The 62,747-nt window shown below is 35.3% G+C and overlaps 2 protein-coding genes across 2 annotated transcripts; both read left to right on the top strand.

The window, feature by feature from the left end:
- The first annotated feature begins 13,530 nt into the window (after positions 1-13,530).
- Positions 13,531-14,385, top strand: LOC123255363 (phosphorylated adapter RNA export protein-like). Its single transcript, XM_044684178.1, has one exon. The coding sequence runs from the start codon at positions 13,531-13,533 to the stop codon at positions 14,347-14,349; it is 819 nt and encodes a 272-aa protein (XP_044540113.1). The 3' UTR covers positions 14,350-14,385.
- A 15,329-nt stretch (positions 14,386-29,714) lies between these two features.
- Positions 29,715-59,661, top strand: MAL2 (mal, T cell differentiation protein 2). The gene is made up of 4 exons (XM_044658271.1): positions 29,715-29,846; positions 48,249-48,419; positions 53,704-53,859; positions 59,590-59,661. Exons 1-4 carry the CDS (start codon positions 29,715-29,717, stop codon positions 59,659-59,661), a joined length of 531 nt encoding a protein of 176 aa, XP_044514206.1.
- Positions 59,662-62,747: the final 3,086 nt, after the last annotated feature.

The following is a 62,747-nucleotide window of genomic DNA, read 5'->3' on the forward strand; positions in this document are numbered from 1 at the left end:
ATCCCTGCAGCCCCTTTCCCTAATTGGTTATTTCCTCCATAAACTTCTAGCTTAAGGAAAAGTTCAGAGACTAGCCATGTTTACTCTTTCATTCTTACCTGATTCCTACTCTTGACTATTCAGGCTTCTTTTCCTACTGTGAAGAGTGAATCAAACTTTCTTTGCCTATCATTAAGCAACTTTTAAATTAATCAATCAAAAACGTAAGAACCCCTACTTAACACTAAGAAAGAAAATTCAAGAGTCACCAAAGTAAGCTCACACTTCCAAAGGCTAATGCCAACCCTCCTTGGGCAGTGCTAGGCAAATTGAAAGACTGTGATCAGTTCCTGTAAATTGGGGAAGGGACAGGAAGTGATGTGGGAAAAAGACTATAAAAAGTCCTGAACTTCCTATCCAAGGAACTTCCCCTTTTGGACTTTTCCTTTGGGCTTCTTCTTTGGAGGACTTCTTCAGACTTCTCCTTTGGAGTTCATCTTTGGAGATTACTCTGTATTGGTGAGCTGGACTGAAGGAGGAGATTTTTTCCCTAGATCCTATATCAGTTTGCTGGGTAAGTAGCTAGCCTTCCTTTTCTGGCTTCTATAGAGATTGGTACCAGAGAGGCTGCATTAGTGGAACCCTTGCTAAAGATACCACCAAGTCATCTGGCTGAAGATTATCTAGCCTTGTGGGGGCAGAGGGCTGAGCCAGACACTGGAGCAGCACATAGGGTGGTAGGCTAGACACTTCTCTACCTTCTTACATTTTTCTACTTTCACTCTTTTCACCTCTTTGTAAATAAAGCTGCTAAAAGTCATGTTGACTTAAGCTATAACATTTTTAAATTGATGACCACTATATTACTTTAGAACTTTCATATTTAGCATAAAATCTAAATTTAAAATCCTTAAACTACCATGTTACTACATGAGTACCTCCCATTTCCTACCCCATGAAAAAGAAGCTTCCTTTTATATATTTCCATATGCTGTAAGAATGTAAGTGCTTCTAGGGTGGAGAGAGTCTCTTTGCTTCTATTTGTATTTCCCAATGCCCAGCACCTTTCCTGAAACTGCATAATTAGAATCTACTCCCTAGGACTCTAAGTCCCAGCATCCCACTTTTATTCTCACATTATATCCTTATGTTTTGGAGAAAAAGTTTGTGTGTGATCCCGCCCCCCTCTTTCTTTTCCTACTAATGTATGTGGGAAAACTTTTCTTTACTCAGGCTTTTACTTTTGTCCTTTTATTTCTTCTATTTCAAGTGATTATTAATAAATCTTATAAAATTTAATACTTGAAGTTATTTGATATATTAATTTTATTATTATTATTGTTATTACCTAGACAAAAAGAAAATGCTTTATGTTTAAGAGTTAATGGTACCTAACTTATTTTTCTATAGATGGGAAACAAACAAATGGGTTCTCAGAACCTGCAAGGATTAGTTGAGCAGTTTATTCCTCCAAAAACAGAGTTAACTCTAGGAGCTTAAACAGCTATGAGATGATAAACCTTCCCTGGGAAACTACCTCTCCTAATATGTGGACAATTTGAAGGAAACAGTGAATTTGAAATCAAGAGATGGACAGAGAAAGAAAGCAAGAGAAAGAAAAAACAGAGAAAGACAGAGGTGGAAGCTGACAAAGAAACAGACAGAGGTGAAAACAGATGGAGAGAAACCCATACTCCACACTAGGGGTTAGCCTGTAGGTATCCATGACAGGTATGCTGCATGTGGGTTACAGTAGTAGAACTCAGTAAAGGCTAGAAAACAGAAATTCAGTAGCCAAGGCACTCCAAGAGTGTTGTGGGAAAGATCCTGATATTTCTCTTCTAACTAGAACATTTCATGAGAAGACAGATGTAGCAAATATCCTGGCTCTTCTCCTCTGTCTGGATTGTTCCACCTCTTCTTTGCCAGCAGCTTTCTCACCCTGGGATACATTTATAAGTTTTTAGTTTTTAAAGTGTTTTTTCTCCTGAAATTTTGAACAACCAAACTTTTTTCTTTCTGAGACATTACCCTACATCCTTTGCAAGGTAATTTAAGCTCTTTAAAGTGAGCAAGAGTCCTTTTCACACAATTTTCAACAACTAAATTCATATGTAACAGAAAACTACATTTCCTTACAAATAGATTTTTAGCACTTTTGATTAAAATCAAGTTATTTTCTTTCCCTTTTAAATCACTAAACTATTTACCTACCAGGTATTATTATTAGCCCAAACTTTAAACTCAAATGTTTCTGATGTCAAGTTTAGTACTAGCAACTTGTGAGGAAGGTACTCAACTTGAAATCAGAAAGTACTGGGCTTCAATTCCAGGTTAATAATATCTAGGGGGTGGAACCAAGAGGATGGCATAGTAGCAGGAAAGTCTTGGAGCTCCTCAGAATTTTCTTCCATACCATTCATTACAAAGCATCTCAAAAGTATAGAAGTCAAAAGAGGACAAGTGAAGGAGCTCTCCCATTGGACAGTTTGAAAGGTAGGCAGTGAGAGTAGATTCCCATGCTATAAAGACACAAAGCTGCACTATTTTGACAATACCCATTATTCTGTGGTATTCTCTATTGAACTAGCATTTCTTCTTTCCATTCATTTCAGTTCAATACAATTCAGTGACTATTCATTAAAGGTCTTAGTAGGTCTGGAACTAGGTTCTCTAGCATAAGTTTAAATAGGATATAGTTCTTGCCCTCTTGGAACTTAGAGTCTAGTTGGAGGGAAAGGCACATAGTATATGTCAATGGACAAGTATAGTTTGAAATCTCTTTTGAGATACTTCACAATCTGAGTCCAGTTGATATTTTTCTTTGGGGCTCTGAATGTGCTTGCTTTGCTTTCACTGTCCCCTTCTGTGTTTGTGCCTTTCTCTTTATCACCATAAAAATGTTCTATGATTAGATTTTTTTTAATGTTTGTGCATTTTCCCAACCTTTTTCTTGACATTCACTTTTATTTTAAGGATAGACTCTGTTCCCTGCAAGGATAGGGCACTCTCTTAAGTGTCAGTTCTTCCTTGATACTCCTCTTAACCTTATTTCTGGATTTCTTCAAGTTTCAGTTCTTCTGAGATGGTATTATGGCCTGTGGGTTAGGAATCCTGAAAGTCACCTCCCATTGCTGATTCAATCACCCCCATGGGGTGTTGCAGATGGCTCAAATTCTAGCCTCAGGCTTAAGTGTGTATGATTTTGGTCTCAGAGGGACTTGATCATATCAGGCATACCACACACTGCAGACTAATCTGACCTGTGGCCCAACCTTGAGCTTTGACAATAGCAAGTCAAGCTCCGCCAAGCCAGCACCCTGCAGATTGCCCCTGCCAGGGATTAGGCTCTCATCTCTGAGTCCGCCAACAGCCCCAAACTTGGACTCAGGTTCTCACCACAAATCCAGACTGGGACTTCTGGCCTTGCTCTAGGCCCACATGATCAGGCTATGCAGCATAGACTGTCCTGAGATAGAATTCTGATCTCCAAGGCAGGTTTGCTTGGAAATTTAAGGGGTGTGCTTTGGGTTGGACTGCTATTGGCCAAGGCCTGGTCTCAAGATCTGGATAATGGCTTGGGCTCAAGTTCAGAACCTGGAGTAATAGATGTGAGTGGGGGAGGAACTTTCTCCTGGCTTCCTCCTTACTCCTTGCTGTAGCTTCCTGCTGGCTGTGCTCCCCTCTTACCCCAGTGCCCCAGTTGCTCTCTGCCTACCTTTCAAATTGTTCTCTTCATGAAAATTGCTTCAGTATGTCTTCTTGTTGGTTCTTACACTCCTGTTTTCATTTTGTGCCATTATTTTAAAATTGGTTGGAAAAGATTCTCAACATGGTTTCAAGCTTCTCTGATTCTACTCTGCCATCTTGGTTCTGCCTCCTCATCTCAAACTTATGCAGTTAATTTTTTAAAAATTAATGTAATAAATATATCATAGTTGTTTTTTAAAGGTTTTTAGGTTATTTTTATTTCTAAAGAAAAATAACATTTTCCCATCGAGTCAAAAGTATATAAGAATACCTCTCTTACTCTTCTGTCATGATCTTAACTGAGAAACATTAAAAAAAAATTCCAATTGTACCATTGCCTTAAATTCAAATTATAGAATATCAGGGCTAGAATGTTGCCCTATACATCTTATTTTCAAATTTTAATATTTTTTCCAATTACATGTAAAACAATTTAAATCTTTTTTTTTTTCTTTTTACAATTTCAAATTCCAAATTCCCCTTTCCACTCACTGAGAATATAAAACATTTGATAAACATGTGATCATGCAAAACTTTTTATTTATCAGGTTATGGAAAGAAAACACAGACAGAATAAACCCAAGAAAATAAAGTAAAAAAAAAATAACATGCTTTGATCTTCATTTAGATTCCATTATTTCTTTTTCTGGAGGTAGATATCATTTTTCACCCTAGATTCTTCATAATTTCTATTGCTGAGAATACCTACGTCACTCACAACTAATCATTGTATAATATTGCTGTTGCTGTGTACAATGTTCTCCTGGTTCTTCTCACTTCACATTGCATCAGTTCATGTAAGTCATTCCAGGTTTTTCTGTAAGCATTCATTCTGATCATCATTTCTTATAGCACAATAACATTCCATCACAATCATATACCACAACTTGTTCTCCCATTCCTCAATTAATGAGCATGCCTTAATTTCCAATTTTTTGCTATCCCCCCAAAAATATATATATATATATATATATATAAACATTTTTGTACATATAGGTTGTTTTACTTTTCTTTTTATCTCTTTGAGATACAGATTTAATAGTGGTATTTCCTGATCAAACAGTATGTACATTTTATAGTCATTTGGGCATAACTCCAAATTGTAGCCCAATATATTTATCCATTTAGAGAGAGAGAAATTTAATATAATATTCTAATCTCTCAAAGTATTCTTGCATCCTGACTTGATCATTCAGTTTATTTGCTAAATTTTTAGCTCAGTATTGTATAATTTTGTAAAATTCAAGATTTAAAAAAAATTTTTTGAGAGAAACTTCAGGAAAAGAAGCTCACTATCTCCCCAAATCAAGAAAGTGAACTTTTTGAAGAAGGCTCCATAAAGAAACCTGTATAAACCACAGACTGCATCAGAAAATCCAGAATGAACTTCAGGATGTAGTGAATTGAACTAAAGGGGGTTGAACACATTTACTCTGAATGTAAACTCTTATGCCAAAGGGGACTGCCCCCTAATTGGCTTTTTGTCAATGTACCTACCATTGGTTTGCTCTCTTTTTCTCTTTTATTTCCCTCTTATCACCAAATTATTGTAATTTCCCCTTAGAAAAGTGGTATAGTAAGAGATCTTTAGAGATATAAGCTGATTATCTGAAATGATGCATTCAGGAAACTAGGCATGTAAATCTGAGAGATTTCAACATGCTCATCTCCCAAAGTCTAGCTCATCTCAGGAGCCAATCAAAGTCTCTGTATTTGGAACATTACAGTCAAGCTAATGGGCTGGTTCCGACAAGCAGAAAGTTCATGACCCTAGTAGGAAGGGATTCCCTTTACACAGTATCATCTGTCAACTTGATAAACATTCCACCTTTACCTTAGTCCAAGTAATTTATAAAATGCCTACCACTGGTTATAAGAGGCTGGAAAGCTTCCTCTCTCTATCAATATACAGTATCACCACTGTTCATATTCTATTCCACACTTACTTCAAATGTATTTATTTCTAATGTTTGAAATTGAATAGCCAGTTCCTAGATATGGTGGACTCCGGGATTGCTGGACTTCGTTCTTGTGAAGAGAGGACAAGTATTCCTTAGATCCTTTGGTGTACTGGTGGTAGTCCAAACTTGTTCACCCATCATGCAAAATGTTGTCAGGAGAAATGACCTTGGAGACTGAGTGCTTGCAAGTCTGAATGATTTTATCCTTAATAATATGAACAACACTCATTTGGCTGCAGAGAGCTGTGGAACTTGAAGCACGATTGCAGATACTTTGTGTGGGGAGAAAGAGGTGTGGGAGGATAAATAGGAATGTTATCTCAAACTCCTCAACTTATGAGAAATATTGTCAGGGGTTCTTCCTCCTCATCTCTGTTGTTCACAGTCACTTTTCAGTCATATCTAACTTGTCATGACCCCATTTGGGGTTTTCTTAGCACAAAATACTGCATGGTTTGCCATGCCTTCTCTAGCTCATTTTGCAAAGGAGAAAACCAAGGCAAAGTTAAATGACTTACTCAGGGTCACACAACTAGTAAGTGTCTGAGGCCAGATTTGAACTAAAAAAAGATGAGTCTTCCTGACTCCAGGTCTGGCACCCTGTCCACTGTATCATGTAGGTTGCCCCTCTTCATTTCTGCCTCCTGGATTTCCTGGATTCCTTTCAAGTTCCAGATAAAATCTCATCTTCTATAGAAAGCTTTTCCCAGTTCCTCATAATTCTATTAGCTTCCCTCTATTAATTATTTCAATTCATCCTGCCAGTAGTTTGTGTGTACATATTTGTGTCTCTCCCATTAGATTGTGAGCTTTTTGAGGGCAGGGGTTCTTTTTGATTTTGTATTTCCACTGCTTAGTATAGTATCTAGCCCACAGTAGATGCTTAATAAATACTCATTGACCAACTTACTGACATGCTGAGAACTACAAGAGTTGACATTCCCTGTCAGCTCTGATTCTTTCATGATTCTAAGTGACTGGGGCTCTACAATCTATAGGTAGGAATTGCTCACGAGTTGTCAATATTTCATTGACACCTGGTAAGAGCTTAATTTGTTTCATTTGACCTGTAAAAAAACCCTTTTCTCTTTTGAACTTCATAAATACCATACTTTCTAGGCAAGTCAATAGAAAAAATATTGGAGAATGTCATGTAGCCAAATTTCCAAATTTTATGGATAGGAGCGTAAGGGAATTGAAACCCACCTAAATGTACTTAAGTTTCTCTCTTTCATGTAGGAACCTTTGGCCCAAGAGTTATAGCAGAGATGTGTTAAGGCCAACTGGAATCAGTTGGTGAAAGAAGATGGTAAAATTTTCAGTGGGAGAATTTTTACCTAAGAGATTGGGCTACAAAATCAAGGTTTGATTTATTTTTTTCTTTGTTGTCTAGATCCTGGAATGAAGAAAGTAATGGAACTTTCTAATTGTGTGATCTCGGGCATGTCCCTTAATCCCAATTACTTAGCCCTTGCCACTCTTCTGCTTTGGAATGAATACTAACTATTGATTCTAAAACAGAAAGTAAGGATTTTTTTAAAGGAAGTAATGGAGAAAATTTTAACAATTCAGATTAAATTTAGAGGTGAGTTGTTCATTTTTTTTTTTTTACTTTTCTGAGAACCAGTTAAAAATTTAGCAGCACACCTCTGGTTTCAAGTATTGTAAAGTGATCATACTATACAATATGGCACAAAGACTAATGGGTTAGGAGTCGAGTTGAAATCCTGGCTCTGCCACTGTGTGACTTTGGGAAAGTCACTTAGCTTCCCTTTCCACTAATGCCCTCTTCTACAAATGAGGGAATTGGAATAGATGACCTCTAAGGTCCCTTCAAACTCTAAATCTATGGCCCTATGATCCTAAATGGGCACGTAGGTGGCTTAGTAGACAGAATGCTGGGACTCAGGAAGACTCATCTTCCTAAATTCAGATTTAGCCTCAGATACTTACTGGCTGTGTCATTCTAGACAAGTCACTCATCCCTGGAGAAGGAAATGGAAAACCACTCCAGTATCTTTGCCAAGAAAACTCAAAATAGAGCCACAAAGAGTCAGACGTGACTAAATGCGAGTCAACAACAACACGATTATAAGTATAATCTGCTTTCCTCTGTTCCCAATTGTATTATGGAATCAGTTGCTACCACATAATCTATTACTGAGAACGTGTCCAAAGTAATCTGAGTTAAACTATGGGTCTTGTATACTGCATCTAGCCATGTATTGATTGAAATTCTTGCGGTGCTAAAGGAAAAAATTATTTTATAAAGACATCACAATTCAATATTAATTTCCCAGTCAAATCCCAAGACCTGGAGGTATCTCTCCAGTTCAAGAATGTTTAGTATATGCCTACTTCTGTCAGAGTAGATAAGTTAAGTCTATATAGACTAAATTCATTTGCATGATCTAGTTGAACATTTCACTTATTATCCAGGAGGTGTTTAGGGGTGAGAAATAGGTACTATCTCCAGAGGTGCAGATAGCAACTCAACTATGCATTCTCATACTAAGCAATTCTAATTCTGCCTGTCATATTTTAGTCATTCTCAATTTAGAAGTTTTAAAATGTGGATAACCATGCAAAAGCTATATAAGAAGCAAGAAATGGGGACAAAGGCCATTAAAGCGGTTTCAACTCAATGGTAAAAATATATCCCACACATCTGGAAAATAGCAATCAAGTAGTCATTCATCAAGAAGAAGAAAATAGGTCATGTCAACCAAGATATAGGAAATGAAACAGAAAAAGATGTCAGGAAATATTTAAAGGGGGAGAAGGTGGGCGGGGGGAAGAAAACTGGGTCCTTATCATTGGGAAGGAACAATCAGTATAAGACATCATTCCCAAATATAAATGTATACATCACTTCATATTGAAGCATAATTCTTTTCAAATGAATCCCCTTGAATAACACTTCCCTCAAAACTTCAATGGGTTCCCATCATCTACTAATTCAGACCTATACTCCATAATCAAGGCCTCCCACAGTTTTCTGCCTATTTTTCTAACTTATTTCACATTATTTTCCTATTTGTACTGTACATTTCATCCAATTTCATCTACTCACTATGCTCTGATATTGCCTTGCCTTCTCCTCAAGCATATTTTTGCACATCTCTGCTTTATATGCTCAATCGTGCCTATTGAAATCCTTCCCATGTTTTAGGAATTGATTCAAGTGCCATCTAACTCATGAAATATTTTCTGATCTCCCCAATTAGAAATTATTTTTTTTCTTCCTAAATTCATCATTAGCACCATTCTAAATACCTTCCTGAATCTTTATGGTACTTTGTTTATGACTCTTCTCAGTACTTAATATTCTAGATTTTTTTTGCTTGTTTTTTTCACATGTTTCCACTTTATTAGAAAAATAAAAACAAAAACAAAACAAAAAACCCCATAGTGATCTAGACTGGAGCTGCCAGGAAACCCTGGGGGTGGTGAGAGCCTGCAGGGCCTATACAGTGCCAGCAGCTATGCATCCTCTATCTTACAAAGCTAACACTTGGTAGAAAAAGAGGACACCTGGTACAGGATTTTTCATATAAATTCACTGATTGACATGCTTGGCACAAGCTTTATTAAAAGGGCCCTGTGACCTCTTGCAGGATTGCTCAGCAAAGCTCTTGATTCTATGGGACTGGGACCTGGGCAGGTCTAAGCTGACAGCAATGCCCATCAGATTTCCATGTAGTCATCATCCTCATTACTCTTCACTCACCAGGGACAACTTGTGGCTGGACATCTCCAGGATCTTCAGGGCTGACTGAAGCTAGGTAGTACAACAAGCAGCTAGATGATCCAGTAGATAACATATAAGACTCAGAGTCAGAAAGACCGTGTTCAAATCCTGCCTCAGAATTCTTACTAGGTTTTTGAGCCTGGATAAGTCATCTGACTTTTTTGTTCCTCAGCTTCCTTAACTTGTAAATTAGAAATTATAATAGTCATCACCTCAGCAGGATTATTAACATGTGAATTAGCAAAGTTAAAGTGCTTTGCAAAACTTACAGGCTATATAAGTGCTAGAAAAGTAGATAATACTTGTGTCCTTATCTTTTCTCACTTTGAGAAATTATAAATGCCTTGAGGGCAGGGTCTAAGGGACTGTGCACTATTTCATTTTTGTATAACCAGTTTCTAGTAACCATACCATGACTAGGAGAGTAGATAGAATACTTAACTTGGAGTCAAGAAGCTCTGGGTCAAAAGCCTGCTTCTGCTGTTTAATAATAGTATTTGTGTAGTTTAAAAAGCACTCTACACCTTACCTCATTTAATGCAACCAACTTGTGAGGTAAGTGCTAATATTATCTCCATTTCACAGATGAGGAAACTGAGGTTGAGTCATAAAAGTCATATAGTTGTTGGTAAGTATCTCAGGCAGGATTTCCACTCAGGTCAATGTTTAATAATTATGCGATTATCCCTCACTCTCCCTAACACCACATGTTCATTCTGTAGTCAATCTTATTAACTCTACATTCATAACTCATTTTCCCTCCTTTCCTCTATTCTCACAAGTCTATCATCCTAGTGAATGCCTTTATCCACCTCTTACCAGAATTTACATCATAGTGTTCAAATGATTTTCTCTGCCACAAGTATTATCCCTCTCCAATCCATCCTCCATTCAGCTGCCAAAGTGATTTTCCTAACATCTAGCTTTGCCTATTTTAGCTCCTTCCTACCTCCAGAATGAAATATAATTTCCTTTGTCATTTTTAACTCTCTAAATTGGCCCATTTTCCCTTTCCAGGCTTCTTATTCTTTACTCTCCTCCATTCATCCTACAGTCCAGCTATACCTATTAGTTTTCATTTCCCAAAAAGACCAATGATATCATCGGATGATGTCTTACCTTGTTTGTGAATTTGGTTTATGTGAGGCTGAATTTCACAGTCTTCAGCCTCACACACTCTCTTCCAGTCATCAAACTCCAGTGGTAGGACAAAAGTCATGATGACTAGAGATGGCTAGTGATACAGGGGATAAATTTGGCTTCTATATCTGACCAAACTGTAAGTGCTCACAGCACCATATACTCCACCTGCTATCTTTTCTCTTTGTGTCTTTAAATTTACTTTTATATGACTGAAATGTTCTTCATCTTCACTTTTATAGCTTAGCTTCCCTGCTTTCTTTTGAGCCTCAGACCAAATGTCACCTTCAACAGGAACTCTCTTCTCTCTTTCTCAGCACCTAGTTCCTTCTCTAAGATAACTTTCCATCTTCTTGGTTTATCTTTTGTATATACTGATTTATTCATAAGGTGTCTCTCCCATAAGAAAATGAACTCTTGAAAGACAAGGATAGTTTGTACCCTTCTCTCTATCCCTAGCACTTAGCACACTGCTGGTATATAACAGGAGCTTAATGTTTATTGATTGACTGAAGTTATTTAATTTCACCAAGACACCAAGTCTTCTCATTTCTAGAACTTTAATAACACCTCTAGAACTGATCTCATAAGTTTGTTGTGAAGTTCAAAGAAGCTAGCATATATAGCATACTTTGCAAACTTTAAAATGTTATAGAAATGTCAATTGGCATTTTTATGTGCTTAGTAATTGTTGATGAATTAACGATCATCGTAAAAAATGAAATCCTTTACTATACGATCTGGCCAATTCCCTTCTGGAACACTGTATCATTCTAGACACCTTATTACCCAAAATGTATTATCAGATCAGAAATAGAAACTTCAGAGATGATTCCTATCTAATTCCTCTTAGTGATATATTTTTAAGGGAGTGAGTCTGACAAGCACATATATTCTTTCCCTGGGTAAAAGGCAGGGTCAGCCTTGTACAGTCAGTCAGAATAGAAGTAATTTGTGAAGCACTGGGCAGAATCCCCTTCCCCAAAATACCATCCCTCTTAACTCATCAGTGCCTCAAGTGTCAACATTAGAAATTCATTTCTTTATACCTTTGAGGGAAATTTTTTTGTCTTCAAGAATCTTCTATTAAAATCCATGATTCTACATAACTTTGTAAGGGATAACTCCTTAAGCCTTTATCAACTAATACTTTATCAGAAATTATTTGACGGCTTGCTAAGTACAAAACAATTTCCTCATCTCTAAAATGAGAGAGTTGGACTAAGTGATGGCTAAGATTTCTTCCAGATCCAATGATCTATGCTTTAAGATTCCATGGGTATAAAATATTGAGTTAAAACAAGAAGTTAGAAAGATAGAAAAAGAACTAGGATAAGAAAGAGAAGCACAGAAATATCAATTATGTTCAGGGATGATCCTTGTGATATCACTTAGTTATTGAAGCAAATGAAAATAGAACATAATACTCCAAAGCCTCCAAAGTATTGCAATACATAATTTATATCTTGTCCCTTTACCAACCCTGGAACACAATGACCTTGATGACTTCTTAAAAAGGTTGAGGCAGTTAACTTGCAAATTGAAGTAGTAAAGGTCATTGATAAAAGGGCTGAAGAAGACCAAATTTTAAAATAAAATGACAGATGTTTCCATTTACACATGGAGTAGACTAAATATTATAACTAAATATGCTTGATTTAAAGAGAGGAACTTGCTAGAGATTATAATGGTTGTAAAGCAGTTTGTCAAATGTTGAATGTAGCTAGAGTCAGTCCTTTGCGGAAAGCTAAAACAAATAGATATTAAGGTCAAGATAGGTCATCATTACCCTTGTTCCGTAATCATGAATCCCTCAAATAAACCTGCTATTGATTCCTTCAAGGCAATAATGGCTCATGGGGTGAGGGAGAATAGAATAATCAAGAAGATTATGTTGGAATTGTTTTGTTCTATCCCTAATGCAGCTGACATTTTGGATTTTTTTTTAATCTGAGCTCTGCAAAAGTATAATGGGTTGTGTTGGGAAGTCATAGGTTCAGCATTCCTTGTGGTCTTCAAGGAAAGAATATATGACTTCTTACTGACAAATGTTATAGTAGTGATTTCTTTTCAGAGATAGATTAGACTAGAAGACTTTTTCAGTCCCTTCCTAATTCTATATTTAATATTTATACTTTATGACTTTGTGATACTTAATGCCCATACATACTATTTTAAAAGTAGAATATTTAACAGTCCTGAGCCATCCTGACTTTTGTCTAGTCACTGGACTTTGATGACCCTGGAAGACAGAGTGAGGCTGATGATTTAGTGCAGCTGCCTCATTTAAATCCAACTCAGGAACAAATCAAGACATCATCCCATGATGTCAATTATCCTCTTCAAAAAAATAAAAGATAAACAACATTTAACAATGAATGAAAACTACATACCAGGCATTAATAGTATTTATTTCAAAGGCAACAATTTTTAGTATTAGAGCAGGTTTCCTGTAGTTCTCTAGGCAGAACTACAAAATGCATTACATTTGAATTTGTTCTTTTCCTCCTTCCCTTTTTCTACATCTCCTCTTCACTTTGTATCTTACTTCAACAAATATTTTTTTTTGTATGGTCCTATTATTATACATAAACACACAGTTGCTACTCCATTAAGTCCTTCTTAGGTTTGGATTTCAGAGAGCCTTCTGGTTTAAGTACTTCACTCTTCAGTTTAAATCTTAAAATTTACATTTTCCTTCATTTTAAATATGAAAAATCAATCTTAGAAGGAATTTTCCCAAGATCACACAGGTAGTATGTAATAAGGCCAAAATTCAAACCTGTGTTACCTGATTCCATATCCAGTACTCATCTCATTCATGTATCTCATTCTCTAAAATTATTCCCTTTTCATCTGACTCCTGTTAAATTTCTGTTTCCTTCAATGGCTTATTTTAAATGGTAAAGGAAAGCCATCTGTTAAGCTTAATTCACACAGATATGAATGATGACTAGGGGTCAAGATGCAGTAGCTAATGAACTTTGTATACTGGGAATGGAGGGCAACATTGACAAAAGCAGACAGTCAGAGACTTATAATTATTTGCTGGCTAAGAAGTTAATGAGAGAATCACAACAACAGACTGGAAAACTAGACAAAGAATTAGATGAATATATGCATGACGACAAAAAACCCAGTCCAAAAGAAGAAGAAAATGGACCAAGCCATCTCAAACGTAAACGGCCTATTAAAGACAGAATAGGAAACAGATTAGAAATGAATTATAAAGGTCGGTATGAGATTACAGAAGAGGATCCTGAAGAAAAAGTAGCAGATGAAATTTCTTTCAGGCTTCAGGAACCAAAGAAAGATCTGATAGCACGCATAGTAAGAATAATTGGAAACAAAAAAGCAATTGAACTGCTGATGGAAACTGCAGAAGTTGAACAAAATGGTGGACTTTTAATAATGAATGGGAGCAGAAGAAGAACACCAGGTGGAGTTTATCTAAATCTATTGAAAAATACACTAAGCATCAATGAAGGACAAATTAAGGAAATTTTCTATATTGAAAATCAAAAAGAATATGAAAATAAAAAAGCTGCTAAGAAAAGGAGAGTACAAGTCTTGGGGAAAAAGATGAAGCAGGCTATTAAAGGTCTTAATCTTCAAGAATACGATGATGCATCTCGAGAAACTTTCGCAAGTGACACAAATGAGGCTTTGGCTTCTTTGGATGATTCACAGGAAGCACATGGAGAAACAAAGTTAGATTCAGAAGAAGCCTTTGAGATTGATCATTCTGTTGATTTGGAGGTCTTTTAATAACATCTTTAATAGCTAGGGGAATAAATTTTTCTAAAAAACATTGAAGTTAACTTTTTTATTACACTTTGACTATTTCGTTTGCCTTTGCACATGTTACCTAACTAAAAGACATTTAATTTTCTGTTTTGAAGAACACTGTATGTGGGGGATGAAACTAATAAGAGATGTTACCTGTTGTTTTTAAGTCTTGTCTGGCTAAATAAAAAGCTCAAGTGTGTTGAAGTCATACTTCTTTTATCAATCTATTGCATGTGATAAACTGTAGGCAAGAGTAGTAATAACTTAAAGCATGACTGATAATAGGAAATCTGTTCGAATTTTCTCTCTTAAAAACTCAATAAGCTACTTTTAGAACTTCTTTAAACATTCCACCTCTATTTAAGTTTAGTTTTTCTGATTTCCTGAGGCCCCTCAGCAACTTAGAGAAGTTAGAAACTCTAAATTATAACATGACCTGACTTTTGCTCTCAATTCTTTTGTTTTATTTCACCAACTCGATTGGGTGAAAAATAAAAACTTTTCAGGAAGTCTTAGTTTATCTTGTTACTTTATTCCAATAAACAGGGTAAAATGCTAATTATTACTAAGATATATCCCAGACCTGTAGTACACATTCAGAAAAATTTTAGATCTCAATTTCAACTCTTGCTAATCAACTTTAGCAAAGTATCAGATATAATTTCCCATTTCTTTATAAAGAAAAAAAATAAACACTTAAAATGGTAAAGAGAACAAAGTTTACTGGAATCGTGATTTTAGTTTGCAAATAACTAAAAGTATAAAGCCAGCAAAAATGTGCAAGAGAAAATGATATATATCTCATTGTTTTACAAAATCTTGAAATACGTTAGTGTTTCAAATTTGGAGCTAAGTGGGAAGAAGAGAGATTCTCACAGATACCTTTTGATTTGTAAAGCCTGCAAAAATAAAATTTGATTTCTGATAAAAAAAAAATGAATGATGACTAGGCCTAATACTAAGATCTTATGATGATTAACTTGGAGCTAAATGGGGTTTTAAAGAAAATTATAACCCAAATATTTCATTTTACAAAGAGGAAAATGAGGTTCAGATAAGTTAAAATTACTTACCAAAATAAATAAGTCAATATGGTCAGAGCCAGGATTCTAGCTCCTCTGACTCACAATCCATTCTCTTTCTGCTACTCATGGAATAAAAAAGAACATTAATCATCTAAATAAATATCTTACCCTGAAAATTACTGAAGTTCTTTCTTTAAGGCATAGGACCTTTGTCCTTTGCCTACTTCAAACTAGCACCCCTTCCAATCCTAAGCTTACCATAGAAGACAAAAATAGGTTAGATAGTAGTTCAAGTACTAGTCTTATAGTCTGGAAGACTTAAGTTCGAATTTGCCCAAAGATACTTATTAACTGTGTGACCTTGGGCAAGTCACTTGATCATAGTAATGAGAATAATAATAGCATTTACTTCCCAGAGTTATCATGTGAATCAAATGAGATAATGTAAAGTGCTTAGCACAGTACCTGGCCATTAATGGGCCAGGTAATTAATGAATGCTTGCTCCCTTCCTTCTAAAGAACAAGGTACACATACTTAATTTCACAGTTCTGAAATATTGATAACTTGATTAACAAGCTTTCATTCAACCAAAAGAACTTTGATTTAAAAAACAGGTGAAAAGTTAAAGTAACTAAATATCTTGGTTAAGCCAGATGCTGGAGGGAGCAGCAGGCATGATTGCATCAAGAGAAGTGTCAAAGAATTCTCTGAAAATTATTTTGGATAAGAGTAACAGAAAAATGCTCATGATTTCAGACCAATGAATGTAGTATGGATAATAAATAAAATGAACTAAATAAAGAGCTTAATAATGAAAAGTAAATATGGCCTCATGATATCAACTGAAAGGTGTAACTTGGGAATATAATATAGGCTGGAAATCAAGTACTATGGAAATAATTGGAAGTCTGGAAGTCATGAATTATGAGAGGAATGATGGCAGGAAATATGTGAATGAGAATCATTTAGGAAGAACTATGAAACAATGGTAAGGAGAAATTAGAGATTAGAACTCTCCCTAATTAGATTATAAGCCTGGATAAAAATAACATGTGACTGAGTGGGGGAACTTTAGCTTTCAGATTTCTGTTAAAAGGAAAGCTGCTAATAAATTCATGACTATGCTTGCTATTAACTTCATTTTTCTAAAGGAGTAAGATACGAAGAATATTGCTATTCCAGATAGAATCTAAAGAACTCCCTGATAAAGTAAAAATGATGGAAAATTTTAGAAGTAATAACTATGTCACATTGGATATTGTTGCAGGTAAAGATGAGAATTCTGGAAATAATCTGATATTTACCCTAGATTTTAATAGAGCTAATTTAAAGGTTCAAAAATAGGACAAGTTAGATTCCATACTCTAAGCTGGCTCTAAAGAGAGGGAAGCCTTTCATTTTGATGTTCTTGTGATACTGTAGCAATTCATTCAGATGAGGAAACAAAGGAGGAGTTTTCTAAAGGGACTGATATTAATGCTAACACAGATAAATGAAAACTGAGATAGTACATAGATAAGATATGGAAACAAAGACAGGTAGCCAAGTATAAATATAAAAGAGCAGTAAGGCCTCATAAAATCCTTTCAGGAAAGCTAAAGCTAAAGTTTAATAATGAATGCTTTGCAGAACAAAAAAAAAACAAAACATTTTTTTTCTGGTTAGGTTGAAGGCAAGGGGAAAATCAGGGAAGCCATAAGAATCTTAGTATTGTTATATTGGAAATTTGGGGGTCTTAATATTGAGATCCATGATATAAACTCCCTGTGGATGTTTAGGGGACTTGAAAACTACATTTCCCAAGATTCCTCTTATGTAATACAGGTGGGAGGAAGTGTGATTATGTAGACAGAGGTATAAAGTCTCAGAACTTGATTGGGATGCTCTTTCCTAGGAAGCAACCAGGTGGGCAGAGTTAATGGCATGGAATTTGAATGAGCTTTTATCAGGCACGTGGCTATAACTATCAACCCAAATATTATTAAATATATCCTTCTATATTAATTTTAGAATATCATAACTTTCAGCAGAGACAAACCTATTGAATTTCTAGATTTGGACTTTTTTTTCCTACTGATATCTTCTCATGAAAATCCTAAAATGATTCTTCACACTAGTATGGAAGAAGATCCATTTTACTCAAAAGCTACATCAACAGAACATAAGCGGTGACTGGTTCCAAAGAAGTATCAAATTATGGTCCTAGAAATAAAATGTATCTAGTTTCTAAGGAAACCTCTAACTAAGTGCCACAGTATATGGAATGCAAGACCTGGAGTTAGGAGGGCCTGAGTTCAAATTCATTCTCAAGATATTTTCTAGCTATATGCACTCTGGGCAAAATACTAATCTTTTGTCTCAGTTTTCTCATCTATAAAGTGAAGATAATTATAGCACCTATCCCCCCCCCGGGGTCATTGTGAAGATCAAATGAAATTATATTTGTAAAGCATTTTGCAACTCTTAGAATTAATAATTAGGAATAATTAGAAATAATTAATAATTAGGAATATTTAGAATAATTAGGAAATTATTTTTTAAGTCCTAGCTACCTTCATTGTAACACATTTGGGAGATGATATTTTTTAACCTTGGAGTGCCATGAAACAAATGAAAGTACAAAATAACCATTAGACCCATGTGAGCACCTTCTAATGCTACACTTATGATGAAGGCATGGAAGAAAAAGGAGGTACATTCAGGATCAATTACAAATATTAGGGTGTTTGATGCTTTAATGTGAACTTTCATTCAACAAATCATAAATGCACCACATGTAATTATAGGGCGAAATCAAAATATGGGTTGGCATGGTCTCAATAAATGATAATAGAAAATATTAAGAAGCTTAAAGAAATGATAGATCCTATTAGGTTCTTCATGAAGAAGTAAATGGGGCAATGGAGTTTTATCATAAACTCAGAGACATTAAGAAATATAATTTCTTGGAAAACTTGATCATCACACCCTGCAATATCTGAAATTAAAAAAAAAGATTACCCTAATTTCAACTGGAGAAATAATACTTATAGGATGGGGAAATAAGACTAAAATCTTGATAGCATTCCCAAACATGTTAGCATTGGCTCAAGAGGCAGAGGAATGCAATGGTAAGAAGATGAAATTTGTAGTCAGAGGATTTAGATTCAAGCCCTGCCTCTGTCTCTTACTATCAGTGTGTTCTTGGGGAAGTCACAATTTCACTAAGTCTCAGTTTCTTCAAATATAAAATGAGGAGGTTGAACTAGCTGGCTTCTAAAATCCCTCCTAGCTCTTTATCTATGATCTTATGATTTTATTTGATGTTTTATGTTTCAGAACAAAGTGGGCACCTGAAAATATAGTAGAAACTTCTAAAAACCTATTTTGGGGTTAAGTGATTAAAAAGTCCAAAGACTTGTAGGCAGATCATAATATCAAGCTTATATAGAATATCACAATTTTTTTTCTCAAGAAGAATTAAAAGAAGTTAGATATGTTAAATATCTCATAATATCAGAACAAATAAAAATTACTATATCTTATAAGTCATAAATTATGAGTGGCAACTAATTAGAAATCATTTTGGAATTATCAATTTTTATAAAGTCAAGTCTGATCAATATGAACTAAAGTCAAAATACCAAATTAGGTGAATAGTCAAAGATTAAGAGATACTCAAATATTTATAGCACCTCCAGTGCAATCTGTTGAAACAATTTCAACTCAGAAAGATAGGAAGTTACTTTTAATATTATAGTTCCTTAGAGAAATTTAACCATTGCAAAATAGTATATGAAAGTCTAGAAATAGTTTCAACTAGCCAATACTTGATTTCTTTATGAAACAGGAAGAAAAGGCAGCCAGAAGTGTTGTTGGTCTACAGCACAAGCTAATTTGTCAAACATTTAATTTGGAGAACACTAGAAAATGTCCAGCAGTAACATTTCAGAGAATGACATTTAGTTGAAGTCAATATAAGCTTAGAAAATTTGGTGCAAGACTGAATTAAGCCAGATCATGCTGAGAAAATCTGTGGATGAAACTGAAAGGAGGACAACAAATGATTGGGAAATGAAACAGACTTTCTTGGGATTCATATAATGACTCATTCTCTTCAGCAATGATTGGAGAACATTTGAAACTAACTACTCTGGTACCTGATTTGCTATATGAAATGACAGTGTCATTTAAGAAAAAGGAAATTCATGGGATTTGATTAAATATATGCATAAGGAACCTAGACTGTACGTAAAACAATTTTAAGAACGCTTGATGGGAGCAACTGGGTAGCTCAGTGGATTAAGAGTCAGGCCCAGAGATGGGAGGTTCTGGGTTCAAATCTGGTCTCAGACACTTCCTGATTATGTGATCCTGGGCAAATCATTTGACTTCCATTGCCAAGCCCTTACTGCTCTTCTGCCCTGGAACCAATACACAGTATTGATTCTAAGACAGAAGGTAAGGGTTAAAAAAAAAAAAAGAACCCTTGATGATTGATTTTAAAGCTTTCATAAAAAGGGGAAGATTCCAATGAATGGAAAAGCTCCCAAATAGTACTATCACTCTAAAAAGTGACTAAAAATGACAGCAATTAATTAATCAATTAAGGTAAGAGAACAAGGGAAGAGGGAAGTTTTTATTAGACACCTACAATGTACCATGTACCATGCTAAGCCATTTTAACAACATCATCTTAATAGATAGATACTGTTATTATTCCCAGTTTTTACCTGAGGAAACTGAAGCATACAATGTTATATGACTTGGCTAGGCTCACAGAGCTAGGAGGTGTCTGAGGCTGAATTTAAACTTTGCTTTTCCTGATTCCAGACCAAATGATCTATCCACACTGTAACCTAGATGCCTAGTATATCCATGCCACCTGACCCAGCAATGCCACTACCAGGTCTACTTCCCAAAGAGATAGCAATAGGGAAAAGCACCTACTTATACAAAAAATATTTATAGCAACTTTTTCTTGTGGTGACAAAAAACTGGAAACTGAAGGGATGACCAACCATCAGCTGGGGACTGTCTGAAAAAGGTGTGATATATGAGTGTAATGGAATACTCTGTGCCATAAGAAATGACAAAAGAATGATCATGCACACACACAAAAAAACCCTAAAAAATGTATATGAAATGATATAAAGTGAAGTGAGCAGAACCAGGAAAATGTTGACCTAGCAAAAGCAATAATGTATGATGATCAGCAATGAATGACTTAAGTACTGTCAGCAATGCAAAAATCCAGGACCACTCCAAGGGACTTGTGATTGAAAAGCTATTAATAGCCACATATAGGACTGATGGAGTCTGTATGCAGATTAAAGCACACTATTTTTCACTTTATTTCCTTAATTTTTCTCTGGTATAATATGTATCTCTTTTTACAATATGATAAACAAAGAACTATGTATCATATGATAGCACAAATAGGACAAATTCTATCTTGAGGAGAAAGGAGAGTAGGGGGTACGACTATTAAAATTTTATCAAATGTGACAGTAAAAAATATAAAAATAAAACATGCATTATCAAAAAAGTATGCTACCAACTTAAATTACTATTTTTCTCATGTCTCTACTATCTTTTTAACACAGTCATCAAGTATTTCATTAATGACATTCTAAGAAGTGTCAAGTCAATCTTTAAAAAGATAATTTTCTATAAAGTATCCCATTCTCACAGTTATAAATGGTGATTGTAAAGGGTCTACCACATTTATCGTTTGTTTCTCACATGCACACAAAAAGAAATGGAACAAAATGTAGCTTTAAGGTATAATTACACAATAAGCTATCTGTAACACATATGTTAAGTTCATAAAAGATTCCATGACACATACAGTCAGGTAAATTACTTTTTTGAACCACAAATACAAAGAGTATCAAAATTGAAGAAGGCATAAGATAGGGGAATTGATATCCGCCAAAGGCATTCACTAGTAAAATGGAAAATCTTTCTCAAAGGTCAAATAGAAGAGAGTTTATCTATGGGTGTTCCATCTTGCCAGTGACAGTGTGCCAGTTGTAATGAGATCCAGAATATTTTAAGACTTTTAAGTAAGATGACTAAGTATTCAAAAGAGAATAGCAAACCTACCTAGGGAGATGGAGGGACCGAGGAAAGGAATATGGCTTGAGGCTGCATGTTCCCTAGAACAAGTGTTATACTCATACCTCATATTATAGTGTAATGGATGCTCTCCTCCTTACCCCACCCCCTAAGTTTGCTCAGTTACCATTTCTGGATTCCTAGCAACTACACAAAAGCATTGATATGGAGCTTACTTCTGTCTATGAGTGACTTAGGGACTTAAAATGAAAGATGACAAAAAGCCAATGAACTGGAAGTTGATGGACCCATTCCAGTCATTTGTTTCTTCCTTCTGGCTTTGAAAAGTGGAGCTTTCTTTGAGCAACTTCCTAATGCCCAGGTTGGGGAGGAGCAGCTGGTGCCATTCTTTCACAGCCTTCCAAATGGCTGTGATCCTAGGTCTCAATTAGACAAGTCTGGACCTAAATTTGGACTTCCTCTTTTGTATTTTCTTTCCAAAGCAGATGGTCAAGCAATACCCTTCAGATGGCTGTATTTCTGGAAGTTGTGAGAGGTCTGTAAGGTAGTGGTGGTGGTGTCCAGCAGAACATCAGTGGCTGACAGGCAGGGGAAGTGTCTGCATCAGAGAGAAAAGGAACCAGAAGGAAGACTGATATTGACTATTTGACTGGACTCTGTCAAGACAATGATGAAATATAAATGGCTAATTAGAACATTGTACAACTGCTGGATGTTCTGATAAAGTTTAAGGTATTAGCTTCCTAAATGACAATAACTATTTCTATTTGGTTGATGCCATTTAAATCAGTGTTATTTCACTTTGAGATTCTTCTAGATTTATCACTGGACTCAGTATTGGAATAAATGGCCTACATTTATTCCACACCTTCATTCATATTGTACATTAAAGAATTCTTTCCCTGCTTCTTTTTTGGTCGGGAGGAGGTCATAGACTGTAGCCAAAACATACATAGCACTGTTCCTGGGTTGCCATAGTAAAGATTTGATGAGCTGAGGATTGTGAAAATGGGGAATCTAGTTCTCCAAAGTACAATAAAGTTTCGCTACAATGAACCCATTTCAGGTCTATATGGATGGTCTAATGGTAAAACAGGTCACTAGACTGTACTGCCAGCAATAATGATTCTATACTAGCCAAAAAAAGAGTTAAAAGGATTGGAGACAAGCCTCCAGTATGTTTGGAGGATCTTGAGCCTCCAAATTTCTTGAGGAAAATTCCATGGTCAACTTATCTCAAGAGACATGGGAAGTTCTGGCTAAGAGACAGAATTGTAGATCAATGGAATAGACTACTGGTAAATGACCTCAGCACATTAGTGTTTGATAAACCCAAAGATCCCAGCTTTTGGGACAAGAACTTACAATTTGACAACAACTTCTGGGAAAATTGGAAAACAGGATGGGAAAAACACCTCATATCTTATACCAAGATAAATTCAGAATGGGTAAATGACTTAAATATAAAGAGTGAAATCATAAATAAATTAGATAAACATAGAATGGCATAACTTTTACATCATAGGAAAGGAAGGAATTTAAGACCAAGCAAGAAATAGAGAACATTACAAAATGTAAAATGAATGACTTTGATTATATCAAATTAAAAAGTTCTTGTACAAACAAAACCAATGCAACCAAAATTAGAAGGAAAGCAATAAACTAAGGGAAAATTTTATAACAAAACTCTCTGACAAAGGTTTAATTTCCCAAATACATAAGGAACTAAGTTAAATTTACAAAAAAAATCAAGCCATTCTCCAATCGACAAATGGTCAAGGGGTTATGAATAGGCAATTTTCAACTGATGAAATCAAAACTATTAATAAGCAATGCAAAATGTGTTCTAAATCCTTCCTGATTCAAGAAATTCAAATCAAAACAATGCTGAGATACCACCTCACACCTAGCAGATTGGCCAATATGGTAGCAAAGAAAAGTGATAAAAGTTGGAGAGGATGTGGCAAAATTAGGACACTAATACACTGCTGGCAGAGTTGTGAATTAATCCAATCATTCTGGAGGACAATTTGGAATTATGTGGAAAAAACTTTAAAAGAATGCCTGCCCTTTGATCCAGTCATACTGCTGCCAGGTTTGTCCCCCAAAGAGATAATAAGGAAAAATACTTATAAAAATATTTATAGCCACATTCTTTGAGGTGGCAAAAATTGGAAAAACTAGGGGGTATCCATTGATTGGGGAATGGCTGAAGAAATTGTGGTATCTGATGGTAATGGAATACTATTGTGCTGAAAGTAATAATGAACTGGAGGAATTCCATGTGAACTGGAAAGACCTCCAGGAATTGATACAGAATGAAAGGAGCAGAACCAGAAAACTTGTACACAGAAACTGATACATTGTGGTACAATAAAATGTAACAGATTTCTCTACTAGCAGCAATGCGATGATCTAGGACAACTGAGAGGAGGAACTTATGATAAAGAACGCTATCCGTATCCAGAGGAGTATGGGAGTAGAAACACAGAAGAAAAACATATGATCAACCATGTGGTTCAATGGGGATATGATTAGGGTTTTGATGTTGAAAGATCTCTGTAATTTCAAATATGAATAATATGGAAATAGATTTTGAACAATAATACATATGTAACCCAGTGGAATTGCTTATCAGCTCATGGAGTGGGGAGGGAAGAGTGGAAGAAAAGAACATGAGTCATGTAACCATGGAAAAATATTCTAAATAAATAATTTTTTAATAAAAATTTTTAAGACTTTGATCTCAGACACAATTTTGAATTAGAAGCTGTCCCTAAACATCAAACTTTAGTTTGTTTTCTGTACTCCAGAGTAAAAAAAATAACTGGAGAAATATGAAAAATACTTTGATGTAGACCATATCTCCACTCCCCCAATGAGGGTAAAATGAAAAGAAAAAAAGAGACATGGGAAGTTCTAAAGAATAAAATTATGAATATACAGATAGATGAAGAAGAAAGGGGAAAACTTCTAAAGAAACTCATATGAATATAAAAGTAACTTAGATTTCAAAAAGACATATAAAATATGGAAGCAAGACCAAATAATGGAGGATGAATATCAAAGCTTAGAGAGTGTATAAAGGAAATGTTGTGGATTCAAAAGTTTCTGATTAGAAATGACAGGAATTGTCAAATGACACTAGCAGCAGCAACAATAACAATAGCATTTATACAGCACTATAAGATTTGGAAAGCATTTTATATATATTTTATTCCATCTTCACATCAGCCCTCTAATATAGGCACTATTATTATCATTGTTTTATAGATGCAGAAACAGACCAAGAAAGTTTCAGTGGCATACCAGTAATATATAACAAGGTTCCTGAGAAAGGATTTGAATTGATTTTTCTGAAACAAAGTTCAGAACTCCATCAACTTCACCACCAAATTCCTTCTTTGAGGGAAAACCATAGATAAATCATTTCACTTAAATGGGATACCATTATATTTTTAAGGACCTCAAGGAAAGAGATTCAGTGAGTGTACCCAAACTATCTAGATGTCAACAAGGCACATGAAAACTTTTCATAGCATCCCTGAGAATAATATGGAAAACTTTGCTCTGGTTTATGTTAGGTGGTTCAGAATATCAAATCTATATATCAAGTACAAGAACATTAATGATTTGATGTCAACCTATAGAAATAGACTATTTCTAATAGACTTAATCCTTAGCCCTGTTCTGTTTAAGATTTTGTTAGCAACTTGGATCAGGAGTTAAATATTATAGTTATTACATTTATGGATGACCAACAGTTGAGATGACAGAATATTGATGCAAAGATATCTTAAGAGTTGGAAAAATGGGCTGAGTTATGAAGGGAAAATTAAAGAAGGATAAATAAAAGCTTGGCAGAGGTTAAAAGGAACAAATGGTCATATTGAAATTAAACAAACATATTTTAAATTCCTTTTATGTTCAAAACACTGTACTAGTCAGTAAGAATACAAAGTCACAAACAAAACAGAAGTTGGCATCAAGGAAGTTAGTCTACTGGGGGAAACAATATGGTCCCAGATTTTAAAAAATAATGTAATTTGAGGAGGTAGAGAGCATTAATCAATGAGAGAGGGGAAGGAAGAACTTGTCATGGCAGATAGTACTTGAGTATTAAGTTGATGAGAATTCTGAGAAGCATAGATGAGGAAGGAAGGAATTCCTGCCAGGGTCTATAGCCTATGAAAAGGCAGAATCAAGAGCTGGAATATTAAGTTCAAGGAAATTGTCTGTAAGAACATAGATTCCATGAAGAAAAATGAAATGAAGAAATTTGGAAAGGTAAGTTAAAACTAGATTGTGGACAAATTAAATTAGAGCATAATGAAGCAGTTTGTGTTTTGTACTAAAGATGAATATCTGAAAATTATTGAACAGGAAAGACAGTTGTTTGGACCTGTGTTTTAGGAAGATTATTTTAGCAGCTGTTTGGAGGATGGAAATGAGGTTAAATTATAGCCAGCTATTGCAATAGGGGAATTAATAGATGATGCAGGCTTGAAATAGGGCAACAGAAATGTGAATGGAAAGGAGGAAAACAGTGAAGCAAGAGACCTTATTTCTGTAGACTTGACAAGTCTGGCAAATGATTGATTAGGAGAGAGAAAGTTAAGTAGAGAGACAAATCAGTGACTGAAGTTGTTGAAATTTATGCAAGAAAAAAGGATATTGCTCTCAATAGAAATCGGGAGAATTTATGGAGGGTCAAGTTTACTGGGAAAAGAAAGTCATTTCCATCTTATATATGCTAAGTTGGGGATTTAACACTAAAAGGACTAAACTTAGACCAAAAAAATATTGTAACTTTACTTCAAAATAAATATTTTCATCCTATCTCTGTTTTCTTTGCTCAATAGATAAAAGAAAATGTATTGTGTCAGTTGATAAAACTTGGTCATTTGACATATTCTTAAATTCCAGTATTTCTATGAAAGGTAGAATACATTTATCAAGCAGTGCTGATGTATGATTATAATCGAGGAAAGATATGTGTTGGACATCTAGATTTGAGAATCATTTGTTTGCATATAATTGAACCCACTGGAATGATGAGATGAGATGAGATGAGATGAGATTACCAAGAGGAATAATATTCAAAAAGAGAAGTGTGCTCAGGATAACCTTTGAAAATATTTTCAATGGCAGGGAAACGGAGGATGATCCAGCAAAGGAGACTAGGAAGGGCAATCATACATATAGGAGAACCAGGAAAGGGTCTAGCAGATGGAAATGGTCAAGAATATCAAATGCTAAAATGAAGGTTTCAACTTTTAATGAAGACTGAGGAAAGTCTATTTGATTTATTAAAGAGAAACATTAATAGCCTTGGAGAGAGAAGTTTTAGTTAACTAATGTTCAGAGTTGCAACATTATAATGACACAAGTTGTGAAAACAAGTACAAAATGATTTTCTTTAAAATATTTGGTTCTGAAAGGAAAAAGAATTGGACAAGAGTTTGGGATGAAGTTGGCAGAGTCAAATGTTTTTTAAAGTTGTGGGATACTTTTATGTATTGGAAGGCAACAGTTATAGAGCCAACTTATAAGAGATTAAAAATGAGAAAAAGAAGAAATGGAAGATTCAAAATCCTAGAGGAGATTGGTATTATATAAGTTCAAGGGCAAAGAGAGAGTGGTCTTTACGGTGGGAGAAGGGTTTCTTCTTCAAAAATGAAGAAAGGCTAAAAACATCAATGCCATAGAAATGGTTTTGAAGTATAAAGCAAGGAGGAAGGATGACTTTACTTTTTTTAGTAAAGAAGGTTTTTTGATGAGAGAGTAGTATGTTTCATGTAAGGAGACTCAGAAGATGGGATGTTTTAAAAAAAAGTTTGAGGGGGCAGAGATATGGCAATAAGGAATTCAATATTTCAATGCTCTTGGATCTCACTGGTATAAGTACATCTTTATGACAGGACAAATTGCAACTTACATGCTCTCCCATAAAACTCCACAGAATATCTATTCAATATATTAGAGACCTCTCTTTAGTTGATTTTTTTTTAACATTCCATGAGGTTCCTATACAATACCTTGACTCATCTGTCATTTTTGTTCTTGCAACATGACAATTTTCCCTCATTTTCTGTTAATGTATTTCCTTCTGGAAGATTTTTTTAATGCCACTTCCGAAAAACAATTCATTGTTGGCAATTACCTACTAATAGTTAGCACTACGTTAAACAAAACAAAACAAAACAAAACAAAATCAATCCTAGCTCTTAAGGAGCTCACACTGGGGAGACCACAACTAAGAATCACAAAGAAGATATATCTAGGATAAGTTCCATGTACCTATGCTGCTCCCCACTGCCATTTATTCTCCTTCCATAACTGCCATCCATGTGTAGAGTATAACACTTCATGACTACCTTCCCCTTTTACTCTGTCAACATGAACCTCTCAAAACTAGAAGGAAGAGTAGAAGCAAAGAGAAGTTTCAACAAAAGTAGATTTGAGCTGAATGTCAGGACAGGGAAAAGGTACAAAAATTAAATGGGATGTTTGGAAAGATAATGAGTTCATGAAAGATATTCAGGCACCTGTGAGTTTTATAGGGGTGACATTTCTTCAAGTATCCTCTAGAAGGGTCCCTTAAAACTCTTAATACCTAAGTTTTCTGTCTATAGAGTAAATTGTTTGACAATGTCCTTCTGCTCTCTAACTCACTAATGAAAGTGTATTTCAATTGCTTCATCTTTAGAAAGTAAAGAAATTAGATCTAAAAACACCCAAATGACCCATTTGAAAGCACATATCAATTACAAACTATTTTGTTCAAATACAGGACACCTGTAAATTTTCAAAGGAAAAAAAATCACCTGTTAGCAAAGAAATGGATTCCCTGGGTGTGAAGATCAGAGGTAGTCACAAAGAGTTTCATCTACACCCAGTTTTGTCATTATGTCCTGGTTGCTGCCACACCTAACAATTTCACTTATTAAAATTGTTGACTCTATGCCAGCTTTTCAGAATATAAACCCAAACTTACTTCCTGCTGGTCTAATGGAGTTAGTGACTAAAAATAAGATCAAGGTTTAACTAGAAGTCTACCTTTCTGGTATTAATCTGGTCATTTTTATTTGTTTTAAGAACATTGGGTAACACCACCCTCAGGGGACATTTGGGGAGGAGATTCTAGGGCCACTTCTTTTCCCCTTTAAAAAAAAAACCTGTCCAGGACAAAACTTGGGAACAATGTGGCAGGGACAGAGGTCCTATCTAGAAGAGTCTCCACCTTCAGGTTTCTAATGTAGTAGTTCTTAAGTTTGTTTCATTGGATCTCTTTGGCAATCCTATGAAGACCCTGATGTGTTCTAGGAATATGTTGAAATGCATAAAAGTAAATACATAATATTAAAAAGGAAGCTAATTACTTTGAAAGTTATCATTTTTTGACAAATTTGTGAATCCCCAGGTTAAGAACCCCTTAATAAAGTATAAACAACACCGAATAAAGGGAAGAATACTTTTTAGGCAGCTGTTTTCAAGAACAAAGGGACATATGCCTGGCTATCACTGCAAAATAATTTCTTTTACTATAAAAGAGAGAAGTGATTTCACAAAAAAAGTTAAAATTAGAAAATCCACTTAACCTCTTCCCACCATCTCCTAAAAATAATCCAGTCTTTTGGAGGTAGTTTGTGATTTTACTTCCTAGGTCACCTTGGCAGGTAGTGAGTCTCTTGTTTGGCATCAAACTACTAAAACTGGGTCAAAGAGTTGACAGAAAGGAAGTGGGAAGGGGGTGGGAGAAAGAAAAAGAAAGTGAGAGCTAATAGGTTTAGTGGACTTCCCCTTGATCTTTGGTGGGAGGAAGGTGAAAGACCTGGTGACACAGTCGCTCCCTGGTTACCCAGGGCCCGGGAGGGAGAAATGCGGGTGGAAAGGAGGGACAGCCAACAGTAGGCTCTGCATTAGCAGGGCCTGGGCAGTGGCACCTGTGCCAGCCCTGAGCACACGTGACGCGAAGAGAACGCCCTGGGGGATCGGGGCTCACCTGGGCCCACGTGACCAGGCGCGAGCCGCCCCCGCCGGCCCCAAGTGAAGCGCCTCTGTCACTCAGACGCGTCTCCCCACTCCCTTCCTTTCCTTCCCTTTCCTTTCCTTTCCCTTCCTGGCGCGCCCGGGACCGCGCGCGGCAGCAGCAATCCCTACGCCAGCCTGAGCGGTGGCGGCACTGGCAGCCTTGGAGGCGGGCTTCGCTCAGCCTTTGCACATCCAGCAGGGGCAGCAGCAGTAGCAGCAGCAGCATGTCGGCCGGCGGAGCGCCAATCCCATCGACCCCCAACCCTGCTGTGTCCTTCCCGGCACCCAGGGTCACCCTACCCGTGGGACCTGATATCCTCCGTACCTACTCGGGAGCCTTCGTCTGCCTGGAGATTGTAAGTGGACAGCGGGGAAGGCGGGCAGGAGAGCGAGTAGGGGAGAGGATCGGTGAATGCGGGGACCTGGAGACCAGGGTCGCAAAGGGAAAACGGGTTATCCATACTAGACTCTGTAACACACTCCCGGTGCCCTTCTCTTCCGTTCGCCCTCCGCCCTCACCCCCATCCCCAAAATGCCTTTGCTTACCCCTTTTCTTTTCCTCCACCCTCAACCTCTCTCCCACTCCACGCCGCCGCCAACCTGGTGGAGCCCACCCGGCGTGGCCTGGTCCCCTGCTTGCCCTGGCACCTGTTACATTGGCTACCTAGCTCTGCGTTTCAGTGTTTGGATAATCTCTGCCTGTTGCTTAAGACCGATGTTAAAGGGGAAAAACCGAACTAGAGAATGGTCGGCGTCTAAGAGGGGGAAGGGGCTGCTCCCCTTTGGTTAGAAATTAAGTGGCTGGAGCTCCTGGAGAAGGGCCATGCCAGGAGTGCTACTAGAACCTAGAGCAGAGCGAAGCGCTGTCAGCCTAGCCTGTTGCTAACCTGCCATTTTGTAGGCTGGGAAAAGGTATAGCTGCTCCAGTGAGTAGGTAAAGGAGAAGGTTCGCACCCTTAGGCTCCCACTTAGGGACTGGAAGGAAGGGTTGTCAGGGAGAGTTCAAGGCGGAAGGCAGAAGGGAAAATCCCAGTATGAGAGTATGAATTTATGCCAGGCCTCCTCACAACACACAGAACACAGACTCACCACACACCACACTTTGCCATGAGGAGAGGCTCCCAAGCTACATTTAGGATTTTTGGCAGTTTCCAAAACAGGCGGGTGTGAGAAATCTGGGAGGAGGGTAAAAATGTAACTCTGGCACTGCCTTCTTTCCTCTCCTTCACTCCCCTCCAAAACATACAGTCTTTTATGAGTATGACTCTTGCAGGTGTGGGTGGGGTCACCTCTGGCCAGACTTTGTCACCTAAACTGTCGCCCAAATTTCTTAGGGTGGGGAATTACTCTTTTTTTAATGGGATTTATATGGGTTGGAGAATTTTATCACAGACTAGAAAAAAAATGCAAATAAAAATTAGGCAACTTTATGTTGCATCATGCCCTGAGAATGACAAATAAAGGAATGAATTCCAGATACAAATTTATTTTCTGTACGTTCGTTGGTTTGCTTGGGCTTTTCTCCTCACCCCCTCCTCTTTAGAGTTTGCATAACCTGAATCTAGGTGCTTCTGTTTCTATTTTGTGATGTGAGCTGGATCTGGAGCATTTGGTATTCTGCCTTATTAGGCCACCATTGCCAAGGCATCTCCAGTCAAGTTTAGCTCAGATTTAAATCTGAGTGGAGACTCAATTAAACTACAGGCTACCAGTATCAGTAATAAGATACTGCAAGGAAGGCTGAAAGAGTAAATTTTGAATTTGAGCCCAGATCAGAAGCACCTGAAAGTGAACTGAGTGATGACTGGTTTTGGGAATCCATGTAAGATTAATGGAGAGAAAGATAGGACTGGTTTTGATGTGGGCCTATAAGCAAGGGAAATTTTGTAAAGTAACACTTAGGTGGAATATTTTTAAAAAATGTTCTGAATGATTAGTCTGAAGACACAGAAAGATAATGTATCAAGTCTATGAAAGAGCTATTATTGACAAAAAGAGAAATTGTTTTTCATCCCTAGCCAGCACTTCCCTCTTTTATTCACTCTTCAGGTCATAAGAAAAGATCGATATGTTCATCTCTTAAAAAGTATATAACTCTTCCCTTGTTTAAGGTCTTATCCCTTTCCAGCTCAGGAGGGGCCTTGACTTTATGTTTATTTTTGTGAACTTTTCCCTTCTCTCTCATAGACCTCCTTCCTCTTTCCTCATTCTTCTCTGGCTTTCCCACTTAGCCTCAGGCCTTCCTTTACATGTAAAAAGAAAAAGAAAAAAACAACACATTTTATTTTGATCATTGTCACCCACCTTACTTTTCAAGCTGCACTCTATTTTGCTACCTCCCTCATACATGACCATATTTATTGGATATCCTAAATTGCATGTATTCCTTGTTGTTTGTTTTAAATTCAATTCATCAAGCATTTATTAAGATCATTCTGTGTACCTGTCCTCTGATTGCATAAAAAATGTTTAAAGGTCACCGATTACTCTTTCCTGGTCAAGTACATGCTTTTCCTTACTTTCCATTTTTCTGCAATTCAGGGACACAACTTTATTAGGATCTCAATTTTATTGTCCTACCTAAATCCCAAACTGAAAAAATATGTCTGAGATCATTAGTACTATGGTAAAGTCAACTAGGAATTGCAGAACTTTAAAGTTGAAAGGCACCTTTGGGAGATCCTCCTAATACCCTCCTTATGGACATAAGAAAATTAAGTCTCATAAACATCAAGTAACTTAGCTGGGGTCACTGTGTATCTTGCAGAGGCAAGATTCTATCTCATTTTCTCATTCTAAACTCAATGCTCTTCTTATATTTTGTTGATGGAATGGGACCAAAATCGTAGATTTGAATTAAACAGAACCTAATTTCACTCAAAGAATGATTCTATGGTCATAACCACAGCTAACTGTCCCTCTCATATCTAGCATTGTTCCATGAGGGGAATAGATGTAAAGAAAACATGTAACAAATCCATCAGCACTTTTAAGAAACAGAACAAAATGGATCAGTAACATTCTATAATATAAAGAATACATTCATGCCTATAATCTTGATTATGGATTAACTGGCAAATATGTTCCATACATGTAGAGATGAAGAATATACTTTGGCTTTTGCTTACATCTGCCACTTTGGGAGCTTGACCTTGTGACCAAAAATATTAGCTTTGTGATTCTTAGTCTCTTCATCATTGGTTGGAAATCTTACTTGAGAAGGTATGACTATGAGTGTCACATTTCCTGAGTAAGTTCCTGGAAGGAAAAGGTCTTGATTAGCATCAATTTAATATTTGAATACCAATATGTACAAGATTAAAGCCAGAGGTAAAAGGAGACTGGTATGGGCTGGTGTTTGATAACCTTGTAAGAAAGTAGCTGAAGCATTCAGGAAAAATACCTGACAAATTTTACATGAGTAGAAAGAGTACCAGGTTTGCAGTTAAGGAAACTTAAATTGGAAATGTAATGTTGCTATCTACTGAATATATTTCCTTGGGGACAAGTCATTTAAATTATAAGTTTGGACTTCAGTGTTCTTATCTTTGAAATGAGGGAGTAAATTAAATTATTTCTAAGATTCTCTCCAGCTCTAAATCCTGTCATCTCTAGAGATTTTAATGTTTTATATTTTCCATCTCTATATTAAAAAATGATACAAACCCATTAATGTACAATCCTGAATCTCTGTGAAATGTCTGTCATTTCTAATGCCATCTAGTAGAGAAGGACAATTACATGTTTTTGGTTAAGTCTAGCATATTTGTTATGCAATTTAAGAAAATTTAAAATTCTGCTGAATTTCCCCTAATTGATTTAAAAGTGAGAAAATGAGGGTTCTTAAGTTAAGGAAAGCAATATTGATATTTGTGGGCTTTGGGATAGATGTAGTAATATTATGGCCAACAAAATGTGTCTTTTATTTGTAGTCCTGATTATAGGCTAAGTGTTCAGTCTTGAAAGTTACTCCAACATGCTTCCCATGTTAAATAGATTTAATATCCTACAGCATACCTTGAAATGGGCTTCATATGTAGGTAGTGAGTTCATCAGCACTAAAAGTCTTCAATTCAGCAAGCATTTATTAAACACCTTGCATGTGCAAGGCTTGAAATAGTTGCAGTCCTTCGGAGGAAACATTATGTTCACAAGTAAATGAAAATAGATGAAAAGTAATTATTGAGGTGAGAAGAGACAAACATCTAGAGACATCATGAAAGTCTCCCGTTAAAAGGCAGAAACTAAAAATTAATCTTGAAAATACCGAGGAATTCCAGGAAACAAATGTAAGGAGAGGGAATGTTCCTAGCATTTGGGATAACACATTCAAAGGCATTGAGGTAGAAGTCAGAATGTGTGCAGAGCTAATAGGCCACATTGACTGAAAGAGAGGATGGATAGGCAGAGTAATCTGAAAACAATCTGGAGAGAGAAGTTGGGTTCTGCTTGTGAAGGGCTTTAAACACCAAATACCAGAGCTTATATACAAGCCTAAAGGCAACAGGGAGCTACTAGAGCTCAGTGAATAGGGGACTGGCTTGGTAAAACTTATGCTTTAGGAATATCAATTTCATAGCTATGTGGAGGATGAATTAGAGAGAGGAAAGCCTGGATATAGGGAGACTAATTTTAAGGCTATTTTAATAATGCAGGTGAGAGGTGATGGGAGCCTTAACTAGAAGTGTGAGTAGAAACAAGAAGGTAGATACAAAAAATGTTGTGGAGGTAGAGCTAAATAATTTGGCAACTGATTGAAAGAAAGGAAAGAACTAAGGTGATTCAGTGGTTGTGAACCTATGGGACTGAAAAAAATGGTTGTACAATCAATCAAAATGGAGAAGAGTGGAAAGGCCTAGTTTGAACATAGTTAATTTGTGATGCCTATGAGACTCCCACAAAGAAGCATCTACTAGGCAGATGGTGATGTGGGATTGGAATTTGGGAAACAGATAATGGCTGAGTTTATTGATGTGGGAGTTATCCACTTAGACCTGATGACTGAACCCATGCGAGCTGAGATCACCAAGAGAAAAAGTGTAAAGAGAAGATCCAGGATAGAACCCTGATAATTCGCCTATACTTCATGGATAGAAGAGGAATTATGATCTAGCAAAAGAGCTTGAGGAAGAGCACATTCACATGTAGGATGAGAATAGAGAGTAATATCCTGGAATCCAAGAAAAAAAAGAGAATGTTCATGAGGAAAATGGAGGGGGGTCCAGTAGTTTTTAAAAGTTCATAATAGTCAAATCGAACAAAAAGTGAGAAAAAGCCATTATATTTAATATGTAAGGGTTCTTTGGAAATCTTCAGTTGAGTGGTAGAATCAAATTGTTTTTAAATTGTTTTAAAAGGGATTAGAAAATGAGAAATACCATTTCTAGGAGTTTGACTCTGAGAAAAAAGACATAAAACAATAGCTTTGGGGGTAGAGGTGGAATGAAGTGCTTTAAGAATCAAGGTGAGCCTGGTCATATTTGTAGGTAATAGAGAAAGGAGCATATATTTGAGGAGAGAGTGAATATGAAAGAAAAGTGATGGTAGGAATGAAGGAGGGGAAGAGCTCTTCTTAATTTATCTAGCTGAGTACAATGTTCTCCTGGTTCTACTCATTTCTTTTTTTTTTTTAAATTAAAATTTAAATTAAAATTAAAATTTTTAGAAAAATTTTCCATGGTTACATGATTCATGTTCTTACTTTCCCATCAACCCTCCCAAATCCCCCCATAGCTAACACACATTTCTACTGGTTTTAACATGTGGCATCTATCAAGATCTATTTCTATATTATTGATAATTGCATTGGTATGGTTGTTTCGAGACATCCCCAATCATGTCCACCCCAACCCATGTGTTCAAGCAGTTGTTTTTCTTCTGTGTTTCCACTCCTGTAGTTCTTCCTCTGAATGTGGGTAGCATTCTTTTCCATAAATCCCTCAGAATTGTTCTGGGTCATTGCATTGCCTTTAGAGCCTATTTGGGCACATGCATATGTTTTAAAATAATATTTATTTTTCCCCAATTACATGTAAAATAATTTAACATTCAATATTTAGACATATATTTATATATGTACATATATATATATACATACACTCACATATATGTAATGATGAAGGGCAAAAACCATATCATGTTAGTAACTAATACAATCATATATAATGCTTTATAAATTTTGTTTGATTAAGAACATTGGAAGGCAAACTGATAGTTCTGTGGAGGCATGAAAAAAATAAATGACTGCCCTTTAGAAACAGATAACCACCATAGTTCTTACCAATTGTAAGGTTATTTTCTACTCAGTACATATTATTTAGTCAGAATCTTTCTCACATTATTCTAAAATCTAGTCCATTTTCAAGAATGATAGAATGTTATAGGGAGGAATGAGCTTAGAGATGATCAAATACAGGTCTCTTATTTAACATCAGAAATCCAAGATCCAAACGGACCAGAGACACAAAGTGACTTGACTATGAGCTCAGCTAATTGGTGGTAGAATGGATCTAGTTTATAACCTAGAATTTTTGACACCTTTGACTTCATCATCTCACTGTTTGACAAATTCCTAGCATTTTTTGAGCTTGAACTAAGATGATCAAATTCTAGAAAACTGGAATAAGTAAAAGGGGAGAAGGTAGTGGATATATGCAGAAATATGAGGTACATAGTTGTTGATAAAACCTTGATACATATTGAACATTTTAACCTAAGTAGTAGAAATATTTGCCAATATACAGAAGATATGGAAGTAGACTGGGGCAAATAGGTGGTAAAGTGGATAGAGTGCTGGACCTGGAATCAGGAAGACCTGAATTCAAATCCAGTCTCAGACACTTACTAGCTGTGTAACCCAGAGCAAAAGAGTTAGCTTTCTTTGCCTCAGTTTCCTCATCTGAAAAATGAGCTAGAGAAAGAAATGGCAAACTACTCAAGTGTCTTTGTCAAAGAAACCCTAAATGGGTCAAGAAAAATGGGATGTGAGTGAAATGACTGAACAATAAATGGAAGTAAATTAAAGCACTTGTCCCCCAACAAAAATTATTTTGATCAATATAAATATAATAAACATAAGTGAAGATTAGACATTTATTTCCCACTTGAGATTTCTATTTTAAGGATATTCTTAGCTGTACAGATAATTGAACTATATTTAGTCAAACTCGATGAAGAATTGAAATGTGCAATATCAAAAAGGTAAATTTATTTTTTTGTTTGCTTTTTTAAATGTTTTAATTTTATATAGAGATAAGTCCTAACTTGTTTGCCTAAGTTAGATTTGTCCTTTACATACAAAAGATAACTCCTTAAAATTTTTACAATTTTGATTGATCTTTTATTTTTATATCACTTTCTTTTCCAAATATATCCCACTTCTCTCCCTCCTTGAGAGCCATCCAATATATTTTTTATTTTATTTTATATTTTTATTTAAAAATATAATTTTTTTAGTGAGAAGAGACAGCAGGAGATGGAATAGGGATAGAAGGGTAAGAAGGATATGAACCGTGTCTGAGAAAACAGATCAGCAAAACTAAAATATTAAACAAATCCGATGGTATACATAATGTTCTATAACCCATAGTCCACTACTTTTGCAAAGAAAAGAAAGAACATTTCTTCATCTCTTCTTGAGGAACAACCTTGGACATTTTAATTATCCATTGTTTATTTTTATGTTGTTTTCATTTATATTATTTTCATCATAATATAAATATAAATATATGTTAGCTGTCATCTTTTTATCTACATATCTGTTCATCCATCTCTCTATCTATCTATACCTATCCATCTAGTTTTCATGGTTCTACTTATTTCACTTCAACATCAATTCATGTAAAACTACTGTTTCTTGGAATTCTTCATATTCATATTTTCTTTCAATAGAATAATAATGTTCAGTTCACTTATTTAGCCATTGCCAAAATATGTACATTTTGTTGCTAATAGTCTACTATTAGAAAGATCATTGCTATAAATATTAGGGTGCTCAATTCTTCATGTTTTTGAACTCCTCAATGAGCCTAGCAACAGGATATTCTGGCCAGAGGGTATGGGCATTTGAACCATGTTCTTGGCATAGTTTTCTTGAATAGCTGGCCCAATTCACAGATCCATCAAGAATGTCTTAATGTATCTGCTATTCCACAACCCTTTCAGTATTAACTATTTATTCTTTTGCCATCTTTACTAATTTAATAGCTTACTCACCTACAGTACTTTAAGGTTTACAAAGAACTTACACAACTCTGTGAGAGGTAATATCAGAGTATCAGCATTTTATAAATCATAGCTTCATAAGATCATAGATGTAGAGCTGGACAGGACCTCAAAAATCATCTAGCCCAGCTTCTTCCTTTTACATGTGAAGAAACAAAAGTCCAGTAAGATTAAATGAGGTTACCTGGGGTCATATAGCTAGTGAATTTTGAAGCTGTGACTCAAAAGCAAGACTTATAATTTTAGAACCCATGCTTTTCCCAAATTAAATTACTGGATTATCACAAGAATCTCTCTTCCTCCCACATTATTCTTCTTTGGGATATTCTTCTTCATTTATTGCTACAGATCCCACTGTTGCCTGGTATTAATATACCACTCATCCTCTGTATATATGTATTAATATTAATATATGTATTCTAGTCCCTTTTCCCCAGTGCAGTTTGTGACACATGATATCTATATGGTGGCAAGTTGGGGAGTGTTCAGAGAAGATAAGAGGGCAAAATTCCATGGCTTCTTCTTTTCTTGAGATAATTCATTTTTATTACTTCACTCCTGCCTTCTCAAACTGTTCTCCTGGAGCTCTATCCCAGTTAGTGTGAGATTTTATGGGTATCTTTCCCCCTAAAATGTACATAAATCTTCTTCCCACATCAAAGCCATTACCTTTTATCAGTCTTTGCCTTTCCAGGTAAGATTTAAGTTAAAAACTATGAGAAGGACACAGGATTGAGGTTCCCCACCTCCCACCTTAGGGGTCTACCATTATTATCAGCAAAAACCTTTAAAAAACTCAGATTAGGTGTTTACTTGCTTCAGAGACAGGAGGGTAAAGGCTGTACTATATTCCCAAGGAGCCAGAGAAGAATCTTAGTATAAAGCCATGGGTGGTAACATAGAAAGGGAAGAAGGCAGGTGAAATTCTGGAACCTCAAAAGGAAACCAAAATGAAGAGCTACACAGAACTAATAGTGGTGAGAGGATCTACCATCTCAAACCTTCCCTTCAGATTCTTTCTTTGCATTCTTCACTTTGCTGAAGGCTTTTTTTTTTTTTTTTTTTTTTTTTTTTTTTTTTTTTTTTTGGACTATTGCACTGTCAATGGATTAGAACTAGGGGTTTTAATGATGCAGTTGCAGCAGGGGAAATGTATTGCTGGCCTTCTAAGTTGGAACACTAAAGATACTTTTCTGTAATCACTTTAATATATGGTATATGGGACCTATAGTTCTGTATTTCAGTGAGGAAAATGTGAATTGATTAAATTTTCATGGGAACCTAAGTACTAAGGTGGAAGAATCTGGTATACGTTTTCCCACAGAAACTTTTTTGACAGGACTCATCTGTAAATTGTACTGCCTGCCGGTAAGGGTGTACATGTGTGTGTGTTTTAACTAGATGATCAACTCTTTTTTTCTATTTTTTTAATTTATTTAGACTATTTTTCCATGGTTAGATGATTCATGATTTTTCCCACCCCTCTTCCCTCCTCCCTCCTGGAGCTGATAAACTATTCCATTGGGTTATACATGTATCATTGTTCAAAACCCATTTCCATATCATTAATAGTTGCAATAGAGTGATCATTTAAAGTCAAAATTCCCAATCATATCCCCCATCAAATCATGTGACTAATCATGTTTTTCTTCTGCATTTCTGTTCTCACAGTTCTTTCTCTGGATGTGGATAATGTTCTTTCTCATAATTTCCTCTGGATTGTCCTATATCATTACATTGCTCCTAGCAGAAAAATCTATAACATTCAATTGTGCCACAGTGTATCAGTCTCTGTGTACAATATTCTGGTTCTTTTCCTTTTGCTCTGAATCAATTCCTGGACGCCTTTCCTGTTCACATAGAAACCCTCCAGTTCATCATTCCTTTTAACACAATAGTATTCCATCACCATCAGACACCACAATTTGTTCAGCCATTCCCCAAATGATAGACATCCCCTCATTTTTCCAATTTTTTGCCACCACAGAGAGCTTGACTATAAATATTTTTGTACAACAATTTTTCCTTATTTCCTCTTTGGGGTACAAACCCAGCAGTGGTATGGCTGGATCAAAGAGCAGGCATTCTTTTAAATCCCTTTGAGCATAATTCCAAATTGCCCTCCAGAAAGGTTAAGGTTAATTCACAACACTACCAGCAGTGTATTAGTGTCCCAATTTTGCCACATGCCCTCCAACATTTATCACTTTCCTTTGCTGCCATTTCAGCCAGTCTACTAGGTGTGAGGTGATATCTTAGAGTAGTTTTAATTTGCATTTCTCTTAATCAAGAGGATTCAGAACACTTTTTCATGTGCTTAATGATAGTTTTGATTTCATCATGTGAAAACTGCCTGTTCATGTCCCCATTTGTTGATTAGGGAATGGCTTTATTTTTTTATAAATTTGATTAAGTTCCTTATATATTTGGGAAATTAAACCTTTGTCAGAGAGTTTTATTATAAAAATGTTCTCCCAGTTTGTTTTCCTTCTAATTTTGGTTGCATTGGTTTTGTTTGTACAAAAACCTATTTAATTAATATAATCAAAGTCATTCATTTTACATTTTATAATGTTCTCTATCTCTTGCTTGGCCTTAAATTCCATCCTTTGCCACAGATCTGACAGGCATACTCTTCTATGTTCACCTAATTTATTTATTATTTCACCCTTTTTATTTAAATTATTTACCCATTTTTGAATTTATCTCGGTATACAGTGTAAGATGTTGATCTAAACCTAATTTTTCCCATACTCTATTCCAATTTTCCCAGCAGTTTTTGTCAAATAGTGAGTTCTTGTCCCAAAAGCTGGAATCTTTGGGTTTATTGAACACAAGATTGCTGAGTTCATTTATCCCTAATTTATTCCATTGATCCACCATTCTGTCTCTTACTATATTGTTTTGATGTTGTTATAGATAACTTCTGGGAAAAGATGGAGACTTCTGGATCCACTGCTTTGTAGTACAGTTTAAGATCTGATACTGCTAGGTCCCCATCCTTCACATTTTTTTTTTCATTATTTCCCTCGATATTCTTGATCTTTTGTTCTTCCAGATGAACTTAGTTATAATTTTTTCTAATTCTATAAAAAAAGTTTTTTGGTGGTCTGATAGGTATGGCACTGAATAAGTAGATTAATTTGGGTAGGATTTAGATGATCAGCTCTTAATGGAGGCATTGTTCATGGAAGTTACAGAGAATACATTTTACCATTGATGTAAAAAAAAAAAGCTTCCTATCAGAGCTGATCAAAAGTGGGTGACCACTTATCAGCAATTTAGTCAAACTGTTTGAGTAACACATGTGTTAGGTGCTTGAATTAAAACAAGAATTTCTTTGCCCTCAATGAGTTTACATTCTGCTGGAAAGGATGCAAGAAGTCTATAGGTAAGCAAATATAAAGTATATATAAAGAGATACAGTATAATTTCAAGAAAGGAATACTAATAACTAAAGACTTTATGAAAGGCTCCATGTAGGAGGCACCTAAACTGTGCTAAACTAAAGCTTCCCTGAAGTATTAGGGAGAAGGAAGACTTAATTATGTATGTTACTTGTGTCTGCCAGTCATTGATTGGAAATGATTAGATAAATCTAAAGAGTCTGGACTCAGAGAAAAATTTGATAAGGAAATGAATAGAATCTGAGAAAGGATTTGGAAGGAAGAATGTGGGTCCTTCCTTTGAGATAAGTATGGAATCCATGGAGGAGGAAAACATTATCTAAAAATTCAATCAAGATTTCCTGACATCTTGGATCTATAATGTATGTGTATCACAATGCTGCATATTTTTCCATCTTTCTACTCCTGTAATAAATAAATATTAATTAGTTTTTTCCCTAGGTCTTAAATTCTGAGCTAGTTCTTAGTAAACAAACACTTTCTGAGTTTCCTTTAGAAAAAAAAAACTCATTCTTGCCACTCCTATTGAGTATGCTAAGACCTGTCCATAGCACAAAGGCAGAAAATATTGTGCAATAAAAATTGCATGGGTCTATAAATGCATAAATGAGATTAGTTTCTTGGTGAAAGTTTTATAACCTGAGTCACCTAAGTGAAAGCACAACTTTCACCACAAACTAAAGTTGGGTCCCGAAAGAAACCTATTTCTTATAAAGGTCAGTTTTCTTTAGAGAAAACCAATAGCCATGTTTCTGAGCTGCTCTGCTGGCAGTTTGTATATTACAAGAGCTAAAGTGATTAGATTCTAGGTCTTGTGGATTTGGGCCTTCTCATAGTAAGGCAGGTCCAAGGGGATTGAAACTCAATCACTTCATGTTCTCTCTATGGCAGATCTCACTAGTATCACCAGGGAAAGTATTCTGAACTCTGTTATTACTTATGAGTTAATTCTACATTTAAAGACCTGGAAGCATTATTTTAATTGTTGCTCATTAACACTACGGAATAATTATGCAATGTGGCATTGGAAATTATAAATAAGAGATCTAATCATAAGGTGAGAGAAAAGGCAAGCAAGTGTTCTTAACTTCTGCACCACCCCCACCCCCAACTAGATTCCTAATATCTATACGTGGATAGATTTCACAGGAAATTCAGGTGGGAAAAAAAACTTAAACCATTCACTAACCTTCATTTCCCTTTGTAATCCTATGTATTTTATTTTTGCACTTAAAACATTCTGAAAAGAGGTCTATAGCTACATCGTACTGTCTATGATACACACAAAAAGTTTAGAACCCCTACCTAAAATCTTTCTCACACATGCTAGTGACAGCTTAGATTGAGAGGGAAGTATACACCCAAAATGGGCAAATAAAGGTTTCAGGGTCCAAGAGAAAAGATCTATTTTGCACTTGTCCTGGTATTCTCTCCTTTTTCTGACACTCTTTGGGAGCCTTTGAAAAAGACTGCCTTTTGTCTTCTCATCTTTCTTTTTATTTTTCCTGTGAAAACAGAAGTGCCACTAGATCCATCCCAATTAAACAGGAAATATTGCAGTCATACTTATGCTCATGACCATAACATGTTCTGAGCTTATCAGGGAGAAGTTCCAGTCTAAGTGTATATTATTTATTAAAAGTCAATTTCAGAGATGAGCATCTGGAAGATAATATGGTAAATATAACGGAGATTATAAAGGTGGCCCTAAATAAGTGAATAGTGAAGCAGCCTTGTTTGTGGCACTCATAAAATAAGTAAATGGGAATTATTCTCAAGCCTGGCCTCAGCCTAACTGAAAAAGCTATTTTGAGCAGGTAGGACTTCAAGATGATTTTCAGATTCAGTGTGCTGTTGTGGTGTGGGGGTTATGTTTTTAATCACTAGAAAATTCTTGTTAAGCCATCCCAAAGTACACAGTACTTTTGTACTAGAAACACATTCAATTTCTCTCTTATGGATCCCAGGGTAGGTGGTAGGAAAAATTAAATGTGCTTTTAGGGAACGTATGAGTCACTTAAATAGGATTGTTTTAAACATTTTTTGCCTTTCAAATGAGGATAGATTGATTTCTCTTCATTTTAGTTTTAAAGTTGGTTTTATGATACTTAAAGCAACTTGACTCCAAATGTTCCATATGTGCACATGCACACACACACACACACACACAGACAAACACTTCCTCTGGTGTCTCATTGGGATGTCCAGGTGACACTGACTTCTTTAAAGTTATACCAAGGGAAAGGATTCCAGGTATTTTTCTGGTTACAGACTATCTGCTGCCTACCAGCCAACTAAGCTAAGAAAGGAGATATTCATCATCTATTGGTTGGTTACTAAGTGATAAATTATTTGGCCATCAAAACACCTAGAATAAAGCTAAAAGATTTAAATCACCTTCAGTCTTCTATGCCCTTCCCCCTCTCTTTTGAATCAATAAGAGCAGATTTTAAATATAAAGTAAAATACTTGGAGTGAGAGAAGTATATTTCATTTTTCTCACTGGAACTCCAACATTATGCATAGAAGACACTATAGGTAATAAATCTAAATATTTAAATAAATAAATAAATTGTTAAATTAGTGAATAGATGGCAGAATGGAGTCAGGAAGAAGGTGCTAAAAATCATAACAGCATACATTTAGAGGGTGTATTTTATACCACCTTTTACCTACAAGTCATAAGTAATATGCTTCAGCCTACTTATTCTCACCATACATATTTTATTGCCCACTGGGTCATTTTCAGGGCTGATTCTTCCGAGATTCTAATGGTCCATGATCCACAGCCATATTGTGTCACCAGGAGAGAATTGGGTTTTTTGTTATTATTGTTTTTACCTTCCATCTTAGAATTAATACTATGTAAGAACAAGGCAATGGGGAACTAAGTGACTTGTCCAGGGTCACATAGCTAGGGAGTATCTGAGGTCAAATTTAAACCCAGAATCTTCTGCCTCTAGATCTGGCTCTCATTCCACTGAGCCACCTAGCTGCCCCCAAGAGTAATGGTTTTCAAAAGTTTATCATTTGAAAAGAGCAGACTTTAGAATTGCTAAACGAATTGCCCAATGACAGAAATTCCATCTGTAATATCTTTTCTTCCTATTCACTTTTGGAATCAATTCATTGTCTACCTGCAGTTGCTGAGAAAGTAAATATAATAATATACTAACTCAATAGGCTGTCCATACAATTATATATTATAATATAGGCAAATATTATTCTTTACCCACTTAAGTTTTTTCATGTCAGTTGTTAAACTAGTTTCTTTGGAGTGACTTATTAAAGAAGATCCAGGCTTCTGAGGCTTAGTGTCATCAGTACAATGCTATCTATGAGAATCTTGAGAGTTATCTTTTTGAGGTCCTCTTATATTTGAACTTATGTGTAAGACATTCACCATGTTGATAGAGTCACTTTAATAAGCCTATATCTCTTTGTTCTGCCTTACTTAATAATTGTATTCAGAGGATTCTTGAGGGGGGGGAATCTTTCTGTGTTTGTGACTATCAAAGAGTCTTGCATGATTTTATTACATGCAAGAGAGACACCTTGTTGACAACTTTAAGACTGTTTTCCCTTACTGAGTTATATGTTTTATTGCAATCAATAAATAGCAGAGTTACAGCAGAATCTTGTGTGTTCTATACTCCTTAATCAATTGATGTGTATGAAGAAGTAATATGTGTACAAAATTCCTTATGAAAGCATAGTGTTGTAGTAGATGTAATTCTAAATTTGAAGTCAAGACCTTTGACTTGAAACATAAATTTGCTACTTACTAGTCTTACTCACCATTAAAAAGTGTGCTCCTTTGAAAGTGAAAACAGTATGTTTCTGTCTTTTTGTCTCTAGTGCTTAGCACGGTGCCTGACACATAGTTAAGTGCTTCTTGATTAACTTTCTGCATGGAATCTTATATCATCTCACTTCTCTGGATTTTTTTTTCCTTATCTGTAAAAATATGAGGAGGTTGGATTATATGTTTTTAAAAGTTCGTTTCAACTGAGGAATTTATAAAGACTTTATCTACTGTCTCATCTTCTCATCTTTCCATCAGGAAACTCATTATTCATACGATATTTAACTAAAGAATCTAGGCAATTGAGAAATGTATAGAAGACCCCTGAGCTTTTTTCTAGTTCTTTATTCTGTAATTTTTTAAAAATAAATTTGTAATAATTAATCTGTTACAAATAATCTTTTTGCAATAATGACATCAGTTGCTGTAACCAACTTCTTTTTAGAGGTCTTAAAAATGGATCCCTGAGAATAGATGATTAAATTGCTATATCTGAATAAAATCTAATAATGTTATAAGAAAAGAAAACATAATAGAGAAAGGTATGAATGACTTGCATGAACCAATGCAACCTAAACAGCTAGCAAAACAATATACATATAAGAGATGGATTGGTCCAGTGAATCAACCAATCATCTTACCCATACTTGAAAGTAATGGCATTAACCAGTTGATGGTTCGCCTTGTTTGACCCAATCAAAAGCTTTAGACTAAGTGCAAAAGTCCTTGATCAATTTAGAAATACTTAAAAGCCATTGGATGGCATGGAATAATGTCTCATTGGAAGTATATTTTAAGTCTGCTGAATCTCTCCATGTAGTTTTATATAAAAACAGTAAGCTAATTTGAAATAGAGCTTTTGGATGGTAGAAGATTTCTAGTCAAATCCTAGAAGGAATTATTTGGGGAAGACAGGAGAGGAGAGTTCTTTGGGTTTCCTCCCTCTTTGGACTTTTTAATTGGCATCTGAGTAGCAATCTTGAATATTATAGCAATGACTGGTGGCAATGTCTACATAGAGAACTTATGATAAACTAGATACAATGAGGAAGGATAACTCTAAGACTCTAGGAAGAAACCTAACAGACATAAACACCACCCCTTAGGGAAAGTTCACGAGTATCTTATTAAATAGAGAGATGGACTTTGAGAAACCAACAGCTAGGAGTTTCCCCCCTTTGCCAATGTGTATTCTAAACTTGAGTCCATTTTCCCATGGTCCCAGCATTGGTGGGAAAAAAAGTGTATCGTATATTTTTGGAGACGTTTCATTCCAGCTGTTGTTATTATACCGTTTTAATAAAGAATTTTTTCTAAAAGCTAAGTTTGGCTATTTGATCTCAGCCAACAATCATGGGAAAACCACGTGAGTGATGTTTTGGTGGTGAGTGTTTTGGAGCTATAGTAATAGAAAGTAATTCCCAAATCCTTAGGGCTCTTCCTAGAAGTAGCAGCTGTTCTCTGGAGACTTGATTGCCAATTTGGAAATTGGGATAATGGCAAAAAAGCATGTTCTACATACAGTAACTACAACAATGAAAATGGATAGAACAACCACCTGAAAACAATTAAAATTGAACACTGTCAAATTATAAAAAATAAGTTTACCCCAAAGGAGAGATTTGAAAATACTTCTCTCTGATCCTTTACAGAGATCAAAGTCCACAAATATATATTTTCAATGTATTTCTCCTCTTCTTTTTTTCCCTTTTGGTTTAAAAAATGCCATGATTTTTGTCTTTTCATTGTTTATCTTTTCTTATAACACTGTAAGATTTCATTATATTCATACAGAGCAATTTGTTCAGCTATTCTCAGGGATCAGTTTTCAAGACCCCTAAAAGAGAAAACTATTCCAGATGATCGCTGTTATCATTATTTCAAAAATACAACCAGGAATATAATATTTAATACAGAATCATAAATTGGAATCAGTAAATTCCATTCTTGAAACATAAGAGATAAATAACTCTCAGAAAAGGAGAAGAGTAGAGGGGAAGAATCTAAAAGATATAAAAACAAAAACTATTTAAAATTCTGTTTTTAAAACAATATTATCCATCTAACACTTTGTTAGGTCTTGCATTGATTTCTTCTGTGTTCATTTAGTCTAGGCTAACTGTTCTTTCTAAATTAATTTTGAGTGCCGTTTCCTCATATAATATATAGTTCAAATATATTTATATTATTGCATAGATAATTAAAATAGATTATTATAGACATATTGGTACAATGGATGCAGTACTAACTCTAAAGTCAGGAAGACTCATCTTTCCAAGTTCAAATCTGACCTCAAACACTTACTAGCTATGTGACCCTGGATAAATCACTTAACCTTGCTTGCCACAGTTTTCTCATTTGTACAATGAGCTGGAAAAGGAAATGGGAAACCACTCCAGTATCTTTGCCAAGAAAACCCCAAATAGGGTCATGAAGAGTCAAACATGATCGAAACAACTGAAAAATAACAAAAATAAATGTGAGAAATGTGTTTTATTTTGTAGCTATTTGTTATAATTTTAGGTACCTACATATTTAAGTGGTTATTTTAGGCTAATTCTCTATATTGACTATATAAACAGCATCTTGCCTCTCTCTCTCTCTCATTCATCCAAAAAAAAAACCACTTCATTAAACAAGTACTATGTGCAAGCCACTATACTCAGTACAGAAAAATAATTTGTATAAATCTTAATATGTAGTCCTTACTCCTTAAAGAGGATCTATCTAGCTAAGTTCTACTAAATAATTAAACAACAAGCTCTTGGAAAATTAATTGCATACTTTTAAGTTTAATTTGCATTACCAACATTTCCTCAATCTTTTCCTTATGTCTAGATTACCAACAAAACAATTGTAGCAGTTACCAATTTGTAAGGTAATACAGTTAGTGGAATAGTAGATAGAATATTGGCCCTGGAGTCAGGAAGTTTTTTAAATATGACTTCAGATACTAACTGGGTGACCATGGGCCAGATATTTGACTTTTTTTGCCTCAGTTTCCTCTACTGTAAAATTAGGATAATAATAGCATCTACTTCCCAGAGTTGTGTGAGGATAAAACAAGATAATATTTGTAAAATGCTCAGTATCGTTTGGCACATAGTCTTTTTATGAATGTTTAGTCCCTTTCTTCCAGTGACCCTCTCCCATTATATTATGATGAAACACATTGAAAATTAAACAGTTTGTTCTCAAGAGCCAACTGAAGTTGGCTCTAACACCCCTGGAAATATAAATGTGTGAAAGGGCACTTAACTACCAAAGGATTTGTGTTAGCAATACCTTTTGTCCTAAAAATATTTCCTTTTATTTCCTTGCAGCTATTTGGAGGTCTTGTCTGGATTTTGGTAGCATCTTCCAATGTACCTCTACCTCTGCTTCAAGGATGGGTGATGTTTGTATCAGTGACAGCTTTTTTCTTTTCCCTCCTCTTCCTGTGTGTGTTCCTTTCAGGCATGGTGAATAGAATTGATGCCAACTGGAACTTCTTGGTAAGAAAAAAAAAACATTTTAAAGTACATATAAAAATAATCTGAACAATTTAAGACTTGGAATTGTTGATAAGAATAAGAAAAGCATTTATATAAGTTTCGCAAAGTACTTTATATTTGATCTAGTAATGTCAAATCCAGAAGCAGCTAGGTCATGTAGTGGATAGAGTGCTGAGCCTGGATTTGGGAAGATTCATCTTCCTTAGTTCAAATCTAGTCTCAGACATTAACTAGTTTTAGGATCCTCCTATTTGCCTCAGTTTCCCCACCTGTAAAATGAGCTAGAGAAGGAAATGACAAACTACTTCAGTATCTTCTCCAAGAAAACCACAAATTAGATCACAGAGTCAGACATGACGGAAATGACTCAACAACAACAATAATGTCATATCTATGTCTTCTCATCTTAGATATTTTTAATAAGTGTCATGTCAATAGGTACTGACTCTCTCTGACATAGGTGTCTTAGTAGCTTCACAGATCCTACTGCATTTTGTATTCTAAGCAAAGCTGTAATTGTTCTTCCCCATAGTGTGTAAAATTACCTTTACTCCTGTTTTAATTTATTTTGGGCAGCAAATGATTCCAAAAATAGGCTATTGAATTCTTCCCTTTGATGAATCACAAAATTTCTTCCATTTTGCTTTTTCAATAAAATTTTTATCCATAATTATTTTAAGTGCTGAAATCTCTTTTGAAATTTTATATACTCAGTCCTGTGCATCATACTCAAATTTCTAGAAAAGAGCAGTGATAACTTTACAGTTATTTCCAAAAGTGATTAGCCCAGTTTTCATTTCTTTTGTGTGATAAAAAAGAATATAAAATGTTTTCTTTAAGATTTGTGTCCACCTTATAAAAAAATCATTTACCAAGAAACAAACTTCAGCAACTCAACCTAAGAAAACTTTTACCGCTAATGAAAATAATATATATACTTGACTTACTGTTTTATGTGTTACAGAGTATTTTCATTTCTATTATCTCAAATTAGTCCTCCTAATAGACCTTTAGGGTAGGTAGAAGAGCTATTATGCCCATTTTTCAGATGAGAAATCTGAGGCTCACTTTTATTACCCCAAATTACACATCTATTGTTATTTTTAGCTCCAAATTCTCTCCCTTCTTCTACCCCGCCCTACCCATTTAGTAGATAAGAAATATGATATCCATTAGATATATGAAGTCATGCAAAATTACACAACTGTTATATGATACTAAAACTGATGTTCATTCCTATATCTTATAATGCCTCAGAATTCCATTCTCAAACCACATTTACAATGGGAGAGACAAACTATACCCATAACCTATGAAAATCATGTGTAATTTATATTCAAAACATACCTAAAACTTATGCAAATTCAGCCTTGTGTGTTTTTTTCTACTTGTGATGGGTTTGATTCAGGAATAGAAACTAGACTTGGAGATATTAAAGGAAGAAACGATTTATTCTCCAATGTATGCAACACTTAACAAATAGGACTATAGTCTAGAATGTAATTTGTAGCTAAGCCCAAGTATAGAGGTCTTTTAAATTCAGTCTTGAGATTTAATGTAGTAAAACTCAGGAAAGGTGCCAATTAAAAATATAATATTTTCAATTCACAAGTTCTGTGGAGCAAGTAGATCTTTTTATGTTCTAATATTTTAATATATTGCAATCCTGAAATCTGTGCTCGTTGCTCAGACATCACCAATATTGGCATTGAACTTGTCTAGAAGAATGAGGCTCCTTTACAGTTTAATAATGAATGTTTAACTTAACTTTAGAGGAATATAACTTTTCTGCAGAATTCCTACTTGACTTAATACATAACTAGCTACTTTAGAGGTAATTGTTGAACTAAGGAATAAGCTAACATGAAGAAAGGAGTTGCCACTTGGAAATATTTTAATTGCTTGTGAAAACTGATATTATTATAATGCTTTAAGAAATAAAGTGCTTTCCTCACATTACAGTGAGGTATATAATGCATGGAAAACTTGCAGCTGAGGAAGCTGAAACCAAGAGTTTAAAACATGAGCAAGTAACCTCCCTGAGTCTGTTATAATTTTTATGAAATGAGATTGGATCATATCCATCATATACAAAGACTGTAAAGAATTTATAATAGGATATAGACAAGAGTCTTACATGAATTCATCAGTTACTAGTCAGGAACAATATCAAGTTCCAACTTTATCTTATGTTCTAGAGATACAAAGCCAAAAATGAAGTCTTCACTGCTTTCAAAGAGTTTATTTTTTGGGGGGGATACATGTATACACACGTATATATGTATGTGTATAAACATATACATATACAGTGTAACTATATCCAGAATAAATACAAAGTAATTGGGAAGAAAGAAAGGGTACATTGACTTGGGATAGCAAAAAATCAGTAAAAGCTTCAAGCTTTAAGTTGTGCCTGAGCTGCTTCTTGAGGAAATAAAGAATTCTTTACTGTAGAAGTAAAGAGGGAGTACATTTCCATTTTTGGAGGATGGCTAGTATAAAGGTACAAACATAGGAGATGGATAGCCAGTTTTCCTAGGCTTGAGAAGTTCATTTCACTCTCATTCTTTGACAAATCTGTAAAAATGTGTTTCTTTTTCATTCCTTTATCATCTATCATGTAAATTAGAAGGCCAGAAAAGTCAATGGGAAGCTAACCTATGTTATACAAAAAGAATAGTGTATGTTTTGTAGCAATGTTTGTCAAGAAGCAATCTGATTGAAAAGATTTTACCCTGAATTTGGAATCAAAAGGCCAAAGTTTGCATCCTGACTTTGCCACTTCTTACCCTAGGGGCAAGTCATTTATTATCTCATGAGTTTTAGTGTCCTCATCTGTAAAATGGGAATAATCACACTTGTATTCATCAACCCTAAGATTGATGTGTGGTCAGCAGCTTTTAAACTTTAAAGTAAATTATTAATCATTAGCACTTCCCACTAAATAAAGCTGAGCCTAAAACTAATTTAGTCTAATAAAGCATTGGGTAAAGAACCGGAAAATGTAAGTTCTAGTCACAATTCAAAAATATAACTTGTGTGATTTTAAACCAGGTCCTTCCCCTTCCTGGGCCCCAGTTTCCTCAATTCCAAAATAAGGGAATTAGACTGGGTGACCTCTTAAGATCCATTTCACCACAATAGTCTGTAATCTTATGACTTAATAGATACAGCACTGTTTTGTAATGCTTGGCATAAATACCACAAGTTGATCCCTGATTTTGAATCCTTGAGGAGTTTATTGAATGTCTGCCCCACTTAGAAGATTTTCCTTTCATTTACTTTGTGATTCTTAGCTCATTCAGAGTATCTTTGAAAATAGCCTCTGTTCAAATAGCCTGCTTTTTAATACTCATTAATGGATACCTTATACTATGTAGATTCCTATTGTTCAACAAGTTTCATAGAGCAGCTATGAGATGGTTATCACTTTTAATTACTGCATCCTGCATGTGGTAGGCAAAGGCCTCCTAAATTATTTTCTGCTGTGATGGCCCAGGGGGTGCCTAGAGCAAAGCTTCTTAAATCTGTGAATGTATGTGTAAAGGATCCCTTTGGCCTATCAACTCCTCAGAATAAGATTTCTTAAGTACATAAAGTAAAATATGAAGGTAACCAATTACATTGAAATAGAGATAATTTATTTTTAGTTCTTAAGCCTCACTTCAAGAATTCCTAGTCTAAAAGAGAGCAACCAGTATGCTAAAGGACCTTGAGTCCAAGCCCAATCTGTATTTGTTGAAGGAAGTAGAGGGGTTTTGCGTGGAGAAGAGAAGACTTAAAGGAAGTAATGCTGAAGGCAACTGTCTTCCAGTATTTTGAAGAGCAGTGCATAAGAAAGATTAGACTCTTCTATCACAGTTTCGCTAGGGGGCAAAACTGGTAGCAATGGACAGAAGTCAAAAAGCATGCAAAATTAGACTTGATATTAGTAAAAAACAAAACAAACAAACAAAAAACTTATGAATGGAGTTCTCCAAAAGTAGAAAATCTTACCCACACAAGGGGCATATTTTTTATTTCAGTTGAGGTCTTCAAACAGAGACTAAACTTATCAAGTATGCGACAGCAGAGCTTTAGTTGCGATATAGCTAGAACTAGACTTCTGAGTTCTCTGCCAACTCTGAAATTCTCTGATGCTCCAACATATTTGCCACATTTGAAAAAAATCCCTAAATTTTATTTTGTTTTATAATCTACTAAAGTACCCATTTTCAGAAACCTAAACACAGTGATTTAGTTTTCCTTTTTAATATGAACTTGAATTCACATTTCCATCCCCCCCTTTTTTTAAGATGCCTGGTAGATACCTTCAGTGATATTTTCTCCTACTAGTCATCTGAAAAATAGCATAATTAGACTTTTGAGAATTGAAAATAGAATGGTTATTGAATTGCAAGTCCCATAAAGATAGGAAGCAGAGCCTTTTAAATCATTTTATTTGTCCCAATACCTAGAAAAGTTCTTTTCACAGTCAGCAATTGAAATAAATTTTTTGGGGGGGTAAAGACTTGATATATTTAATACTTAAGGAACTGTGGTAAGGCAGCTAAGTGGCTCAGTGGATTGAGAGCCAAGCTTAGAGAAAGAAGGTTCTGGATTCAGATGTGGCCTCAGATGTTTCCTAACTGTGTGACCCTGGCAAGTCACTAAAGCTCCATTGCCTAGCCCTTACTGTTGTTCTGCTTTGGAATCAGTTGATTCCAAGATGGAAGGTAAGGGTTTAAAAATAATAATAATATAATAAAGAACTATCTTATCACAAGGGTGGAAAATGAATACTTCTTTGGGGTAGATTTTATATTACAATTGAGGGGTGGAGAATGATTTTGGTAAACATGATGTAGGTGTATGAGTGTATTTAAATCTAGTTAAAGAAAAAAATTTAAAATGGGAATAATTTCTAAGAAAAAGACTTGTAAAAAAAAGACTTATTTTAACCTCAAAGGGCAATAATAACCAAGTGGATTTAAATAAAGCATTTTATATATTATATTATGGCCAATTAAGTATGTTTGAAAGTCCTTCTAACATCTAGGGTAAAAATTGTTGCTTCAAAATAATACATTAGCTGATCTTACCTTAGGCAAACCTATACTCTGGGCAGTTTTTAGTTTGTTGTTAATAGACTTCTTCTTATGACCTTTCCACTTCTTATAAAAGAGAGGGGGATAATGTAAGGGAAAACCAAGAGAGACAACCACAAGTAATTGTCCTCATGCACATATATAGGAACTTATGTCTAATACAAACTTTTCAATTTCATCTTTATTCTTCCCTTTAGGATTTTGCTTATCATTTTGTTGTGTTCGTTTTTTACTTTGGAGCTTTTCTGTTGGAAGCAGCAGCTACATCCCTGCACAACTTACACTGCAATGTAACCATGAATGTACAGCCACTTTTGAATGACAACCAGTACAATGTAAATGTAGCTGCTACGGTAAGTGTCAATGACCCTTTCTGTTTCCTCTTTAATTATACCCCATCCCTGATGCTTGGGACTTTAATATTCCTCAGTCCCAGAAAGGGACATTTAAATGATGTGGAAGGAAAATTTGTTTTTATTTTTTGGTCATCTTCTCATGGGATTTGTGTCAGAATTTTAGCTCCCTTTCAACATGATATTAGGAATAGGGGAATGTTTGAGCCATATTTAATATTTAAGAAATTTGTTTATAAAACAAATTGACAAGGGGCATTTTAGAACTTTATTCATTTTCAGTAACACCTATTTTACATATATATAGTATAATGTGCCTGTCTGTCTCTTTCTTCTCTCCTCTCTCCCTGCCTCCCTAACTCCCTCAACATACACAAACATTACTTGGGCCCATGAAAATGCAATATTGACAAATAAAGAATATGGGGTTATTCTATAAGAAAAATATCATAAAAGAGATTCATTACTGGACAGCCAAAGCTGAGGATGTAAAAGCTTTAAAAGGAGAGCGTATTTTGGAAATGAGTTTTGCTTCCCAAGAGTAGACTAACATGTGTCTATAAAACATCAGTTTTCTAATTGACTAAACTCACTATTTTCTAAAACTTGGTTGGGAATGAGGAATAGGTCAAGGAGAAAAAGCATTTTCCCCAAGTAGAAAAGGAAGATGAAAGAATCATTAGGATCGATGTTAAATAATGATTTGATCATTGTGTACCAGCAATTGTGTACAAAAAAATTATGGGCAATATTTTCTGTGGAATATGCCAAAATTTGCATGCTTTTGCAAGTCTTGTTTTTGTTCTAACCAGTTTTTACAAATGGAGGAAACATTATTTTTCTCTAAAAATGAAATAAGAAAATGTTCAGTCATTCACAAAATGCCATGATTAAACATGATAATACATCACAGTGACTCTAAATTTTAATAGTCTTCATTTCAGAAAAAAATTTACATGGAACTTGTTATATGCAAAGCATGTTATTTATTTCTTTTTAAACCCTTACCTTCTGTCTTGGAGTCAATACTCCAAGGCAGAAGAGTGGTAAGGGTAGGCATTGGGGGTCAAGTGACTTGCCCAAGGTCACACAGCTAGGAAGTGTCTGAGGCCAGATTTGAACCTAGGACCTCTCATCTCTAGGCCTGGCTCTCAATGCACTGAGCCACCCAGCTGCCCCCATATGCAAGGCATTTTAAAATGGCATTTTTATTCTCCAACAATTTATGATTTAGTACAGTGGTTCCCAAACTTTTTTGACCTACTGCCTCCTTTCCAGAAAAAAATATTATTTAGTGCCCCTTGTCACATACTATCACTGCCCCCTTACAGTTATTCACTGCCCCCAAATGCACTTGTGGCAATCACCGTACCCCATGGATCGCTGCAACACCCACCAGGGGACGGGGGCGCCAACTTTGGGAATCACTGGTTTAGTAGAAGAATGGGGCAGATATAAAGTGAATGTTAATATGACTTAAAAACAATGGACATTTATCAAGAAACCTACCTACTATGTGTAGTGTGATACATATAGAGGAGAATAAACAGAAACATGAAAGATATAAGGAGAATAGTCACTCCTAGTGCAAGGAAATCAAAGAATGTTTCCTGGAAAAAGTAATATCTGAGTTGGACTTAGAAGGAAGAGAAAATTTTCAATAAAGTTAGAGATAGATAACAATTTTAGACATAGAGGATGGATGAGCTACATGAATGTTCCCAAGGAAGAAAAGGGTAGAAGGAAATTGGAGAATGGCTAATGGTAGGCCAATTTTTCTAGAATGTGGAGAGTGGTTTGATTACAAAGGTTAGAAAGAAATGTTATGGACAAATTGCACTGGTAAAAGACTTAAAAGAGGGAGTCCAGTTTGAAACTATTAATATAATCTATGTGAAGAGTTAATAAAGGCCTTTAAACTGGGTTTGCAGGATATAAAATAAACCCACAAAAATCATCAGCATTTGTCTATACTACCAATAAAACCCAATATACAATATAAAATACCTGAGAATCTACCTGCCAAAGCAAATTCAGGAAGTAAGTATTCACAACTATAAAACTCTTTTCAAACAAATAAAGTCATATCTAAACAATTGGAAAAACAGGAATTGCTCATGGGTAGGCTCAGCCAAAATAATAAAATTGACAATTCTTTCTAAATTTGTTTATTCACTGCCATATCATCAAACTATCTAAAAATATCTCAGAACTAGAACAAAATAATAACAAAATTCATCTGGAAGAATAAAGTATCTAGACTATCAAGAGAATTAATGAAAGGAATATAAAGGAAAGTGGCCTAGTTTTACTGGATCTCAAACCTATATTATAAAGCAGGAAACATCAAAACAGTCTGGTGCTAGATATAAAATAGAGTGGAAGGACAATGGGATAAATTAGGCATTCAACCTGCAATAGCCATAGTGACCTAATGTTTGACAAACTCAAAGACCCAAGTTTTTGGAAAAAGAACTCACTTTGACAAAAATTGAAAAAAAGTATTAATTGAAAGAAAATTCAGGAATCAGTCCCACCTTCAACACTTTACAAATAGACCCAGCCAAGTGTGAAGCTCCAGTGTTGTCATATTGGAATGTCTATATAAATTGTACATTCAATGGTTAAATCTTTAATAAAGTTTCATTGAAAAACTATGACAGAAATTAGTTATAGACAAGCAGCTCTCTCCATATACCAAAGTACAATCAACATGGATACATGATTTAGAAATAAAAGGTAATACTATAAAAAAATTAGTGGAGCAGAAAATAGTTTACCTTTTAGACCTATGGATAAGAGAAAGAATTTCAGTCAAAACAAGAGCTAGAGAAAATTATGAGATGTAAAATACGTAGCTGACCACATTAAATTGGAAGGTTTCTGCACAAATGAAAGCAATGCAACCTAGATGAAAAGACAAATAACAAACTGAGAAAAAAAAATTTTATAGCAAATCTCTCTGACAAAGCCTTCATTTCTCAAATATATAACCAAGTCAAATTTATAGGAAAACAAAGCATTTCTCATTTGACAAATGGTTAAAGGATATGAATGTTCATAGGCAATTCTCAAATGAAATTAAAACTATTTTTAGTCACATAAAATGATTCAAATCACTATTGATTAAAAAAATTCAAATTGAAACAACTCTGAGCTACTACCTCATACTTTTCAGACTGGCTAAAATGATGTAAAAGGAAAAAAAATAAATGTTGGAGGAGATGTAAAAAACTGAACACTAATATACTGTTGGTGGAGCTGGGAACTGATACAACCATTCTAGAGAGCAATCTGGAACCATGTCCAGAGGACCATAAAACTGTGCCTGGTTTTTGACCCAGCAATTCCACTTTTAGGTCTATATCCCAAAGAGATTAGATGGTAGAAAAGAAGATGGAAGTTAGAAATTGCATGATTAGATGTGGATAGCAAGAAAGAGGAATAAACTAATGATTACTAAAGTTTTAAGCCCAAGTTACTGGGAAGATGACAGAATCAATGAACAGAAAATGAAACTAGGAAGGTGACTAGTTATTGTAGGGAAACTAATGAATGCAGTTTTAAAGTTGTGTTTCAGGAGACAAGCCTCCAGGTAGAGATATCCAGGAACTGATTGGAAATACTGGTCTATAGCCTCAGGGCTAAGATTGGGGCCAGACATATAAATTTGGGAGTTATTTGTAGAATGATAACAATTAGAGCTATGAGAGTATATGAGATCACAAGTTATAAAAGGAAAGAAAAATGATAAAAGCTGAAGAATATGGGAAGGAACCAATCAGAAAAATGAGAAACGGTGAAGAATATGGGAAGGAACAATCAGAAAGACATTAAAAATATTAATGTCATGAAAGCCAAGAAAGGAGAGGGGAGGTCATAGTATCAAATGATAAAGATAGGTCCAGAAAGATGAAAACAGATGAAAATATTCATGGATTTGTCAAGTAGATGTCAATTAACTAAATTAAACAATATGGAAAGCACTTTGAAAATACTAAGCCATGACATAAATGCTAACAATTATTAGTATCGTTATTATGACTTTGGAGAGAATAACTTCAATAGTAGTAGGGACAGAAGCTAGATCAGTGATGGCAAACCTTTTAGACACTGTGTGCCATGCTCCACCCCTCCCTTACCCCACACAGGAGATGGAGAAAGCGCTCCCATTGGGCTGCTGAGTAGAGGGGTGTGTGAAGTGAGGAATGTCCTCAGCAAGTGAAGAGAGGGGAAAGGGAGGGGCCCAAGGGCTCTGTTCCCCCCAGTTCTGCTTCCTGTGAGCCACCCACCTTACCCACTGTGTGCTCCCAATGTGCTGCTGGGCAGAGGGACCAGGTGATGTGAAAATATTTTGTCAGACATGGTGGAGAAGGGGAAGGGAGCACCTTCACCCAAGTCCCTCTGCCTTTCTAGTAATGAATTCTGGGGGTAAAGGGGGTGGGCAGTGCACATGCCCACAGAGAGTGCTCTGCATGCCATCCTTGCCACATGTACCATAAGTTTGCTATCACTGAGCTAGATTGTAGGATATTAGAGACTAAGTGTTAAGGAAGTCAAGACAAGTACTGAATGTTCCTTTTCTAAGTGTCTAGAAGGGAAGAAGTTGGTAAACTGAAGAGGTGGAAAAGTTGAGGGAAGGTTTCCAAGAACAGGATTGACCTGAACATATTAAGTACTAGACAGAGGGTAAGAAGCCGGGATGATTCATTAATATGGATTGCTTTTGTTCAGTTCTGGAGCAGTATATTCCTTTTTAAGAGAAATAATTTGATATGTGCCATTTTGACAGCTGCAATCTACCTTAGCCATGCACACATACATCAAAAGTCATCTCATAGTGAATCTTCCAAAACATTGGCTGCGTGTTTATTTGTTTGTTTGTTTGTTTACAAGGGAGGAATGACATTTGGATTCTTGAATGTCCTTTACAAGGGAGGAATGTCTTCCTCCCTTGTAAAGGACATTCAAGAATCCAAAGGATAAGCAAATGTTGATCACTTGACCATTCACAAATGTGAAAATTATTTACAAAGAGAATTTTAAAGGATTAGCAGAGTAGTACTTCTAAAAGTCAAAACTGTAATAAAATTGGACTCAGAGTCAAATTTATTGTAAAATGCCTTTGGAAAGCATTTCCAAGTGGTCTGTTCAAGTAAGTCAGTTAACTCAGCACAAATTTTAAAACTTCTAAGATAATTCATGATGAAGAATGTTACCTAATTCCTGACTGAAATATTTTTCGATGTAGATAGTAAGGAATTTTTTTCCTTGACTGCATATTTGTTACAAGGCTTAAGGACTTTATTCCCAATCAGGGAAGGAGGGAGAAAGGAGAAAAATAAACACTTGATCATTGAAAAAGAAGAAAAATTAATTTAAAATTTTTAAAAGAGCATCGCAAGCAAGAAAATTCTGGTAAAATTGCCTCTATTTATGTAATATTTATATATGCAGAAGCATGCATGATCTTAGTCCTCAAAGAACTTTACATTAGGTGAGAAAAACAAAACAAAAATCAACATAAAAATATTTGAACAAAGTTTATTGGTAGCGACCAATTTAGGGTAATGCTATTAGTTTTGCAGAATGCTAATAATCTTATGCTGAAAATCTGAACCTTTCAGTTAGTGGGGAGGAACCTCAGAGTGTTTACTATCTGATGAAGTTGTTTCTGTGCTTTGTAAGTCACAATACCAGTTCTAATGTGTTAATTTTCCTTTTTCTTAGATTTTTGCCTTTGTGACAACAGCTTGTTACGGTTGCAGTCTGGCACTGGCTTTACGAAGATGGCGACCATAACACTCCAGATCAATTAGCTCTTCATGTTCTAATTTAGTTTGTGTATTTGTATGTGAGATCAATTTTGGTACCATGTTTAGCTGTGATACATTCCAAAGTCTTTTTGTATATAGAAACACTCTATGAAATAGCTTTTCATCTACATCCTAGACTGAATTTATTTTAAAAACTATTTTTAACCGATGAAGCTCCTCTCATCTCAGTTCAGTTGGCATCTTACTCTTAGACACCCACACTTTAAATTTGATAATAGATCAAGACAGATTGAAGAGTCTTGGGTTCAGAATCCCCCCTTCAATACTTTCAAGAATGCAACTGGGGGAAAATCTTGGAACTGATTGGAGCCTCAGTTGCCTCTTCTCTAAAATGGAGATAATATTTGTAGTTCCTATCTCACAGGGTTGTTGTGAAGATCAAATGAGATCTTATATTTGAAGTGCTTTGTAAGACTTAAACCATTGTATAAATGCTAGCTATTATTATGAGTATCATTAGCTATTAAGTGGTATCTCTTAAATACATAGTCACTGACTCTCCTTGGACCTTATTTCTTTTGTATGCTACATTTTAAACTAAATGGATATAGAATATTGGCCTCGATTTTGATAGATAAAATTCAATGTATGTGAAATTTTATGAAACCTGAACAAAGGAGGTGTGGCTCAAGAAGCCTGTTTCCCAAGCCATATATGTAGAACTCAATCTCATTACTTTATCTTCATAATTCCTGGATATAAGGCAATCAATGGTTTTCCTTTTGGAAACACAATGAATCTTCTTAGCCACTTCAGACACTATTTTGGTTACTTGAAAAGCTCATGAATGAAAAGAACCACAATTATCTGATGCAATCCAAGGAATTTCCTTTCTTCTTGACCCTAATTGAAGCTCTCACATCTACTGATGAACACTGGAACTAATATCTGGCTCCTTTAGTATTTTTTTTCTTTTACATTTATTTATGTCACAAGATATATTTCAGTGTATTGTGTAAATGTGTACATGAATGTGGTATTCTTCAAAATTGTTTACTTTTATTCCTGATAGTTTTTTTTAATTTTTCTGAAGCTGAATTTGAATGGATTTTTAAAGAAACTGTCTATAAATCTTAATGCTTTTATATGGCCCTAGAAATGATAACATGTGCAAAAGCTAGTTTTTTAAAATGTGTATATGTGTTTATATGTATATGTACATATATACTCACATATACCCTAGTGTTCATGCATATATAAATATATAGACATGCATATGTGTATATGTGTGTGTTATTACATGCATGGATTATAGTTGTGTGTTTCTACATGTATTTTATATACACACATGTATATGCACATGTATATAGATATATTTATATAGCCTCTGTTGGTTGAGTCATGCAGATATTGATTACAATATACCTTGATTATTTTTGGAAAGGTGCCAAAATATCTGAACTAAAGGCTTGAATGGGAATACCATAGGAGTTATATGACATCCCTCTCCATGTTATCTAAACAAGGTGTTTCTAGCCTGTCTTAAGAGAAATTCCTTTAAAATAAGGGGACCATTTGGTCCCTATGCCCCTCATCCCTTTGTGTGTTTCCTGATCCCATCCCAAATGGTGCCACATATGTTTAATTTTTTAGTGTATAAATACTAAGCCAAGACAGCCAACCCACCTTATAAACCATAGGTTAGCCATAAAAGGTGGCAGCTTTGGGGTAGTTGCTGCTCAAAGGGCAAGTTATATTTCTCCTAATGCCCTAAAATGTCAACATGTAAATTGTAGTCAGTTTCATGTACAGTGAACGAGGCATGGCTGTAATGTGACTCATTTGTGTGTATGACTTATGGAAATCCATCCTCTTTCTTTATATATCACACTACATATGTCTTTGCTGAAGCTTTCCCTTCTTTTTGAAAATCTGCCATTCCTACTTATATATATATATGACTTCTCCACATTTGTATTATGAATTGTATATTACAAAGTTATAAACTGTGCCATAAGGAAGTAGCCTCTTTTAGCTAGAATTATATGAAGTAAGTGGGCTAGATCTGGCTCTGTTGTCTCCTCTCCCAGTAAGACCTCAGAGTTCTGTGCTTGGTGACATTCAATCAAACAGTTTTATTGAAGTAAAATGTTCTGGAGGTGCTTTTGTAAGTGGATTGTTTTTAAATGGCTAAGAACAAAGTTTAAACACTTATATTTACTGTGAATACTTTTATTTCTGGATTAAACGCATACTAGATTTGTGCAATGAGTGACAAACACTTGAACAAAAATTATGGCATTTAAAAACTTTATTGTGCATCTTAAAACTGTAAAAATGAGAATGTTTGGATGATTTTAAAGTCCTGGAAACTCTATAATGAAATAAGACTTCTTTTATAAGTGTTATGAATCTCTAATAAAGTATTCATTTGCTAATCCTTTTCTTAGCAAATTTTATCCATACAACTCCATTTTAATTCTAGTGCAAAGGTCTATGTGTAGATTTAAATTAAATACTCTATAAAATAGGTCTGATTTCCCAGCTTCTTTATACAAGAGGAGGCAGGCAGAAAACATTCCCAGGTCCTTTTTTTAAGAACTCTGGTGAAGATGAAATAAGGGAGTCTTGAAATAGCAGAGACTGTGATTAAAAATGAGTTATATATTCATAGCAATGATAACAAAGAACAAAAAGCAAAATGCGTACCTGTCAACTGGGTAAATGCCTAGGGTAAAAATTGGTGTGTTCATGTGGTGGAAGGTTATTGAAGATTATTTAACATTAAAAAATTCAGATAAACATAGGAAGATTTGCATGAACTGATCGAGAAACAAGAGAATGGTGTAAATAATGACTTCAGTAAGATAAAGGAAAAGATCCCTAAAATCAAGTTGAAGTCAAATAATCAAAAAGGCACTGAAGGACAGATAATACAAAGAAAAGAATTACTAGGATAGAATAATATCTATTTGAGATAAAGTAGATATTGGCCTTTTTGTTTGTTAGAGAGGAGAAAGGGAGAGAGGAGAAGAGAGGAGAGGAAAGGAGAGAGGATAGGAGAGTAGAGAGGAGAGGAGAGAGGAGAGGAGAGGAGAGGAGAGGAGAGGA

Source organism: Gracilinanus agilis, chromosome 1 (assembly GCF_016433145.1).
Source record: "Gracilinanus agilis isolate LMUSP501 chromosome 1, AgileGrace, whole genome shotgun sequence".
Classification (NCBI taxonomy): domain Eukaryota; kingdom Metazoa; phylum Chordata; class Mammalia; order Didelphimorphia; family Didelphidae; genus Gracilinanus; species Gracilinanus agilis.

Coding starts and splice junctions, on each gene's coding strand:
- LOC123255363 (XM_044684178.1), top strand. CDS start 13,531: ATGACTAGGGGTCAAGATGCAGTAGCTAATGAACTTTGTATACTGGGA.
- MAL2 (XM_044658271.1), top strand. CDS start 29,715: ATGTCGGCCGGCGGAGCGCCAATCCCATCGACCCCCAACCCTGCTGTG. Junction 29,847..48,248: donor CCTTCGTCTGCCTGGAGATT/GTAAGTGGACAG, acceptor ATTTCCTTGCAG/CTATTTGGAGGTCTTGTCTG. Junction 48,420..53,703: donor ATGCCAACTGGAACTTCTTG/GTAAGAAAAAAA, acceptor TCTTCCCTTTAG/GATTTTGCTTATCATTTTGT.